We start from the raw sequence: 72,089 nt of genomic DNA, 5'->3' as shown, positions 1-72,089 counted from the left end.
CTTACTCTATTGACCCCAACCCACACCCGCAACTGGAACTGGTAAAAGTCAGATGTAATACCAGATCTGAATTTCAGCAAGGGAGCCTTCCTCATAGTAAGGTTTTGATAGGCGGTTCCAGACATACACATTTGAAAAGAAACTTTAATGTAATGAATTTAGGGATTAAGAATAGGAGGCCTAAAGTATTATAGATATTTTGGACTCCGGTTTTGTTGCAGGCCACACTAGATTAATATTTTAGCTCCGGAGCAAAATAGAGTATATTTTCAGCATAACCTTGTCCTAAAAATTACAAACATCGCTCAAAGGTGTTGAACAATCATGGACATGCAACTCCCTGTTTGGGAGCATAATGTAGCGGATGCTTTAATAAAGGGTGATGATTTAGCTCAAAACATAAAAGTCAGACAATCTCAATGCACAAATGGGTGCAATGTCTGATATTTACAAGTTTCTCTCATCTTCATTGCTTTATTTTTCTCTCCAGAAAGTGTCATTCATAGTCGTTGAAATGTCACTCATATTTACACTGAAATGACAGAAATTATGAAAATGGCACTCATAGGAATCTGAAACCTTGACAGCTATGCAGAGGGTGTCATTGTCACTGAGGGAATGGTGAACTGCGACGAGAGCATAAGGATTTCACTATCTGGCAAATTAAACTCTCCACTGAGAGACTAGGTCTCAGACTCGGTTCACTTCACACTTCATACCAAGTAAGTGACTACCCCTCCATCACCTACTGACTCCTCTCCACATTACAATGGTGCCTTTCCCCTGCCCTACAGTTTCCTATTACTAAAGACACTCATCCACTCCTTGATCTGATAAGCCACGCCTACCTACCCCACATCACATTGAGAACATCACGGTGGCAAGATCTTCCTGCACAGTGGCGACAACTGTTCCCGTCATTGTCTTGCTAGAGAGATCAGCTCCTTTCCATGTATGCCAGATGCTAGCTTTGCTCCTTGCTAAGAAGGCCACATTGGTGCCCTCGGAGACTACTCTGATGAGCACCAGAGGTCATGTAAATGGAACGCAGGCAACACCTATGATACACCCCGCTCCAGGTGCACCCTATGGAAGTTCCTGAGTGTTTCGATGCCCTATGGCTAGCACTTTGACTGATGTGCTGTACCTCTTCCTAAGATCAGGGGTGTGTCCTTGCGACCTGCTCCCCTGTCAGTCTACGCTCACTTTCCTCTAGATTCAGTTATATCTACTCTTTCTTGATGTTGGCTAACAAAAATTTAAATTTACATATCCAAAGGTAATGCAATGATGGGAAGGTGAGCAGTAGTGGGTAAGTACCACAATCATTAGCAAAGGCAGTAGATCTGGGTTTAATTTGCTTACACAAGGGGCATTACTACATTAAAGAGAGATACTTGGGAATATTCCAGTGGGAGCAGGCAGAGAGGGTAACAGTTGTAATGTAGTCCTTTATGCACCTCAATGCAAGAACTGGAGCAGAGGCAGGGGGGTGGGGGGGGGGGGGTACAATGAGGCAGCCAATAACATTGGTTGAGAGATGTTTACTCAGCAGGAATGAGGCAAGACGTGGTTTATAAAGTCTCAAGCCCATGGCTTAAAGAGGCTAGTCGAAGAAAGCCCGTGGTTGAAGGGGTGGACTCAAAGCCCACTCTATATGTAAATGTAAATGTATGTATGTATGTATAGGCATTTATATAGCGCACTACTTACCCGTAGGGTCCCAAGGCGCTTCGACCGCTGCGAAACCCTTCCTGGCTTCCCTGAGAGATGGTCCCTTAATGGGTATCTCCAGGGTGAGACCAGGCATCCCCGGCGGTCTGGTGGGGCCGTTAGTGAAGATGAGGCAAGCTAATGCCCAGAGTTGCCGAGTGTGATCGCTGATCAGAGTGGGCACCGAGGCGAGAGAATTATCGAGTCCGCTGACCCTGGTCCAGAAACCTGCTGCGCCGGGAATCGAACCCTGGTCCCGGGCCGTCCTCTGCTCTCGGGTCTGCCGCCTCTCGTGTTAGTTTTACAGCTGCGATATAAGAGCACCTGAACAAAAAGTACAATGTAGGTTAGCCTGACAAGTCTGCATTGGCCAGAAACCAGATGCCCCGAATCACTAGTGTTGAAGTGCTCACAGGTTTACCATGCTTTACACCGACTCTTAGAAGCAAGCACAGGGGCAGTCACAAAGAATCAGGCCCAGGGTAACCCTCAATCATTTCCGCCCTGCAGTGATGTTCTGCCTGCTAGCCCACAAGAGGAACAAGCAGACAACTCATTTCTGTTCCGCACTTTGAGGGAGAGCCGGGGCACTGCCTCTGCACTGTGGAGTTTGGTTTAACAACGTTTGGTGCATTGAGCATTGCAGGCTGGGCTGGGAGAAGGAGGTGAGGATGTGGTACTGCGCACAGGTTCTCAGGCCATACCACCTGTTGTTTCCTAACAACTTCCGCGGTGCCAACACTAAGAGTAAGGGTTTTGGCTGTGAAAACCTTAATGCATTTGCTGGTGTTTATATTAAAGTGTGTACCTTTTTTCCGTTATGGGCACTTTCAGCAGCTGCCACTTAACTCTTAATTTGTAAACGTTTTTTCGCAGTAAATGCTCTGCAGAATAAAGCAGAGCCATTGTGGGTCCGTTTTTATTGCAGCCCTGAGCCAAGTAGCTTTACACCAGCGGATGAATAGGAGAAACATTACTATGACATGGTGCACTGATGGGAAAACTAGCATTTGCATATTTTTTAAAATCCATTTGCGTTGCAGGCTTTTTTTTCCTAGAAAATGAAAGTCCTTTTGTTAAAAACGGACACCGAAGGTATGAGTGTCACCTGAAGTGTAGTCTACTCTAGAATCTGGAGGTGTAACTGGAGAACTGTTTTAATCTAGTCAGCCACCATGCCGCAACCACTGTCTGCTTCTAAGGGCCTGGGGCCTTATTTATGAAGGTCTTGCGCCGCCGGTGCGTCACTTTTAACATGGGAAAAAGTGACGCACCGGTGACGCAAGGGCTTCATAAATAAGGCCCCATGTATTTAGTTATCAGTAGCAAGCTGGAAATGGCGGTTAGTGCGAACGTGTGCGGAGGTGGCCCGGCGCTGCATGTGAAAGTGTGGTGTCAGCTGCGTGTGTAAATATGTTTATTAGCAAGCGAGCAGCATGGTGGTAGGCCTGCTACTGCTGCTGCCAGCCATCGACGTCGACCTGAACTGATGGAAACTGTCTGGTTTGTGTCTGACAGGGCATGGCAATTTGAAATTAATGTACGCACGCACGCACGCTGCGAGCACAGCCTCTACCAGAGGAACCAAATCCTGCCCAATTTCAGTGTCCCGCCCACCGGGCAACACTGAATGAAGGAGCCTAATATTCGCCCCATGGACAAAGCTGGATTCAGCCCTAATATTCGCATCATTAATGGAGCTGCAATCTTTCTATCATTGGCTCTCACAGCCTCAAAACTCTTTACCGGAGGCTCGGGGGAGGAACAACAGCGTCTGCTGTGAGTCAGGGAGGTCGTTTTACGTTTCCTTTAACTCGATGCCATATGACGTTCAGATGCATAGTATAGACCCGGCCCTGAAGAATAAGTGCCGGTGCTAAGCCCCGGAAAGCACCGGCACAAATCATAACCAGAGCAAACAGCTCCGAGCCCACACGTATGACGAAGTGGAAGTTTGGAAACGTAAGTACATTGTAAGTGCTATTCCACTTTGTGACACCCAGTTAAGCACTGAAGGCATTTCAATATTTTCTCCTAGTAGATGACCTTTGAAGAACAAAATTCTTATCGTGAGAGTTGTTAACTTGCACAGTAAGAATCAAGAGAATACCAGTCTGGCTGTTATGTCCTCATTACAAAGTGCCTGTATTGACACACCCCATGGAAAAACTAACCAATGCTGATGCAGATGCATGGCCCCAGAACCAAGCTGCTTGGTCAAGGATCTTGTCCAGCAGTCTCTCAATCCAGCTGCATGCTCTCCTGCTATAAACCATTCCATCTGAGGGGTGAATGATTTCGGCATCAGCATAACTTGCACAATTCAATTTAAAGGCAGCTCCTTGGTACCTTGTAATCTTGTTCACGCTCTACCATTTACTCAACTCCGGAGCAGAATTTTCCCAAGTCGTTCCTTCCAAGAAAGCAACACAAGTGAAGGTACAGAACACTCCCACCACCACTTGCGCAAAAAGGAGCGCTCCATTCAAGTTTTAACAACTCACGTCAATTGTTAGCACTTGTATTCAATTATACACAACTACAAAGTCTGCCCGTCACTTACATTCAGTGTCCCCAAAAAAATGTCTGACCCAGAGGTGTGTATCCAATACCCAAAGCAACCAGCCAAGCCAAACGAAGTTAACACGTAGATAACAATATAAATGTATGTGTTCCATGGTAATCAATGTATTGTGACAGAACCAAAAAGTATACAAAGATTACATGCAGCCCATTTCAGATGACACTGGACGAGGAAACTGCACAAGTATCCCACAAACGTAACGTAATAGTTTTTCCAATGTATACAGAGTACAATCTAAATCACGATAAAGCACAAATCAAATCATCATAAAAATTTATATTTCTTGCTGGGAGTGTCAAAATGGTATCTAACTAAGCAGGGGGCTGATAAATAATGGCTTATAATATATATATCTTTATCATACACAAACATTAAATGTTCAGCAGGCAGTTGACTGCTATTGTGCAGCAAATTCAGCTGTATAGGTTTGGTTAACACGTCAACAAATGTTTTGGCTAGATCTGGGCAAAATATCTATTATGCAGACGTAATCTTGCAAATTAATTGTTACGCAAAATTCCACCATTACACCACGAGGTGTAATTACACCCCCTTTGCGGCAACGTTTTAGCGCAGGATTAAATGTATGACCAAACCTCGAGAGGCAGTTGTTCATGGCACTTCTACTTTTCATGTTTTTTTAAGCACAAAATGTACACTTGCCTCCAAAATGTAAGCATTCTGCGCTAAAATATAACACGTAGGCCTAGATGTAGGTAATAGCAAATTACCGAATGGTAAATACCGAATTTTACCGATTTGGTATTCACTATTCGGTAATTGCTTTGTAGGTAAAATATTCTGTAAAAATACCGAATCTGTAAGATTCGGTAATTACCGATTCTGTAATTACAGAATCGGTATTTGCCATTGATTCCTATGGGCCTTGAAGCCCATAGGAATCAATGGCAAATACCGATTCTGTAATTACAGAATCGGTAAAATTACCGAATTTGCAAGGGTGACAGGGTGTCACTTTGACACCCTGGTGCACGCCTGTTTCTGGCTTGTGTGCCATGTGACACACAGACATGCCCTTAGGAATGTCTGTGTGCCACATGGCATAGGAGTACATGCACAGATGTGCATGTACACTGGAATTCGTTCTTTACCATGGAATAGTATTCCATGGTAAATAACGATTCGGTAAGGGCCTGTGGCACTGATTACAGTGCCACCTACATCTTGATTTACAGAATCTGTAAATTTACCGATTCGGTATTTTACCGATTCTGTAAATTTACCGAATCGGTAAATATACCGATTCTGTAAATAAAATGCCCCCTACATGCCAAGTCCCAAATACCGGTCGGTAACGGGCGACCTACATCTGGCCCTAAATGCTGTTTTGCTTTGCCACTATTGTGGAATTTCGTGTAATCACCTAGTTTGGGCAAGCTTAATTCAATGAAAGTCGCCTTTCTCAAGAAGCCCCCCCAAAAAATTACTTCATAGAATGCAAACCAGATATCAACTGGAAATCACAGACTAACCCAATTTCTAAATGTTGGAGGTCCATAAGTCAATTAGCTATTTCAATACCTTAGAGTATATCTAATACATGCTGCATATGTATAAACTTCTTAGATGAGAATATAATTGTAATAAGCTATACTGACTGACTGAATGTAAAACCATTACCACCATAAAAATACTAAAGAGCACTCTTAGGCTTACTTGCCTGCAACGTGGGAAAGTCAAATTTTCAAAAATTTCAACGGATAAAAAAAACCTCTGCCATTACACTTAACACTAAACCAAATGTAACTATGTGTTTGGGGAAGAGCAGTCTTCGATCTGGAACAATATTATACCTCAATTTCCAACAGAATAATCACTAGTCAGTGTAAACCAGAGCAGCACTGAATATGTGCAGCCTAGGTCTTGTTATAGACTGACTTTGCAGAATGCCTCTCACTCACATGTGAACCCAGTCTCATCTCGAGAGGGAAAACCACGAACTACAGCACTGGTGGAATGTCAAACCTACACAACTGCTGACGTTTAGCTGAAAGAAAACCCTCAAATTACTATTTAATTTGTCAATAAACATGGTTCAAAAACGAATACTTTATCGATCTAGATCTCCATCTATGTGTGTGTACTATATTCAGGCAAACACGCGCAAACATACATAAATACCTACATGCTCGAGTATAGATAGTGATAAGAATCAGATAGAAAACATAAAAAAATGATTGTACGATGGGCCTTCATTTATGTTTAAAATATCAACCTGACAGAAAATATGCGATTTTAGCATTTCCTGGTTAAAAACCACTGCGGAGCATATTTACTGTTCTATTTAATACAGAGGCGTAGCTAACAGTGGCAGGCAGTTGGTGGCAAAAGTATTAAATAATGGTCCCGAAAGCAGGGTCCATCCAGACTATTAGCATTGGCAAAGTACTACTGGAGAAAATGCTTGTCCAAAACAAAGACAACGGCGGCCTATGTATGTTCCTGATACTCTGCTGCAGCTCTGTTCAGAACTCAAGAAAATTAGTGTGCAAACAAAGCCTGAAACCTGTACAAGAGCTGGCATAATCAAACTCGAAGACAAGTACGCTAAACACACTTCATTGTCCATTGACGAGCTAGTCAAGGATTTAACCTAATAGCAGGACAATTCCTGACCTATGGTCCCCTAGCTTTTAACAAGCCCGGGTCGGGGGTTGTGTGAGCGCACGCGCTGAAGAAAAAAAAAAAAAAAAAGCAGGCAAGACCCTGGAACAGAATTCTATTACAGGACCGGAGGCTTCAGATTATGCTTCTCAATCTTTACTGCAATAAACACAGCAGCCAATGAAAATAAACATTTTCATAAATAACAGTGAAACAAACTACATTTCCCATGCGTACACATGAGTATAGGCACGCCCCCATAGTCCATTAGAACCCCTTGTGTGCTCCCATCATCCTCTTTCTTTGCTGCTCACAGCAAGAGTTAAGTGCACCTATTTACTGGTCCCCTCACTCTGCTTTAGCATGGGGATATATTTGTTTGTATTGAATGCGCTTGATATGGCTATGTGATTTATTCAGTTTATATGACTTTCTTGGCTTATTGAGAGTCTTTTGTACGATACACATATTCCGCTTACTTGTGCTGTGCAAATTTGTGGGCTGCTCGCGCTCCGAAGCGCTCAGGGACTCGGGGTCTGGCGTCGCTGGGTATTTCCCGGCTTCCGACGCCTATCTCCGATCTCGTGCTTCGAGTGCTTCTACCCACGGTCTCTGACCGGCAGGGAGCCGGTTGCATTGCTCAGAGGAGCCTGTTCCCGGTAGCGCTTCAGCGCGCGTCGGGCTTCCCTGATACGCCCTTCACGTTCAGGCCGGGTGGCTCACGGCTGACGCGCGCGCCCAAACGCTGACCAATTTGGGCTTGTTTTCAGTAGGATTTGGTCGCGTTTGGGCTGCGCGCCTCGGCGCGATCCCCAAGCAGACAAGGGACGCATTTTCTATGCGTCCCACACACCGGCAGGCTCCCTGTGAGATCGCATTTGGGAATTAGCAAAAGGTTGTAAAATAAGAGGCCTCTGGAGTGAGCACACGCTCCTGGAAATAATTGGCCAGGTCTCTGACCCTATTGAGTACAGCTGAGGGGGTTTAGGGGGTTTAGGTAACGCTCCGAGTGTGTCAGTGTGCAGTGGGCTGACCCCCCCCCCCCATTATCCCTCCTGAGTGGGGACAGTAAGGATCTGTCCCAGGGTATTAAGTACTCCAGGCATTACCAAAATGGAAGAGTGGGCCCAGGACCCTGAGGAGTATTATGGTGGAGAGGAGGAAGTTGGTGAGGGACAGCAGGAGGCTGTTTTTGAGTACAACATTGTTGAAGCCTTAGATGCTTCAGTCCAGGCTTCGGTGAACAAAGCCATGGAGACTAAGGTTCCTCAAACGGTGCAGCAGGCACTAGCTGTGGCCCTTCGACCTATTAGAAAGCAGCTAGAAGGGTTTGCCAAGCGTCATGGGTATGACAAACCGAAGAAACAGAAGAAGGAGCAAGCCCCTTCCACAGCCACTACTTCAAAGTCCCAAGATCAGTGGCCACATTCTCAAACTCTGGCATCTTTGCGGGCGTCAGGTACAGCGGAGCATGCTTATGCAGGAGGAAAGGCGAAAGCAAAGCGCCCGGCTCAGGTGGATACAGAAACTACAACCACCAACACGGACACAGACACTGACACTTCAGAGGAACCTCCTCCCCCGAAAAAGGCCAAAGTGGCCCCTAAGGCTACGGCGGACAAGGTCAACACCCCTTTCACATTTGACCTGTCAGACATTATGCATCCCCGGTCCTCAGACTGGATTCCGTCTCCTGTGGTGTCTGAATACCTGCATGATAATTTACGAAAGAGCTTCTCTAGAGAAGTCCACAATCGGTTAAAATCTGAATGTCCCTGTCCGGAACTGCCAGACAATGTGGCAGAAACTCCAGAAATTGATGCCAGCATGCTGACCTTCCTGAAAAAATTCTCGAGGGACCCCAAGCGTGGACTCGACCAGGCTTGGCGGGGGTGCCAAGATAAAATGCTTGACGTTGTGGGTCCCCTAGCAAAGATACTAGAGATGGCTCTGGCGGCCAAAGAAGGTACAACACCAGTCGAGGTTACCAGTTCCACGGGATGCAGGCCAGGTGGTGGATGACCGTTCATCGCGAGAGGGGGCACCATTTTTCGGTCAAATGATTGGGCCCGGACATGTTGCTGGTTTATACGGGCATTGGTCCCGGTGGTGGATGGTCGTTCACCGCGTTGGGGGGTGCCGTTTACGGCAGGTAGTGGCCCCATGGGATGTTGTTTGCTTACCCGGCACGTAGGTACAGGTGGGGTGATGGACTATCACCGCGTTGAGCGCATCTTTTCTTCTTGGGGTTTGTCCCAGGAACATTCCTGACTTGCAGGGGACGCATGTTTAGGTGGATGGTCGTTCACCAGGTGCTGCAGAGTGGGGCAGCCTTTAAGCGCACAGGACTGAAGGGCACGTGGGTCCGCTTTGGATGGGCACCTTTCGCGATTCACGTTTGTACCAAGAATGTTACTTTGCTGCAGGACACAGGGTGAGGTGGTGGATGGTCGTCCACTAGGAGGCCGCAGGGTCGGCTGGCAGGAGGCGAAAGGTGCACAGGACAGTGTGGGGGGTGGGGCAGGTAACCACCCCATGGGGGTTCCCTGGTTGGCTGTACTTTGGAGGGGTGGGGAGTCACATACGGGCGGATCCACCCCTCAGGTGGGGGGAGAACGGTACACAGGTGACTGATAGCAGGGCACGGGAGGCAATGAGCAATGAAGGCAAAGTCAACAGATGATGCTTGGAGGGCAAGTGAAGGTGAGAATGGGGAAAGGAAGGAGGTTATCGAGTGAATGGGGAAGAGTCAAACAGGTGAGATGGTTTTGAGAAGGCAGAATGGAGAATGCGTGGGAATGGGATGGGAACATATTTCTTGCATTGATGTACTGTTAATAAGTCTAAATGATTGCAACCTTGTCCTAATAAAATGGCCTTTTACACTTCAAGTAACAGCGTGGAGTGTAGGTATTGCGCGATGCGGCCCCCGGGGGAGGTGAAGGTCGCAGACCAGTCTTCCCCTGGGGTATTCACGCAATATCGGAAGGACAAGGTGGGGGGTGGGACTAGAGGGGTTAAAGTAAGGGGTGGGATTGGGAGGGCATATAAGGTGTCAGGAGAGGAAGATCCGGCCTCTTCCTGACACCTGAGCACCACCGGGAGGATTTAGAAAATTTGGCCACCCACCCACCCTACAGGTTTTCAGTGAAGGACTAGGGTGACTGATCGCGGGGCTCGGGAGGCAATGAGCAATGAAGGCAAAGTCAACAGAGGATGCTTAAAGGGCAAGTGAAGGTGAGAATGGGGAAAGGAAGGAGGTTATCGAGTGAATGGGGAAGAGTCAAACAGGTGAGATGGTTTTGAGAAGGCAGAATGGACAATATGTGGGAACGTATATTTCTTGCATTGATGTACTGTTAATAAGTCTAAATGACTGCAACCTTGTCCTAATAAAATGGCCTTTTACGCTTCAAGTAACAGCGTGGAGTGGAGTTATTGCGTGACGCACACTCTTTGGGCCAGCAAATGAAGGGGAAGAATGGATGCGTGCTGCTCCCCTCCTGCTTTGTGAAATAAAAAATGTTTAACTGCCTTTAAAATGCAACATACGTATATAAGAGCAAACCACACCTTATAACGAAATTATAAAATGCACAAAGAACCCCAGTTGTTTCCAGTAATAAAGTGGACGTATCCACATGACTCTAAGAGCCCTGCAGTTTATTGCACACACAGTTGTAAAAGTGAATGCTGCAGACATATCATGTCACTTTGATATTGGTCATATTCTCAAAATTAAAACACCGGGAAATGGTTTGCGCTATTTCATTTAATAAACGTTTCTTTAAGGCGCATAACGCTTCTTGTCACCTCCTGGCAGCGTTATGACACTAGTCATGAGAAACTAAAGCGGATAAATGATTTATCAGAGTGTGCATACTTCAGGTGAATTAAATGGTTGCTCTACAGTTGGTTTTGTTAATGTTTGTTGATTTGCATGTCTTGCCTCCCTCCCTGGTGCTTTCCTAGTACAGTGACAGTGTGTGCTCTTGCACTGTTGGCAGCAACTTATCTTGCTGGTAAATCAGCTGCTTTGGGACTGGCAATCGCTGGAGCGGAGGCCTTTGGATATGTTGCTTTTCATTTTATTTTTCATATACATTTTGTTAAAATCATTTTCTACAGAACATATGGATGCAAATGACCACATTATATGAGCTGCTGACAAATAGCACATCAGTGCTTTAAAGTCTACCCTTACTTAAAAGAAAATACTGTATAGTCTCGCCTTTAGAAAATATTAATTAATAAATAAACAAGCATTGGCATAGCCAATAGGTCTCGCCTTTGGAACCTTATAAGTATTTAGTTATGCAGTACAATATCCTTGGTGCAACAACATCAACTGTTGCATGGCTAAACACTTATAAGGTCCCAAAGGTGAGACCTATTGGCTATGCCAATGCTTCATCGCCAGTCCTTCTTCCAAGTAAATCCTATTAATGAGTAAAATTGTAGCTTACCTTTTGGAGAATTACCTTGCCGTACTTTGGCCAGACAGAAGCAACAGCTGGTCACACGGCATTGCCTTCTTACCTTCTAGGATAGCCTTGTAGATTCTTAGAAGTTCTCAGTCTAATTACTTGTGTTAAGTTTATTTTCAAGCACTTTGACAGACACCTTGTCCGTTACCTGATACAATTAAACCTCTATGCAGCGTACGTTTTCGCTGTATATGTAGAACCCACATCATACAAGTCAGCATCAGATGACAGATCAGCCCCGTTGTTAAATTCGTTTTTTTTCTTGCATTTAACACGGCTAGAAGCATGAAGAGCAGTCTAAATTACAAACAAGTAAAAAAGTTTTCAAAGCATTTGATACGGTTCCTATTTTTTTAAACATTTACAATTGCTGCTGCACCGCTCCAACTCATTTAAACAAATCAACAAATGCTCATCCCTAAACTTCGAGTACTTTCTGTACTCCCTCTCCAACAATACGAACATCTTCATTTTGAAGCATGTTCCTTAATACACACCTGAACCCTACAGGCTAGATTTTCTTAAGTACTCTCCCTTAACCAACTTTTAGTTTCAGTCAGTCTACACTTACATTTATTTCTGCACAGAGGGAGAAAACTGTGAGCCGTGGAGGGCATTGGAGTTTGTGTGCTGAATACTGCTCAAAGAAACATGATCATACAAGGGTTGCCACAGAAAACAAAAAGGTAGAAATTGGAAGTTTAAAATTCTACTTCGAAAAGCTTTTGGCCACACCTACTTGCTAACAGAAATTTTCATTTTCTCGCATACGCACTTCTTAAAATGTTATTAAATACTAGTCACAACCTTATATTGACTTCACTGATCATCACATTGCTGTGTCCTATGCCTCAAACAACAAGATGTATTTTAACAATGCTGCAATTTGTTTAGTTGGCTAGAGAGTAAAACACACTTTTAAAAGGGAAAGGGTAAGGGGGATAGAGTGTTTCTTTTGACATGCCTAGTTCACACAATGAAATAAGGACTGTGTTAGAATACACGTACGACCTGATCCCTTGCATAGCACCGATTTAACAAGGAGAAAAGTACTCAAAAATAGCTATCTTGATTGTGTAGATAAACGAAAAAAAAGTGACAGCGTACTACTTTTTTCTCTTGAAAAAATAGCAGAGACCAATTTGCCCTCCCTACATATTGATCTACAAAATCATAGTGCAGTCAACAAAATCTTGAAAATCTAAAGCGTTTCAAGAAATAAAAAGATAATTGAAAAGTCGCAAAGGGTCGAGAATGCTTCATGGGCCAGTTTCAAAACCGCGGTGAAAGCAAGGCTGCATAACCAGTGCTTAATTTGTAAAATATGAAGTGCAGGTGCTCAAATGTTTTTCGGAAGCCCCACCTACGTTTCCCAGCTCCACCCACTTCCTCCACTGGCTCCACCCACTTACTCTATTGACCCCAACCCACACCCGCAACTGGAACTGGTAAAAGTCAGATGTAATACCAGATCTGAATTTCAGCAAGGGAGCCTTCCTCATAGTAAGGTTTTGATAGGCGGTTCCAGACATACACATTTGAAAAGAAACTTTAATGTAATGAATTTAGGGATTAAGAATAGGAGGCCTAAAGTATTATAGATATTTTGGACTCCGGTTTTGTTGCAGGCCACACTAGATTAATATTTTAGCTCCGGAGCAAAATAGAGTATATTTTCAGCATAACCTTGTCCTAAAAATTACAAACATCGCTCAAAGGTGTTGAACAATCATGGACATGCAACTCCCTGTTTGGGAGCATAATGTAGCGGATGCTTTAATAAAGGGTGATGATTTAGCTCAAAACATAAAAGTCAGACAATCTCAATGCACAAATGGGTGCAATGTCTGATATTTACAAGTTTCTCTCATCTTCATTGCTTTATTTTTCTCTCCAGAAAGTGTCATTCATAGTCGTTGAAATGTCACTCATATTTACACTGAAATGACAGAAATTATGAAAATGGCACTCATAGGAATCTGAAACCTTGACAGCTATGCAGAGGGTGTCATTGTCACTGAGGGAATGGTGAACTGCGACGAGAGCATAAGGATTTCACTATCTGGCAAATTAAACTCTCCACTGAGAGACTAGGTCTCAGACTCGGTTCACTTCACACTTCATACCAAGTAAGTGACTACCCCTCCATCACCTACTGACTCCTCTCCACATTACAATGGTGCCTTTCCCCTGCCCTACAGTTTCCTATTACTAAAGACACTCATCCACTCCTTGATCTGATAAGCCACGCCTACCTACCCCACATCACATTGAGAACATCACGGTGGCAAGATCTTCCTGCACAGTGGCGACAACTGTTCCCGTCATTGTCTTGCTAGAGAGATCAGCTCCTTTCCATGTATGCCAGATGCTAGCTTTGCTCCTTGCTAAGAAGGCCACATTGGTGCCCTCGGAGACTACTCTGATGAGCACCAGAGGTCATGTAAATGGAACGCAGGCAACACCTATGATACACCCCGCTCCAGGTGCACCCTATGGAAGTTCCTGAGTGTTTCGATGCCCTATGGCTAGCACTTTGACTGATGTGCTGTACCTCTTCCTAAGATCAGGGGTGTGTCCTTGCGACCTGCTCCCCTGTCAGTCTACGCTCACTTTCCTCTAGATTCAGTTATATCTACTCTTTCTTGATGTTGGCTAACAAAAATTAAAATTTACATATCCAAAGGTAATGCAATGATGGGAAGGTGAGCAGTAGTGGGTAAGTACCACAATCATTAGCAAAGGCAGTAGATCTGGGTTTAATTTGCTTACACAAGGGGCATTACTACATTAAAGAGAGATACTTGGGAATATTCCAGTGGGAGCAGGCAGAGAGGCTAACAGTTGTAATGTAGTCCTTTATGCACCTCAATGCAAGAACTGGAGCAGAGGCAGGGGGGGTGGGGGGGGGGGTACAATGAGGCAGCCAATAACATTGGTTGAGAGATGTTTACTCAGCAGGAATGAGGCAAGACGTGGTTTATAAAGTCTCAAGCCCATGGCTGGTCGAAGAAAGCCCGTGGTTGAAGGGGTGGACTCAAAGCCCACTCTATAGTGTTAGCCGTGTTAGTTTTACAGCTGCGATATAAGAGCACCTGAACAAAAAGTACAATGTAGGTTAGCCTGACAAGTCTGCATTGGCCAGAAACCAGATGCCCCGAATCACTAGTGTTGAAGTGCTCACAGGTTTACCATGCTTTACACCGACTCTTAGAAGCAAGCACAGGGGCAGTCACAAAGAATCAGGCCCAGGGTAACCCTCAATCATTTCCGCCCTGCAGTGATGTTCTGCCTGCTAGCCCACAAGAGGAACAAGCAGACAACTCATTTCTGTTCCGCACTTTGAGGCCGATATTTAAGCACAGCTCGAGTTATGAAGGGAGGGTGAGGGGAGGGCGAGGGAGAGCCGGGGCACTGCCTCTGCACTGTGGAGTTTGGTTTAACAACGTTTGGTGCATTGAGCATTGCAGGCTGGGCTGGGAGAAGGAGGTGAGGATGTGGTACTGCGCACAGGTTCTCAGGCCATACCACCTGTTGTTTCCTAACAACTTCCGCGGTGCCAACACTAAGAGTAAGGGTTTTGGCTGTGAAAACCTTAATGCATTTGCTGGTGTTTATATTAAAGTGTGTACCTTTTTTCCGTTATGGGCACTTTCAGCAGCTGCCACCTAACTCTTAATTTGTAAACGTTTTTTCGCAGTAAATGCTCTGCAGAATAAAGCAGAGCCATTGTGGGTCCGTTTTTATTGCAGCCCTGAGCCAAGTAGCTTTACACCAGCGGATGAATAGGAGAAACATTACTATGACACGGTGCACTGATGGGAAAACTAGCATTTGCATATTTTTTTTAATCCATTTGCGTTGCAGGCTTTTTTTTCCTAGAAAATGAAAGTCCTTTTGTTAAAAACGGACACCGAAGGTATGAGTGTCACCTGAAGTGTAGTCTACTCTAGAATCTGGAGGTGTAACTGGAGAACTGTTTTAATCTAGTCAGCCACCATGCCGCAACCACTGTCTGCTTCTAAGGGCCATGTATTTAGTTATCAGTAGCAAGCTGGAAATGGCGGTTAGTGCGAACGTGTGCGGAGGTGGCCCGGCGCTGCATGTGAAAGTGTGGTGTCAGCTGCGTGTGTAAATATGTTTATTAGCAAGCGAGCAGCATGGTGGTAGGCCTGCTACTGCTGCTGCCAGCCATCGACGTCGACCTGAACTGATGGAAACTGTCTGGTTTGTGTCTGACAGGGCATGGCAATTTGAAATTAATGTACGCACGCACGCACGCTGCGAGCACAGCCTCTACCAGAGGAACCAAATCCTGCCCAATTTCAGTGTCCCGCCCACCGGGCAACACTGAATGAAGGAGCCTAATATTCGCCCCATGGACAAAGCTGGATTCAGCCCTAATATTCGCATCATTAATGGAGCTGCAATCTTTCTATCATTGGCTCTCACAGCCTCAAAACTCTTTACCGGAGGCTCGGGGGAGGAACAACAGCGTCTGCTGTGAGTCAGGGAGGTCGTTTTACGTTTCCTTTAACTCGATGCCATATGACGTTCAGATGCATAGTATAGACCCGGCCCTGAAGAATAAGTGCCGGTGCTAAGCCCCGGAAAGCACCGGCACAAATCATAACCAGAGCAAACAGCTCCGAGCCCACACGTATGACGAAGTGGAAGTTTGGAAACGTAAGTACATTGTAAGTGCTATTCCACTTTGTGACACCCAGTTAAGCACTGAAGGCATTTCAATATTTTCTCCTAGTAGATGACCTTTGAAGAACAAAATTCTTATCGTGAGAGTTGTTAACTTGCACAGTAAGAATCAAGAGAATACCAGTCTGGCTGTTATGTCCTCATTACAAAGTGCCTGTATTGACACACCCCATGGAAAAACTAACCAACGCTGATGCAGATGCATGGCCCCAGAACCAAGCTGCTTGCTCAAGGATCTTGTCCAGCAGTCTCTCAATCCAGCTGCATGCTCTCCTGCTATAAACCATTCCATCTGAGGGGTGAATGATTTCGGCATCAGCATAACTTGCACAATTCAATTTAAAGGCAGCTCCTTGGTACCTTGTAATCTTGTTCACGCTCTACCATTTACTCAACTCCGGAGCAGAATTTTCCCAAGTCGTTCCTTCCAAGAAAGCAACACAAGTGAAGGTACAGAACACTCCCACCACCACTTGCGCAAAAAGGAGCGCTCCATTCAAGTTTTAACAACTCACGTCAATTGTTAGCACTTGTATTCAATTATACACAACTACAAAGTCTGCCCGTCACTTACATTCAGTGTCCCCAAAAAAATGTCTGACCCAGAGGTGTGTATCCAATACCCAAAGCAACCAGCCAAGCCAAACGAAGTTAACACGTAGATAACAATATAAATGTATGTGTTCCATGGTAATCAATGTATTGTGACAGAACCAAAAAGTATACAAAGATTACATGCAGCCCATTTCAGATGACACTGGACGAGGAAACTGCACAAGTATCCCACAAACGTAACGTAATAGTTTTTCCAATGTATACAGAGAACAATCTAAATCACGATAAAGCACAAATCAAATCATCATAAAAATTTATATTTCTTGCTGGGAGTGTCAAAATGGTATCTAACTAAGCAGGGGGCTGATAAATAATGGCTTATAATATATATATCTTTATCATACACAAACATTAAATGTTCAGCAGGCAGTTAACTGCTATTGTGCAGCAAATTCAGCTGTATAGGTTTGGTTAACACGTCAACAAATGTTTTGGCTAGATCTGGGCAAAATATCTATTATGCAGACGTAATCTTGCAAATTAATTGTTACGCAAAATTCCACCATTACACCACGAGGTGTAATTACACCCCCTTTGCGGCAACGTTTTAGCGCAGGATTAAATGTATGACCAAACCTCGAGAGGCAGTTGTTCATGGCACTTCTACTTTTCATGTTTTTTTAAGCACAAAATGTACACTTGCCTCCAAAATGTAAGCATTCTGCGCTAAAATATAACACGTAGGCCTAGATGTAGGTAATAGCAAATTACCGAATGGTAAATACCGAATTTTACCGATTCGGTATTCACTATTCGGTAATTGCTTTGTAGGTAAAATATTCTGTAAAAATACCGAATCTGTAAGATTCGGTAATTACCGATTCTGTAATTACAGAATCGGTATTTGCCATTGATTCCTATGGGCCTTGAAGCCCATAGGAATCAATGGCAAATACCGATTCTGTAATTACAGAATCGGTAAAATTACCGAATTTGCAAGGGTGACAGGGTGTCACTTTGACACCCTGGTGCACGCCTGTTTCTGGCTTGTGTGCCATGTGACACACAGACATGCCCTTAGGCATGTCTGTGTGCCACATGGCATAGGAGTACATGCACAGATGTGCATGTACACTGGAATTCGTTCTTTACCATGGAATAGTATTCCATGGTAAATAACGATTCGGTAAGGGCCTGTGGCACTGATTACAGTGCCACCTACATCTTGATTTACAGAATCTGTAAATTTACCGATTCGGTATTTTACCGATTCTGTAAATTTACCGAATCGGTAAATATACCGATTCTGTAAATAAAATGCCCCCTACATGCCAAGTCCCAAATACCGGTCGGTAACGGGCGACCTAAATCTGGCCCTAAATGCTGTTTTGCTTTGCCACTATTGTGGAATTTCGTGTAATCACCTAGTTTGGGCAAGCTTAATTCAATGAAAGTCGCCTTTCTCAAGAAGCCCCCCCAAAAAATTACTTCATAGAATGCAAACCAGATATCAACTGGAAATCACAGACTAACCCAATTTCTAAATGTTGGAGGTCCATAAGTCAATTAGCTATTTCAATACCTTAGAGTATATCTAATACATGCTGCATATGTATAAACTTCTTAGATGAGAATATCATTGTAATAAGCTATACTGACTGACTGAATGTAAAACCATTACCACCATAAAAATACTAAAGAGCACTCTTAGGCTTACTTGCCTGCAACGTGGGAAAGTCAAATTTTCAAAAATTTCAACGGATAAAAAAAACCTCTGCCATTACACTTAACACTAAACCAAATGTAACTATGTGTTTGGGGAAGAGCAGTCTTCGATCTGGAACAATATTATACCTCAATTTCCAACAGAATAATCACTAGTCAGTGTAAACCAGAGCAGCACTGAATATGTGCAGCCTAGGTCTTGTTATAGACTGACTTTGCAGAATGCCTCTCACTCACATGTGAACCCAGTCTCATCTCGAGAGGGAAAACCACGAACTACAGCACTGGTGGAATGTCAAACCTACACAACTGCTGACGTTTAGCTGAAAGAAAACCCTCAAATTACTATTTAATTTGTCAATAAACATGGTTCAAAAACGAATACTTTATCGATCTAGATCTCCATCTATGTGTGTGTACTATATTCAGGCAAACACGCGCAAACATACATAAATACCTACATGCTCGAGTATAGATAGTGATAAGAATCAGATAGAAAACATAAAAAAATGATTGTACGATGGGCCTTCATTTATGTTTAAAATATCAACCTGACAGAAAATATGCGATTTTAGCATTTCCTGGTTAAAAACCACTGCGGAGCATATTTACTGTTCTATTTAATACAGAGGCGTAGCTAACAGTGGCAGGCAGTTGGTGGCAAAAGTATTAAATAATGGTCCCGAAAGCAGGGTCCATCCAGACTATTAGCATTGGCAAAGTACTACTGGAGAAAATGCTTGTCCAAAACAAAGACAACGGCGGCCTATGTATGTTCCTGATACTCTGCTGCAGCTCTGTTCAGAACTCAAGAAAATTAGTGTGCAAACAAAGCCTGAAACCTGTACAAGAGCTGGCATAATCAAACTCGAAGACAAGTACGCTAAACACACTTCATTGTCCATTGACGAGCTAGTCAAGGATTTAACCTAATAGCAGGACAATTCCTGACCTATGGTCCCCTAGCTTTTAACAAGCCCGGGTCGGGGGTTGTGTGAGCGCACGCGCTGAAGAAAAAAAAAAAAAAAAAGCAGGCAAGACCCTGGCACAGAATTCTATTACAGGACCGGAGGCTTCAGATTATGCTTCTCAATCTTTACTGCAATAAACACAGCAGCCAATGAAAATAAACATTTTCATAAATAACAGTGAAACAAACTACATTTCCCATGCGTACACATGAGTATAGGCACGCCCCCATAGTCCATTAGAACCCCTTGTGTGCTCCCATCATCCTCTTTCTTTGCTGCTCACAGCAAGAGTTAAGTGCACCTATTTACTGGTCCCCTCACTCTGCTTTAGCATGGGGATATATTTGTTTGTATTGAATGCGCTTGATATGGCTATGTGATTTATTCAGTTTATATGACTTTCTTGGCTTATTGAGAGTCTTTTGTACGATACACATATTCCGCTTACTTGTGCTGTGCAAATTTGTGGGCTGCTCGCGCTCCGAAGCGCTCAGGGACTCGGGGTCTGGCGTCGCTGGGTATTTCCCGGCTTCCGACGCCTATCTCCGATCTCGTGCTTCGAGTGCTTCTACCCACGGTCTCTGACCGGCAGGGAGCCGGTTGCATTGCTCAGAGGAGCCTGTTCCCGGTAGCGCTTCAGCGCGCGTCGGGCTTCCCTGATACGCCCTTCACGTTCAGGCCGGGTGGCTCACGGCTGACGCGCGCGCCCAAACGCTGACCAATTTGGGCTTGTTTTCAGTAGGATTTGGTCGCGTTTGGGCTGCGCGCCTCGGCGCGATCCCCAAGCAGACAAGGGACGCATTTTCTATGCGTCCCACACACCGGCAGGCTCCCTGTGAGATCGCCTTTGGGAATTAGCAAAAGGTTGTAAAATAAGAGGCCTCTGGAGTGAGCACACGCTCCTGGAAATAATTGGCCAGGTCTCTGACCCTATTGAGTACAGCTGAGGGGGTTTAGGGGGTTTAGGTAACGCTCCGAGTGTGTCAGTGTGCAGTGGGCTGACCCCCCCCCCCCCATTATCCCTCCTGAGTGGGGACAATAAGGATCTGTCCCAGGGTATTAAGTACTCCAGGCATTACCAAAATGGAAGAGTGGGCCCAGGACCCTGAGGAGTATTATGGTGGAGAGGAGGAAGTTGGTGAGGGACAGCAGGAGGCTGTTTTTGAGTACAACATTGTTGAAGCCTTAGATGCTTCAGTCCAGGCTTCGGTGAACAAAGCCATGGAGACTAAGGTTCCTCAAACGGTGCAGCAGGCACTAGCTGTGGCCCTTCGACCTATTAGAAAGCAGCTAGAAGGGTTTGCCAAGCGTCATGGGTATGACAAACCGAAGAAACAGAAGCAGGAGCAAGCCCCTTCCACAGCCACTACTTCAAAGTCCCAAGATCAGTGGCCACATTCTCAAACTCTGGCATCTTTGCGGGCGTCAGGTACAGCGGAGCATGCTTATGCAGGAGGAAAGGCGAAAGCAAAGCGCCCGGCTCAGGTGGATACAGAAACTACAACCACCAACACGGACACAGACACTGACACTTCAGAGGAACCTCCTCCCCCGAAAAAGGCCAAAGTGGCCCCTAAGGCTACGGCGGACAAGGTCAACACCCCTTTCACATTTGACCTGTCAGACATTATGCATCCCCGGTCCTCAGACTGGATTCCGTCTCCTGTGGTGTCTGAATACCTGCATGATAATTTACGAAAGAGCTTCTCTAGAGAAGTCCACAATCGGTTAAAATCTGAATGTCCCTGTCCGGAACTGCCAGACAATGTGGCAGAAACTCCAGAAATTGATGCCAGCATGCTGACCTTCCTGAAAAAATTCTCGAGGGACCCCAAGCGTGGACTCGACCAGGCTTGGCGGGGGTGCCAAGATAAAATGCTTGACGTTGTGGGTCCCCTAGCAAAGATACTAGAGATGGCTCTGGCTGCCAAAGAAGGTACAACACCAGTCGAGGTTACCAGTTCCACGGGATGCAGGCCAGGTGGTGGATGACCGTTCATCGCGAGAGGGGGCACCATTTTTCGGTCAAATGATTGGGCCCGGACATGTTGCTGGTTTATACGGGCATTGGTCCCGGTGGTGGATGGTCGTTCACCGCGTTGGGGGGTGCCGTTTACGGCAGGTAGTGACCCCATGGGATGTTGTTTGCTTACCCGGCACGTAGGTACAGGTGGGGTGATGGACTATCACCGCGTTGAGCGCATCTTTTCTTCTTGGGGTTTGTCCCAGGAACATTCCTGACTTGCAGGGGACGCATGTTTAGGTGGATGGTCGTTCACCAGGTGCTGCAGAGTGGGGCAGCCTTTAAGCGCACAGGACTGAAGGGCACGTGGGTCCGCTTTGGATGGGCACCTTTCGCGATTCACGTTTGTACCAAGAATGTTACTTTGCTGCAGGACACAGGGTGAGGTGGTGGATGGTCGTCCACTAGGAGGCCGCAGGGTCGGCTGGCAGGAGGGGAAAGGTGCACAGGACAATGTGGGGGGGTGGGGCAGGTAACCACCCCACGGGGGTTCCCTGGTTGGCTGTACTTTGGAGGGGTGGGGAGTCACATACGGGCGGATCCACCCCTCAGGTGGGGGGAGAACGGTACACAGGTGACTGATAGCAGGGCACGGGAGGCAATGAGCAATGAAGGCAAAGTCAACAGATGATGCTTGGAGGGCAAGTGAAGGTGAGAATGGGGAAAGGAAGGAGGTTATCGAGTGAATGGGGAAGAGTCAAACAGGTGAGATGGTTTTGAGAAGGCAGAATGGAGAATGCGTGGGAATGGGATGGGAACATATTTCTTGCATTGATGTACTGTTAATAAGTCTAAATGATTGCAACCTTGTCCTAATAAAATGGCCTTTTACACTTCAAGTAACAGCGTGGAGTGTAGGTATTGCGCGATGCGGCCCCCGGGGGAGGTGAAGGTCGCAGACCAGTCTTCCCCTGGGGTATTCACGCAATATCGGAAGGACAAGGTGGGGGGTGGGACTAGAGGGGTTAAAGTAAGGGGTGGGATTGGGAGGGCATATAAGGTGTCAGGAGAGGAAGATCCGGCCTCTTCCTGACACCTGAGCACCACCGGGAGGATTTAGAAAATTTGGCCACCCACCCACCCTACAGGTTTTCAGTGAAGGACTAGGGTGACTGAGCGCGGGGCTCGGGAGGCAATGAGCAATGAAGGCAAAGTCAACAGAGGATGCTTAAAGGGCAAGTGAAGGTGAGAATGGGGAAAGGAAGGAGGTTATCGAGTGAATGGGGAAGAGTCAAACAGGTGAGATGGTTTTGAGAAGGCAGAATGGACAATATGTGGGAACGTATATTTCTTGCATTGATGTACTGTTAATAAGTCTAAATGACTGCAACCTTGTCCTAATAAAATGGCCTTTTACGCTTCAAGTAACAGCGTGGAGTGGACTTATTGCGTGACGCACACTCTTTGGGCCAGCAAATGAAGGGGAAGAATGGATGCGTGCTGCTCCCCTCCTGCTTTGTGAAATAAAAAATGTTTAACTGCCTTTAAAATGCAACATACGTATATAAGAGCAAACCACACCTTATAGCGAAATTATAAAATGCACAAAGAACCCCAGTTGTTTCCAGTAATAAAGTGGACGTATCCACATGACTCTAAGAGCCCTGCAGTTTATTGCACACACAGTTGTAAAAGTGAATGCTGCAGACATATCATGTCACTTTGATATTGGTCATATTCTCAAAATTAAAACACCGGGAAATGGTTTGCGCTATTTCATTTAATAAACGTTTCTTTAAGGCGCATAACGCTTCTTGTCACCTCCTGGCAGCGTTATGACACTAGTCATGAGAAACTAAAGCGGATAAATGATTTATCAGAGTGTGCATACTTCAGGTGAATTAAATGGTTGCTCTACAGTTGGTTTTGTTAATGTTTGTTGATTTGCATGTCTTGCCTCCCTCCCTGGTGCTTTCCTAGTACAGTGACAGTGTGTGCTCTTGTACTGTTGGCAGCAACTTATCTTGCTGGTAAATCAGCTGCTTTGGGACTGGCAATCGCTGGAGCGGAGGCCTTTGGATATGTTGCTTTTCATTTTATTTTTCATATACATTTTGTTAAAATCATTTTCTACAGAACATATGGATGCAAATGACCACATTATATGAGCTGCTGACAAATAGCACATCAGTGCTTTAAAGTCTACCCTTACTTAAAAGAAAATACTGTATAGTCTCGCCTTTAGAAAAAATTAATTAATAAATAAACAAGCATTGGCATAGCCAATAGGTCTCGCCTTTGGAACCTTATAAGTATTTAGTTATGCAGTACAATATCCTTGGTGCAACAACATCAACTGTTGCATGGCTAAACACTTATAAGGTCCCAAAGGTGAGACCTATTGGCTATGCCAATGCTTCATCGCCAGTCCTTCTTCCAAGTAAATCCTATTAATGAGTAAAATTGTAGCTTACCTTTTGGAGAATTACCTTGCCGTACTTTGGCCAGACAGAAGCAACAGCTGGTCACACGGCATTGCCTTCTTACCTTCTAGGATAGCCTTGTAGATTCTTAGAAGTTCTCAGTCTAATTACTTGTGTTAAGTTTATTTTCAAGCACTTTGACAGACACCTTGTCCGTTACCTGATACAATTAAACCTCTATGCAGCGTACGTTTTCGCTGCATATGTAGAACCCACATCATACCAGTCAGCATCAGATGACAGATCAGCCCCGTTGTTAAATTCGGTTTTTTTCTTGCATTTAACACAGAAGCATGAAGAGCAGTCTAAATTACAAACAAGTAAAAAAGTTTTCAAAGCATTTGATACGGTTCCTATTTTTTTAAACATTTACAATTGCTGCTGCACCGCTCCAACTCATTTAAACAAATCAACAAATGCTCATCCCTAAACTTCGAGTACTTTCTGTACTCCCTCTCCAACAATACGAACATCTTCATTTTGAAGCATGTTCCTTAATACACACCTGAACCCTACAGGCTAGATTTTCTTAAGTACTCTCCCTTAACCAACTTTTAGTTTCAGTCAGTCTACACTTACATTTATTTCTGCACAGAGGGAGAAAACTGTGAGCCGTGGAGGGCATTGGAGTTTGTGTGCTGATTACTGCTCAAAGAAACATGATCATACAAGGGTTGCCACAGAAAACAAAAAGGTAGAAATTGGAAGTTTAAAATTCTACTTCGAAAAGCTTTTGGCCACACCTACTTGCTAACAGAAATTTTCATTTTCTCGCATACGCACTTCTTAAAATGTTATTAAATACTAGTCACAACCTTATATTGACTTCACTGATCATCACATTGCTGTGTCCTATGCCTCAAACAACAAGATGTATTTTAACAATGCTGCAATTTGTTTAGTTGGCTAGAGAGTAAAACACACTTTTAAAAGGGAAAGGGTAAGGGGGATAGAGTGTTTCTTTTGACATGCCTAGTTCACACAATGAAATAAGGACTGTGTTAGAATACACGTACGACCTGATCCCTTGCATAGCACCGATTTAACAAGGAGAAAAGTACTCAAAAATAGCTATCTTGATTGTGTAGATAAACGAAAAAAAAGTGACAGCGTACTACTTTTTTCTCTTGAAAAAATAGCAGAGACCAATTTGCCCTCCCTACATATTGATCTACAAAATCATAGTGCAGTCAACAAAATCTTGAAAATCTAAAGCGTTTCAAGAAATAAAAAGATAATTGAAAAGTCGCAAAGGGTCGAGAATGCTTCATGGGCCAGTTTCAAAACCGCGGTGAAAGCAAGGCTGCATAACCAGTGCTTAATTTGTAAAATATGAAGTGCAGGTGCTCAAATGTTTTTCGGAAGCCCCACCTACGTTTCCCAGCTCCACCCACTTCCTCCACTGGCTCCACCCACTTACTCTATTGACCCCAACCCACACCCGCAACTGGAACTGGTAAAAGTCAGATGTAATACCAGATCTGAATTTCAGCAAGGGAGCCTTCCTCATAGTAAGGTTTTGATAGGCGGTTCCAGACATACACATTTGAAAAGAAACTTTAATGTAATGAATTTAGGGATTAAGAATAGGAGGCCTAAAGTATTATAGATATTTTGGACTCCGGTTTTGTTGCAGGCCACACTAGATTAATATTTTAGCTCCGGAGCAAAATAGAGTATATTTTCAGCATAACCTTGTCCTAAAAATTACAAACATCGCTCAAAGGTGTTGAACAATCATGGACATGCAACTCCCTGTTTGGGAGCATAATGTAGCGGATGCTTTAATAAAGGGTGATGATTTAGCTCAAAACATAAAAGTCAGACAATCTCAATGCACAAATGGGTGCAATGTCTGATATTTACAAGTTTCTCTCATCTTCATTGCTTTATTTTTCTCTCCAGAAAGTGTCATTCATAGTCGTTGAAATGTCACTCATATTTACACTGAAATGACAGAAATTATGAAAATGGCACTCATAGGAATCTGAAACCTTGACAGCTATGCAGAGGGTGTCATTGTCACTGAGGGAATGGTGAACTGCGACGAGAGCATAAGGATTTCACTATCTGGCAAATTAAACTCTCCACTGAGAGACTAGGTCTCAGACTCGGTTCACTTCACACTTCATACCAAGTAAGTGACTACCCCTCCATCACCTACTGACTCCTCTCCACATTACAATGGTGCCTTTCCCCTGCCCTACAGTTTCCTATTACTAAAGACACTCATCCACTCCTTGATCTGATAAGCCACGCCTACCTACCCCACATCACATTGAGAACATCACGGTGGCAAGATCTTCCTGCACAGTGGCGACAACTGTTCCCGTCATTGTCTTGCTAGAGAGATCAGCTCCTTTCCATGTATGCCAGATGCTAGCTTTGCTCCTTGCTAAGAAGGCCACATTGGTGCCCTCGGAGACTACTCTGATGAGCACCAGAGGTCATGTAAATGGAACGCAGGCAACACCTATGATACACCCCGCTCCAGGTGCACCCTATGGAAGTTCCTGAGTGTTTCGATGCCCTATGGCTAGCACTTTGACTGATGTGCTGTACCTCTTCCTAAGATCAGGGGTGTGTCCTTGCGACCTGCTCCCCTGTCAGTCTACGCTCACTTTCCTCTAGATTCAGTTATATCTACTCTTTCTTGATGTTGGCTAACAAAAATTAAAATTTACATATCCAAAGGTAATGCAATGATGGGAAGGTGAGCAGTAGTGGGTAAGTACCACAATCATTAGCAAAGGCAGTAGATCTGGGTTTAATTTGCTTACACAAGGGGCATTACTACATTAAAGAGAGATACTTGGGAATATTCCAGTGGGAGCAGGCAGAGAGGGTAACAGTTGTAATGTAGTCCTTTATGCACCTCAATGCAAGAACTGGAGCAGAGGCAGGGAGGGTGGGGGGGGGGTACAATGAGGCAGCCAATAACATTGGTTGAGAGATGTTTACTCAGCAGGAATGAGGCAAGACGTGGTTTATAAAGTCTCAAGCCCATGGCTAGTCGAAGAAAGCCCGTGGTTGAAGGGGTGGACTCAAAGCCCACTCTATAGTGTTAGCCGTGTTAGTTTTACAGCTGCGATATAAGAGCACCTGAACAAAAAGTACAATGTAGGTTAGCCTGACAAGTCTGCATTGGCCAGAAACCAGATGCCCCGAATCACTAGTGTTGAAGTGCTCACAGGTTTACCATGCTTTACACCGACTCTTAGAAGCAAGCACAGGGGCAGTCACAAAGAATCAGGCCCAGGGTAACCCTCAATCATTTCCGCCCTGCAGTGATGTTCTGCCTGCTAGCCCACAAGAGGAACAAGCAGACAACTCATTTCTGTTCCGCACTTTGAGGCCGATATTTAAGCACAGCTCGAGTTATGAAGGGAGGGTGAGGGGAGGGCGAGGGAGAGCCGGGGCACTGCCTCTGCACTGTGGAGTTTGGTTTAACAACGTTTGGTGCATTGAGCATTGCAGGCTGGGCTGGGAGAAGGAGGTGAGGATGTGGTACTGCGCACAGGTTCTCAGGCCATACCACCTGTTGTTTCCTAACAACTTACGCGGTGCCAACACTAAGAGTAAGGGTTTTGGCTGTGAAAACCTTAATGCATTTGCTGGTGTTTATATTAAAGTGTGTACCTTTTTTCCGTTATGGGCACTTTCAGCAGCTGCCACTTAACTCTTAATTTGTAAACGTTTTTTCGCAGTAAATGCTCTGCAGAATAAAGCAGAGCCATTGTGGGTCCGTTTTTATTGCAGCCCTGAGCCAAGTAGCTTTACACCAGCGGATGAATAGGAGAAACATTACTATGACATGGTGCACTGATGGGAAAACTAGCATTTGCATATTTTTTAAAATCCATTTGCGTTGCAGGCTTTTTTTTCCTAGAAAATGAAAGTCCTTTTGTTAAAAACGGACACCGAAGGTATGAGTGTCACCTGAAGTGTAGTCTACTCTAGAATCTGGAGGTGTAACTGGAGAACTGTTTTAATCTAGTCAGCCACCATGCCGCAACCACTGTCTGCTTCTAAGGGCCATGTATTTAGTTATCAGTAGCAAGCTGGAAATGGCGGTTAGTGCGAACGTGTGCGGAGGTGGCCCGGCGCTGCATGTGAAAGTGTGGTGTCAGCTGCGTGTGTAAATATGTTTATTAGCAAGAGAGCAGCATGGTGGTAGGCCTGCTACTGCTGCTGCCAGCCATCGACGTCGACCTGAACTGATGGAAACTGTCTGGTTTGTGTCTGACAGGGCATGGCAATTTGAAATTAATGTACGCACGCACGCATGCTGCGAGCACAGCCTCTACCAGAGGAACCAAATCCTGCCCAATTTCAGTGTCCCGCCCACCGGGCAACACTGAATGAAGGAGCCTAATATTCGCCCCATGGACAAAGCTGGATTCAGCCCTAATATTCGCATCATTAATGGAGCTGCAATCTTTCTATCATTGGCTCTCACAGCCTCAAAACTCTTTACCGGAGGCTCGGGGGAGGAACAACAGCGTCTGCTGTGAGTCAGGGAGGTCGTTTTACGTTTCCTTTAACTCGATGCCATATGACGTTCAGATGCATAGTATAGACCCGGCCCTGAAGAATAAGTGCCGGTGCTAAGCCCCGGAAAGCACCGGCACAAATCATAACCAGAGCAAACTGCTCAGAGCCCACACGTATGACGAAGTGGAAGTTTGGAAACGTAAGTACATTGTAAGTGCTATTCCACTTTGTGACACCCAGTTAAGCACTGAAGGCATTTCAATATTTTCTCCTAGTAGATGACCTTTGAAGAACAAAATTCCTACCGTGAGAGTTGTTAACTTGCACAGTAAGAATCAAGAGAATACCAGTCTGGCTGTTATGTCCTCATTACAAAGTGCCTGTATTGACACACCCCATGGAAAAACTAACCAACGCTGATGCAGATGCATGGCCCCAGAACCAAGCTGCTTGCTCAAGGATCTTGTCCAGCAGTCTCTCAATCCAGCTGCATGCTCTCCTGCTATAAACCATTCCATCTGAGGGGTGAATGATTTCGGCATCAGCATAACTTGCACAATTCAATTTAAAGGCAGCTCCTTGGTACCTTGTAATCTTGTTCACGCTCTACCATTTACTCAACTCCGGAGCAGAATTTTCCCAAGTCGTTCCTTCCAAGAAAGCAACACAAGTGAAGGTACAGAACACTCCCACCACCACTTGCGCAAAAAGGAGCGCTCCATTCAAGTTTTAACAACTCACGTCAATTGTTAGCACTTGTATTCAATTAAACACAACTACAAAGTCTGCCCGTCACTTACATTCAGTGTCCCCAAAAAAATGTCTGACCCAGAGGTGTGTATCCAATACCCAAAGCAACCAGCCAAGCCAAACGAAGTTAACACGTAGATAACAATATAAATGTATGTGTTCCATGGTAATCAATGTATTGTGACAGAACCAAAAAGTATACAAAGATTACATGCAGCCCATTTCAGATGACACTGGACGAGGAAACTGCACAAGTATCCCACAAACGTAACGTAATAGTTTTTCCAATGTATACAGAGTACAATCTAAATCACGATAAAGCACAAATCAAATCATCATAAAAATTTATATTTCTTGCTGGGAGTGTCAAAATGGTATCTAACTAAGCAGGGAGCTGATAAATAATGGCTTATAATATATATATCTTTATCATACACAAACATTAAATGTTCAGCAGGCAGTTAACTGCTACTGTGCAGCAAATTCAGCTGTATAGGTTTGGTTAACACGTCAACAAATGTTTTGGCTAGATCTGGGCAAAATATCTATTATGCAGACGTAATCTTGCAAATTAATTGTTACGCAAAATTCCACCATTACACCACGAGGTGTAATTACACCCCCTTTGCGGCAACGTTTTAGCGCAGGATTAAATGTATGACCAAACCTCGAGAGGCAGTTGTTCATGGCACTTCTACTTTTCATGTTTTTTTAAGCACAAAATGTACACTTGCCTCCAAAATGTAAGCATTCTGCGCTAAAATATAACACGTAGGCCTAGATGTAGGTAATAGCAAATTACCGAATGGTAAATACCGAATTTTACCGATTCGGTATTCACTATTCGGTAATTGCTTTGTAGGTAAAATATTCTGTAAAAATACCGAATCTGTAAGATTCGGTAATTACCGATTCTGTAATTACAGAATCGGTATTTGCCATTGATTCCTATGGGCCTTGAAGCCCATTACCGAATTTGCAAGGGTGACAGGGTGTCACTTTGACACCCTGTTGCACGCCTGTTTCTGGCTTGTGTGCCATGTGACACACAGACATGCCCTTAGGCATGTCTGTGTGCCACATGGCATAGGAGTACATGCACAGATGTGCATGTACACTGGAATTCGTTCTTTACCATGGAATAGTATTCCATGGTAAATAACGATTCGGTAAGGGCCTGTGGCACTGATTACAGTGCCACCTACATCTTGATTTACAGAATCTGTAAATTTACCGATTCGGTATTTTACCGATTCTGTAAATTTACCGAATCGGTAAATATACCGATTCTGTAAATAAAATGCCCCCTACATGCCAAATCCCAAATACCGGTCGGTAACGGGCGACCTACATCTGGCCCTAAATGCTGTTTTGCTTTGCCACTATTGTGGAATTTCGTGTAATCACCTAGTTTGGGCAAGCTTAATTCAATGAAAGTCGCCTTTCTCAAGAAGCCCCCCCAAAAAATTACTTCATAGAATGCAAACCAGATATCAACTGGAAATCACAGACTAACCCAATTTCTAAATGTTGGAGGTCCATAAGTCAATTAGCTATTTCAATACCTTAGAGTATATCTAATACATGCTGCATATGTATAAACTTCTTAGATGAGAATATCATTGTAATAAGCTATACTGACTGACTGAATGTAAAACCATTACCACCATAAAAATACTAAAGAGCACTCTTAGGCTTACTTGCCTGCAACGTGGGAAAGTCAAATTTTCAAAAATTTCAACGGATAAAAAAAACCTCTGCCATTACACTTAACACTAAACCAAATGTAACTATGTGTTTGGGGAAGAGCAGTCTTCGATCTGGAACAATAGTATACCTCAATTTCCAACAGAATAATCACTAGTCAGTGTAAACCAGAGCAGCACTGAATATGTGCAGCCTAGGTCTTGTTATAGACTGACTTTGCAGAATGCCTCTCACTCACATGTGAACCCAGTCTCATCTCGAGAGGGAAAACCACGAACTACAGCACTGGTGGAATGTCAAACCTACACAACTGCTGACGTTTAGCTGAAAGAAAACCCTCAAATTACTATTTAATTTGTCAATAAACATGGTTCAAAAACGAATACTTTATCGATCTAGATCTCCATCTATGTGTGTGTACTATATTCAGGCAAACACGCGCAAACATACATAAATACCTACATGCTCGAGTATAGATAGTGATAAGAATCAGATAGAAAACATAAAAAAATGATTGTACGATGGGCCTTCATTTATGTTTAAAATATCAACCTGACAGAAAATATGCGATTTTAGCATTTCCTGGTTAAAAACCACTGCGGAGCACATTTACTGTTCTATTTAATACAGAGGCGTAGCTAACAGTGGCAGGCAGTTGGTGGCAAAAGTATTAAATAATGGTCCCGAAAGCAGGGTCCATCCAGACTATTAGCATTGGCAAAGTACTACTGGAGAAAATGCTTGTCCAAAACAAAGACAACGGCGGCCTATGTATGTTCCTGATACTCTGCTGCAGCTCTGTTCAGAACTCAAGAAAATTAGTGTGCAAACAAAGCCTGAAACCTGTACAAGAGCTGGCATAATCAAACTCGAAGACAAGTACGCTAAACACACTTCATTGTCCATTGACGAGCTAGTCAAGGATTTAACCTAATAGCAGGACAATTCCTGACCTATGGTCCCCTAGCTTTTAACAAGCCCGGGTCGGGGGTTGTGTGAGCGCACGCGCTGAAGAAAAATAAAAAAAAAAAGCAGGCAAGACCCTGGCACAGAATTCTATTACAGGACCGGAGGCTTCAGATTATGCTTCTCAATCTTTACTGCAATAAACACAGCAGCCAATGAAAATAAACATTTTCATAAATAACAGTGAAACAAACTACATTTCCCATGCGTACACATGAGTATAGGCACGCCCCCATAGTCCATTAGAACCCCTTGTGTGCTCCCATCATCCTCTTTCTTTGCTGCTCACAGCAAGAGTTAAGTGCACCTATTTACTGGTCCCCTCACTCTGCTTTAGCATGGGGATATATTTGTTTGTATTGAATGCGCTTGATATGGCTATGTGATTTATTCAGTTTATATGACTTTCTTGGCTTATTGAGAGTCTTTTGTACGATACACATATTCCGCTTACTTGTGCTGTGCAAATTTGTGGGCTGCTCGCGCTCCGAAGCGCTCAGGGACTCGGGGTCTGGCGTCGCTGGGTATTTCCCGGCTTCCGACGCCTATCTCCGATCTCGTGCTTCGAGTGCTTCTACCCACGGTCTCTGACCGGCAGGGAGCCGGTTGCATTGCTCAGAGGAGCCTGTTCCCGGTAGCGCTTCAGCGCGCGTCGGGCTTCCCTGATACGCCCTTCACGTTCAGGCCGGGTGGCTCACGGCTGACGCGCGCGCCCAAACGCTGACCAATTTGGGCTTGTTTTCAGTAGGATTTGGTCGCGTTTGGGCTGCGCGCCTCGGCGCGATCCCCAAGCAGACAAGGGACGCATTTTCTATGCGTCCCACACACCGGCAGGCTCCCTGTGAGATCGCCTTTGGGAATTAGCAAAAGGTTGTAAAATAAGAGGCCTCTGGAGTGAGCACACGCTCCTGGAAATAATTGGCCAGGTCTCTGACCCTATTGAGTACAGCTGAGGGGGTTTAGGGGGTTTAGGTAACGCTCCGAGTGTGTCAGTGTGCAGTGGGCTGACCCCCCCCCCCCATTATCCCTCCTGAGTGGGGACAGTAAGGATCTGTCCCAGGGTATTAAGTACTCCAGGCATTACCAAAATGGAAGAGTGGGCCCAGGACCCTGAGGAGTATTATGGTGGAGAGGAGGAAGTTGGTGAGGGACAGCAGGAGGCTGTTTTTGAGTACAACATTGTTGAAGCCTTAGATGCTTCAGTCCAGGCTTCGGTGAACAAAGCCATGGAGACTAAGGTTCCTCAAACGGTGCAGCAGGCACTAGCTGTGGCCCTTCGACCTATTAGAAAGCAGCTAGAAGGGTTTGCCAAGCGTCATGGGTATGACAAACCGAAGAAACAGAAGAAGGAGCAAGCCCCTTCCACAGCCACTACTTCAAAGTCCCAAGATCAGTGGCCACATTCTCAAACTCTGGCATCTTTGCGGGCGTCAGGTACAGCGGAGCATGCTTATGCAGGAGGAAAGGCGAAAGCAAAGCGCCCGGCTCAGGTGGATACAGAAACTACAACCACCAACACGGACACAGACACTGACACTTCAGAGGAACCTCCTCCCCCGAAAAAGGCCAAAGTGGCCCCTAAGGCTACGGCGGACAAGGTCAACACCCCTTTCACATTTGACCTGTCAGACATTATGCATCCCCGGTCCTCAGACTGGATTCCGTCTCCTGTGGTGTCTGAATACCTGCATGATAATTTACGAAAGAGCTTCTCTAGAGAAGTCCACAATCGGTTAAAATCTGAATGTCCCTGTCCGGAACTGCCAGACAATGTGGCAGAAACTCCAGAAATTGATGCCAGCATGCTGACCTTCCTGAAAAAATTCTCGAGGGACCCCAAGCGTGGACTCGACCAGGCTTGGCGGGGGTGCCAAGATAAAATGCTTGACGTTGTGGGTCCCCTAGCAAAGATACTAGAGATGGCTCTGGCGGCCAAAGAAGGTACAACACCAGTCGACCCGGACATTTTAGCAGGCTGGACTCAACGTGCGATCTACCTCATAGGTAACGCAAACTGTGTGATTTCCGCAGAGAGATGCAAGTCATTGCTCCTTAGAATGGACAGCAACCTGGCGGAACTGGCCGAGGCAGAACCAGGCCCCCTGGCGGATGGTCACTTGTTCGGATACCGATTTGTCAAGGATGTGTCCTAATATGTTGGAACATTCACTGCTTTGGACAAAGCTCAGTGTGGGATTACACAAGCTCTTACCCAGGGTGTTTTCAACAGGGCCGGGCGAGGCGGGCCGCTCGTCAGGCCGGGGCTATCAACAAGGCTCCCAGAGAGGCGATTATGGTCGCGGAAGAGGAGAATGGGACTCCACCCGCGGTGGTACCTTTTACCCGTCCCGCAGAGGCTTCAACAGGGGCCGTTTCCAATCGGGAAACAACAGGGCGAATTTCAAGTCCCAGCAAAAGACAGGTGAGTGCAACAGATTTATCTCTGCTTCCTCTGGGGGGTCGCACACAACACTGTCTTCCACAATGGCAGGCATTGACGCAAGATGCTTGGGTTCTACAGACTGTACAAGGTTTTCAGTTGGAACTTTACTCTCATCCGACTCAGGTGTCACCCCCCCCTGTTCTCCATTTTTCCCAACAAGATCGGAGTTTCATAGAAGAGGAAATTGCAGACCTGCTGCAGAAGCACGCGATTGTACAATGCCAAGGTGGACCTCGCGATTTCTGCAGCAACGTCTTTATTGTACAGAAGAAAGGGGGTGGCAACAGGTTAGTGCTCAACCTCAGAGACTTCAACCAGTACCTTACTTACAACCACTTCAAAATGAAGGGTATTCACCTGTTGGCAGATTTGCTACAGGAAGGGGATTGGTTGGTCCGACTGGACCTCAAGGACGCATATCTGTCCATACCAATTTTTCCTCCACACCGCAGGTTCCTGCAGTATCGCTGGAACGGCCAGTGTTACGAATATTCGGTTCTTCCTTTCGGGCTCTCCTCAGCTCCCTGGTGCTTAACCAAGGTGATGAAGCCAGTAGTAGCTCACCTCAGGGAGAGAGGAGTCAGGCTCATAATTTATCTAGACGACATTCTGATTCTGGCACAAACCCAATCCACGCTCGAACAGCAATTAGCCTTAACGACGTCACTGCTTCAGAGCCTGGGGTTTGTTATCAATCAGAAGAAGTCGGTAATGGTACCGACTCAGGTAATAGAATTCCTAGGGTTCACAATAGATTCCAAGGCAGCACAATTGTGCCTCCCTCAGGCAAAATTGAGGGACTCGAAGAAGGAAATTCTGAAATTCCTGGACAGGCAGACGGTTACACTCAGGGCAATACCAGAGTAGTGGGGATATTGGCTTCATCCATTCAAGCAATATTCCCGGGTCCCCTCCATTACAGGGCACTTCAGCGCCTGAAGATCAAACATCTTCAGAGAGGTCTATCGTACACGTCCACTGTCAGAGGAGGTCCGAACCGAGTTACAGTGGTGGCTAGGTCATGTAGAGGCCTGGAACGGCAGGGCGATCTTTGGATCACAGCCAGCGGTGATAATCGAATCAGACGCCAGCAGATGGGGCTGGGGCGCGCGCTGCGGAGATATCTCCACAGGAGGCAGGTGGTCAACGCAAGAACTCTCGCTACACATAAATTGCCTAGAGCTGCTCGTGGGATCGTTTGTGATTCGCACGTTATCCCCGAAGCAGACATCTTGTTGTATCCTTCTACGGCTGGACAATGTGTCCGCAGTGAGGTATATCAACAAGTTGGGCGGCACAAGGTCGTCACTTCTTGTTCAAATGGCCAAGGACTTTTGGCACTATTGCCTCGAGAATCAGATCTCAGTGATAGCGGAGTACATTCCGGGGCAATCTAATCAGGTGGCGGACTGGAACTCCAGGCACCTCAGGGACTACAGCGATTGGAAGCTGCTTCCCCAGGTATTTCAGTGGCTACAGACAATTAGTGGCCCGTTTCAGATGGACCTATTTGCCTCCAGGCTGACACATCAGATTCCCAGGTTCTTCAGCTGGAGGCCGGATCCGATGGCGGAGGCAACCGATGCCTTCCTACAGGTTTGATCGCAGGGGATTCAGTATGCCTTTCCCCCGTTCTTGCTGATCCCCAGGGTAATGACTCAGGTGATCAGACAACAGGCAGAAGTGGTAATGGTGACACCGTGGTGGACGTCACAAGCTTGGTTTCCAAAGTTGTTGCAGTGGAGCTGCGATTGCCCATGGCTACTGCCGAACTCGGAGTGGCTGTTGCAGGGCCCTCGTCAGGAGCAGCATCCGTTACTATTAGAGAATAGGCTAACGCTGATGGCATGGAGGCTTTCAGGGAGCAGTGGCAGCTGCCAGGGGTTTCGAGCCAGACTTCCGAATTTATCAAACAGGCATGGGTACCATCCACCAGGAAGCGCTATTCCGCGACCTGAAAAAACTGGATGGATTGGTGCGTGGGAAGACAAGTGGATCCCGTGGGGGCAGAATTACCCCATGTGTTAAACATCTTGGCGAATAAGGCGGCTGGTGGCCTGGCTTATCGCTCGGTAAACAATTTCCGTTCAGCCATTTCTGCGGGGCATGCCCAGATAGACGGGAAACCGGTAGGCATGCACCCGATGGTTTGTAAACTTCTAAAGGGGATTAGGGTAGCTAATCCCCCTAAACCCAAATATACGGGTTTGTGGGACGTTTCGCTAGTCATTTCTTTGTTCAATAGATGGCCGGATAATGCACTCTTGTCTAGGAAGCAATTATCAGCAAAATTGGCCATGTTACTTTGCCTATCAGCATGCAGAATATCTTCGGACGTGAGAGCACTCGACATTACAGGTAGAGTGTTCACCCCGGAAGGGGTTTCTTTTACTATTACAGGTCGTACCAAAACGATGTCAAGACACATTGATTATAATGCATTCCCTGACAATGAAAAAGTATGTGTAGTCAAATGTTTGAAAGCATATGAGGAATGTACAAAGGCCTTGAGGCCTCAAGGTTGTTCACAATTATTGATTGCTGTGCAAAAGCCGTTTAAACCTGTGGCAGCTGCCACAATTGCCAGATGGCTTCGCTTCATAATGAAGGAAGCAGGTGTTGATACGCAGATTTTTGGTGCTCATTCAGTGAGAGGCTCCATGGCGTCAAAGTCTTATGGTTTGGGATCTAGTATCCAGGACATTATGCGATGTGCAGATTGGTCTTCTGAATCAACGTTTAAGACGTTTTATTACAAGCCGGTGGGAGATATTACTTCTGTGGGTTTTAATGAGCGTTAAACTAGCATAATCTGAAGCCTCCGGTCCTGTAAAAGAATCAAAAATTTGCTAGCATTCGCGCCAAGAATTTTCAATTCTATTAAGGACACGGAGGCGAGGATTATCCCACCCAGCTTAATTTACAGTAAATAAGCTTACCCACCCAGTTATGCAGTGATTACGGTGGTATGTTTCCTTTCTTTCAGGATCAGATAAGAAGTCTGAATGATCAACGACGGACGACAGGACGTTTGGCCTGAAACCTTGTTTCTTCCATGTTGGAGGAGTTATTCATTGTTCAAGTTATTGTTGGACTTGGTTCGCCTCAAAGAAAGAGGATGATGGGAGCACGCAAGGGCTTCTTATGGACTATGGGGGCGTGCCTATACTCATGTGTACTCACGGGAAATGCAGTTTGTTTCACGGTTATTTATGAAAATGTTTATTTTCATTGGCTGCTGTGTTTATTGCAGTAAAGATTGAGAAGCATAATCCTCGCCTCCGTGTCCTTAATAGAATTGAAAATTCTTGCGCGAATGCTAGCAAATTTTTGACTCTTGAATGAGAAGACAAAAGTAGACCAGCTGGAGGGAATGATGCAATAAGACCCAGTCACTTCCAAATTATGTACAGCACACTCGGATTGGCTGTGGGGTCCCAATTGGTCTAATCCTAGGTCGCCTCACACAGTATCCTTCCCACTGCCCCTAAACGACTCTCGCAGTATGTTCAGCAGTGGGATTGGTTGTTATGCGACCCGGAAGTGCCAAAAAGTACAGACAAATGACATCCGTTCAAAGATCAACAAGAGACGACTGACAGACAGAATTCACGGACGGCCCATGTAAGTAGCAGACAGGTGGTCACAGTTCTTCCTTGTCGTGGGATCACTTAAAAGAGGGCTTTTGCCGGGTGGGTGTGGGGAGGCAACACAGAACACATGACTCGTGTGCTATGAGGGCACAGATGAGAAGGCTCCTGTCTCTGGGAGGCACTGGTGAAAATGTTTCTGCAGAGTATGTGATCACAGTAGGATATGTGCTAGGCTCGGAGAGAAGACACAAGTGCGATGTGGTTGAAATAGGATGCCTCCGAGCATGGAGGCAACAAAGGTACTTGGGGCATACAACCCACGCAGGATATGGAGGACACAGGGTGGTATCCTGCATGGCACTGGAATACAGACTAAGCCCCTTCCACATGATAGGATCCTGTAAATAATTGTGCAGTACAGATAAGCAGCCCCATGGGTCCATCGCAGTTAATTGCATTGGGGAGCGAACACCTGCAGCATAGGGCACTAGAAATTAATGGAATGAACAGTAGGTGCTGTGTTGGCATGCGGACTTCAGAGCAAGACAGGGCACATGTATAGCTTGAACTGTACACCAGATGTGGCACGTACAGGACATGGGAGCACACGGAAAAGCATACACTGGGCATGGAAGCACAAGAGAGGATAGAGTATTGGGGTACAGGAAAAATAACTATGTTTGGCATGTGACACTGAACACATGGCACCTTCAGGGTATTGGGGAGAAGTGAAAGGACAGCTGAGGTGCTGGAGGGCGGATGCACGCAAGTTTCCAGGGGTACGTTTGTTGTCGAAGGGTTGTAGATGAAAGATAACCAACCCAAAGGCTATGTTGACAGTTAATCTAAAGGCAGAGGCATGGGGCACAGGATATCTACAACAAGCATTGACCGCGCGACCCGCCCGGGAGTTGTTCCCACGCGCACAAAAATTAACGTGAGTGGTGCGCGTGTGCGTCGTTAAAAAGTGCTGTGTACGTCGCGCGTGCTTATGCGCGTAATAGCAAGCTGATGGCCGGCCTGGGTAGCACTTTTTAAAGCAGCTACTAAATTTATCGCAAGAACAGCGAATGCGCTGACTCTAGCGAGACCTAAAATGGAACAAGAGAATCGCCAGGTAGAACTGTTCACACGCAAGGTCGAATAAAGGAAATTCAGTATTTTAATTAGCACCATTTAGGGATGAAGAAGTCCTTTCTCATGAAACAGCCATTGAAAGTAAGTCTTAAATACTCATGCAAGTATTGGGTCAGAGTTGCACTTCTTAACCCTCGAAAGCAATTTCGAGGGTATTCACCAATTTTCAAAATACGGTTTGAGTGTTTCTCTAATCTTAGCCAGAGCTAAATTCCTTTGGTCTTAGGTTATTTCTGACTTTTGGACCAGTGAAGATGTATTCTCATTTTTTACATAATTTGACATTGCTGCAGAGGGTTTTCACCTTTGTAGTAAGCTACGGCATTTTAGTGTTTTGTAATTTTTCCTTCCAGAAACTCCCTACCCTTTGATAGCCTAAGACATATTTTTAAAGCCCCTTGTTGTTGAAGCTTATACAGTCGCCACATAATTAGTTTAACACCAACCTAACATGACCATCCTATTTTCCTACTTTGAGTATATTTTAAACCCTTTCTGGATGAAATCCAATTTCAAACCTCAGTTGCTCCGTCCATTTAATTAACATATTTTCGTCACTGCAAAAATTTTTATCGGATTTTGTGATGCATTCCTGTCTAACTGAAGATGGTAGGATATATGTATGGGGTAGTGATCCATTGGATCATGTTGGGAGCATGCCGCTGGATATTGTTTTTTTATTCACTATCCAAACTATGTTTTACTTTCTGATACCACCCTTCCTCTCCATTTTAGCGATGTTTAAATTTGAGCAAAACATAGTTAAGAAGTGAATTCCCAGAGGAGCTACACCAGCAAACAAGATGGCCGCGTAAGCTTCCGGCTCCGCCGACCTCCGACTCCTGCCAGAAGATCATGTTATTTATCCTGTTTTTGCGCCCTGCCTCCGTGTGTATGGACCGGACTGGAGCTTAATGGTGCAATCCCTAGATTTCTACCAGCTTGGTAGACAAAGATACGTTGTGTGGCAGTTTGTGGCCTAGACCAGCCTGGAAGCCGGGGTCTCGAGTACTGGCCCAGCTGGGTTTCAGTTGAACAACATCGGCTGTAGTTGTGTGACAGGGTCCGGTCTACCGAGGTGATGGTTGGCTGAATTGGTGAATATCGAAGGAGGGGTGATGACGCACAATTGGAGCGGTGGACGGGGGTCCCTGGCCCGGTGGCCCGGTTAGGGCCCCGCCGGTGTTCGCTGGGTTGGGATCTCCGACTGCGGTGGCTGGGTTCGGATTGTTATTGTCCCCAACACTTATGGCGGCCAAAAGCGGTACAAAAGGGGGTGGTGATGGACAGAGCATCTGTATCAATCAAACACTCACACCCAGTCAAAAGATCTGGGTTTAATCCATCACCGTTCTTTAGTCCATCACCACCCCCTTTTGTACCGCTTTTGGCCGCCATAAGTGTGGCAGGGTATGCTCAGACGTGAGTCCCTTGCTCACTTTGCCACTGGATTCAAGCAAGTCGGGCTGAAGACGGCTGGAATGCCAGAAACCGGTCCTCGGAAGCTTGTTTCCGGTCCAGGGAAGACATGGCTTGGCAGTTCGGGCTGGACTGTTCCCATGAGGCACAGGGTCAGACTGATTTGCATATAGCCATGTCTGAACTGGGGTGGCAGAGTGGGCTAAAGAACGGTGATGGATTAAACCCAGATCTTTTGACTGGGTGTGAGTGTTTGATTGATTCAGATGCTCTGTCCATCACCGCCCTCTTTAGTACGACTATGGAAGGACTACTTGATGCTCCCTTTCCGGAGACTTTTGATGGGAACTGTTGTTGGTTTGAAACTGCGTCACTCCCCTATGCATTGGCACTGCTAAGATGGCGGACGAAACAACCTTGGGAATCCATGACGGTGTGGGGAGTCTTTGGACTTAGCGGAGTTCTCAACACTTTCATCTCTCTGCTTCATCTCGGTTTGAACTTTGCTACAGCTTTTTCATGCATTGACTATCCTGCGGAAGTGACAGTTTGTCCGGAAGGGGCGCACATGTTTGATCTGAAGGGTCAAGGGTGAGACTGTGTGATTGAGTTTGCCATCGGGTATTACTGGACACGGGGTTTGCAATCATGATGCGGTCGGAAGGTTGGGTGGTGTTTGATGTTTCCCATGTTGCGCTACGTAACTGCAGCTTAATAGATTTCGAGACCTTAGTCTTGGGATTCTTGGCTTTGGCGGGGGGAGCGGAGACCGGGGGCATGTATGAAGATGCCCTCCTCCATCTTCTACTTTTAGTATTTAGTTAGTTGGGGCAACAGGCACACTGCTAGTTGGGGTTAGGCGATAGCCATATGCAGGGGTGCAGGGTGGGGGGATGGGTTTATTGTTTTGTCTTCACTTTTGTTTTTATGGTTTCCTTTTCTTCACACTCTCTTTCACTTTCCTTTTATAAGTATAGTTGGTGGAACATCCTGACTTTATTGGTATTCCAGTATCTGGTGCCCATGCTTCTTCTATTATCCTGATTCTATGGGTGGGCTGACCCTCAGAGCTTGAGCTTAATGTGAATTGTATATTGTACTGTGGCACATCCTGCTTCTCATACATTGGTGTAGGCGTCTCAGCCATTTCTTCACTGCTTAGTATCTATCCTGTATCTACATCTGTTCGCCTTATTATTATGTCTCAATGTATGGCACCTGATATGTCTATTACTTTCTTTGTTTTGAAACTAATAAAAAGATTTAAAAAAAAAAAAAGAAATGAATTCCCTTTCTAAGATTGACTAGGCCTGGGCGGTAAATCCCATTCCGTTCGCGGAATTTGGGTAATTTTGCGTTCCGCAGAGAACGCGAAATTGGCCAAAATTCTGCGTTCTGCAACTTCGTGAAATTTGCTTGTTCGCGTTCTCAAATGAGTGTTCGCGAGAAATTTCGCGATTGCGAACAGTAAAAAAGCATAGCGAACAAGCAATTTCGCTTGTTCGTGGAATTTCTGCATGTTCGCGGATATTTTTTACCGTTTCGCAGAGATTTGCGTAACATGATTACGCAAATTCCGCCCACCCCTAATATTTACCAACCATAAAAATTGTTGTAGTGATCGACTTTAAAACCAAACAACTTTCTTATTAATTGTATGTATTTTCCCTTGTTTTGGGTCTATGCAGTAGTAAGCATTCCAACACCCATCAGGGGTAACAGGTGCTATATGAATGCAAACCTTTCTTCCCCTTTTTTCCCTCCGCTATCCTTCTCACTCGAAATAACTGACTAATATCCACCACTCAAGTTACTTTCATATTTCACCATACTAATTCACCACTAATCCAAAAGGTCTCACGTTTACATGAGTTTAAGCTATTGGCATTGTAAATGACAATGCCTTTTATTTGTTTTAAAAACGAAAACAAAAAGGCATTGTTATTTGCAATGTCAATAGCTCAGACTCGCGTAAATGCGAGACCTATTGCATTGCAAATGCTTGTTTTTAATGCACTTCGTCGCTGCTTAAAGCACACAACCTTCATTCAAACAACAGCAGGGGTGTTGCTTGGTCAGTAAGATTGGAAGGGCAGGGGGCTTCAGGTTTTCCAGCAACCACACAGGCATATAATGTTAAAATACATTAGAGGACAAGCTGGACACGTGGGTAAGTTGCTGCCTCTTTTTAGATTTTCAGAGTGAAGGTGTGTATATTGCAGTCAAATATGGAGCATGATTTTCTGAGATTACACAGGAGATTTTTTAGCAGATTTATATGCAAACTGTGTAGGCATAGTTTTTTTTTGTTTTTTTTAAGTATTGGCATGATCACATCTACATTGAAGACCAGAATACCATGGAGCAGCAACAGACTAAAAACACTATAGCGGATATTTTTAAACCACTCAGCCAATGGTGTATGATGTCACCTGAAACTCAGTGTAAATTGTTCCTATGTTGCCATTCTATCTCCCCTGACATATGTATAAGTTCATATTCACACATACAAAAAGACTTGCTATCAGTTTCATAAGATTAATATGTGCATGGTGGTGTTGCATATCTCTATCTTTACCTCTCTAAGGGCCAGATGTATGACCATGGCATTTAGTGACTCGCAAATTGCGCTCAAATGCAAGTCGCAATTTGCGAGTCACTAAATACCATGTACAACAGTGTCAGAGACACTGTTTGTGATTCCCAATGGGGTTGCAAATTGCATGCCTCATCAATATTCATGAGGCACTCGCAATTTGCGACACCATTGAGAATGGCTGGCCCTCCCAGGCATGGTGGCCTGCTGAGCTCAGCTTTTAAATAAAGCAGTTTAAAAAAAAATCCAGCTAGTTTTCCTTAAAGGAAAACGGGATTCATTTAAAAAAAGAAAAATGAAACGTTTTCGTGTAATTATTTTAAGGGCAGGTAGTGTCGAGATTCCTATGGGTGTGGCCCCAGCGCTCAGATGGGGCTCAAACTGTTATCAGCGCATATTGCGGTCGCAAAACATTCTCACATAGGCCTCCGACTAGCTATTAGGAAGGGACGCCCCTTTCTAATAGCAACTCACAATTCCTATTTAGAGAATCACAAAAAAAATCTCCCTCACTTAATAGGGATTGTTACACGGCCTATTAGATTTTGCATGCGCAAACTGGTCACAAACCAGTTTGCGCACGCAAAACAGGGTCGAACATCTGGCCCTCATTCTCTATCCCTCTATCTCGCTAACTCTCGCACTAAATTTCTCTAACTGTCTCTTTCTCTCTCTCTCTCTCTCATATTAGTTTTTTTAAATGTTACTTGGGGCATTAAATAAGAGCTGTTGCACGCTACTGAGAAGACTCTTGTTATTAATGTTAATTTCATATCCAGGGCAATTTCATGTTTGTATCTCTAATATCCATCTCCATTCTTTCAATGCAGGAAGAGATGGGCAGTGCATTTTGAGAATGTAGACAAGGGCACTTATACAATTTATTAAGGACCCAAAAAATACTCTTCGTTACAATATCTTGGTAGATACTGGCCAACTATATAGTTTAATTGCAAGAGCACATACTTCAAGTGATGCTAGAGCATACTAAATCAAGTCATATCAATGGTGTTCAATGATCTGGAATTGGCAAACAGTAAAGGAACTGGTCAAAGAAAGCATTCAAAGGATAGAGGCTTGAATGAAGAGTTTCTGCTTGCAGAGGTATGTTTGGATATATTTTATATATTGAACTAGTTAACCTTGGTGTATTTCTTCATTTTTATCCATTGAAAGTGTTATAAGGTATTGCAGCGTGAATATTTCTGGATTGCAGTGCATTATTCCACTATCTAGTGGTTGGGTCTGGAATCGTATTCTTTTTTTCCCCTGTTTTTTTTTTCATGGTCCAGGTGGGGGTCGACTTCCCACCATTTTGTGTCCTCCTGTGACGTCAGCTCGCCTCCTCCGGAAGCTCCCACCTCTGGGCGCCATCTTCAGATTCTTCTTTCCGCCGTTGGGTCTGGATCATCAACGAGGAGTTCCAGAGTTTTTGGAAAAGAGAATGTATGAGAGTAGGCTCTGTTTACTATGGTTACCCCCACTTTTTGCTGTGTTTCACAACTTTAGTCTTTAGTCAACTTTAGTCTTGCTGGGGCTCTGCAAACCAGGACCCCAGCCTAGCTGCTTCCTCTGTTAACTGATTGCATGTACATTAGGTACATTCCTGATTGGTTACTGGGTTACCCTTGTGAGTCCATAATATATGGTACCTTAGGTACCAGAGGCCTACCAGGGGCTGAAGCATGTATTATGCCAGCCCTAGAAAGCCTTCCAAAATGGCTCCACAGGTCTGCTCTTGCAGCCTGGGTAAGGTGGTGTAAGTACCCCTTACTAAGATATAGTATACCTATATCTACCTATATATACAGACACATATAAACCTATAAGTCAATCCTATGGCAGGCCTTGACAATCCTGAAGGCAGAGTGCTTGGTTTTGTGTGAGAGGGTGTCCAAGCATGAGCTGAGTCCCTCTGCAGCTTTCAGAATCCCTTCCTTATAGCTGTTACGTGACACAGCCATACCATATACTCTTAAGTGCATTATAACCTCGAGGTAAATGCTAACTTTGGAATGGCTGCATCAAAGCATGTTGTGTTTGGTGTCAAACACTTTGGAATTCTACCCCCCTCCACACCAGTTCTGGCGGCGGAGTCGAATTCCACCCTTCCAGAGGGAGAAGACATGTACACACTTACCTGACCGGTAATAGTTTAAAAGAGCCCCAGCAAAACAAAATGGATGCTGCTGCCACAGACACGAGTCTAACCTCCTTCTTCTGGACGAAACTCCGGCAGGGAAGGCCTGGACAATAGGTTTCATGTCCAGGGAGGTGTAACGCCCACCTCCTCAGCCAGGCTTTAGTGTATTGGGGCAGGGTGGTTGCATTCAGTGAATGCTTTTCAGACAGTGCCTGGGGCACACAATGTATTCCTGTGCATACCCCAGTTCAAACCGGTTGCTGGGGCACTCAGCCCCAGCTCTGGCGCGAAACTGGACAAAGGGGAAAGTGTTTAACCACCCCATCCCCACATCCTCCCATAGGTCGGACCTTAGAGTTAGTCCAGGCCCTAAACTTAGTATAGGTATAGGACTTCAGTCCCTAGGACTTTTGATTACCCTGGACAAAACTCTGCAACATATATCCTGAAACTTTGACATTCTATTTCGACTAGAAGCTAGAAGAAATCTCCCTTGGGGTCAAGGAGTGACTCCCCTGTTGAAACCGGCACCAAAGAAGCATCTTGCCGTCTGCATTTCCAAGGCTCCCGCCATATCCTGAAGGATTTGCGACACAGGAAATGGACTTCCAGACATCTCTGAGGCCGACAAGAGATCACAGAAAAGCTGAGACCTGCAGCCGTCACAAGAGACGTGGGACCGGAACTCCTGGACACCGTGCATATTTGCAAGTGCACCTACTTCCCGAGCTTTCCTGAAGTTGTGCATTGAGCTACTCGTAGTCCAAGCCCTGAGCACCATCTGCACTGAAGATTGTGGGCCTACACTCCACGGGTGTTCCGTGTGCCCGCTTCTAGCATTACTGCTTGAGCGCCCCTTCGCGATCCCCGGTCGGTTGACTGGTGGGTCCTCACTAAGGTAACTCTTTTGTTTCTTGGGCTTCCCTGGTTGCTCCATAAATGTGCCCTGACTCGCCTCCAAAGGGCGAGTCCCTCAGACCTTGCTGGTCTGCTCCAAAGCCAATCTTTTCATTCTGCGTGGTTTGCTGTTGCGAAGGATTGTTGGGTCCAATCTGGATACCGACGCTGTAGCACTCGTCATCCGACGTGGGACAGCTCGAATCCAGCTCCTGGTTGTCGTCGACACCTCCTGGTCCTTGTCGCTGAAGAGTCAAGCTTCACCTGAAATCACCCAACATCGGCTGGTACCTTCCTGTTGCTTCCCTGATCACTGTCAAGTGACGCGGACTCTGTCTCCTCTGCTTTCAGGTTCTTCAGATCTCCGATCCACCCTTGGATCCATCTGGACACTTTTCATCTGGTCGCCTGCAGCACTTCTTTGCAGCTCTCCATAGGAAACGACGATGAAACCCGAAACGAAAAGAAACCTATGCACCTGGTTTCCCTGGGTGAGGTAACACGAGTACTTCAGTGCTCCTGTGGGTCTTGACTCTGAAACTGTGCAGTACTGCAGGTTTTTTTTCCTAGTCCACTCCTAAGTGTCCTTAATGTTTAAAAATCTAACTGCAACTTTCTACATAGAAGTCACTGGTTATTCATGGCTGTGTTCAGACACTGCATGACCTCGTGGGTCTCCTGCGTCCCTACCTTGGGTGGTTCCTGTTTTCCGCAGCGGTTCTACAGGCCCTAGGCCTTGTCTCTATGATTGTAGTGGTACTTATACCACTTTTTTAGTATATGGTTTGTGAAGCCCCTAGGGCAAAAGTATACTGTGCTAATTTACTGTGTGCGTATTAAGTTTTCTGTAAGTACTTTTGCCTCTAGCCTCAAAAAGAGACTAGAGGGGTGTGGTTAGAATACATACATATATATTTTATATATATATATATATACCTGGTGTGGTTCTCCTTTCATTTGATCATTCATGTGATTATAGACTGGTAAAACAAGCTGCTTAACATTCCTTCAAGACTTAGCCTGAAGGCTGCTCTCCACAGCCCCCACTAGGATAGCTTTCTATATAGCTTGTTGTTAAACCTACCATCAATAAGGGTGGTTTGGATTGGTGCAAGGTGCCCACTAGAATAGTCAACATCATATGCCAGGCCAACTCCTCACAGAGAAGAAGAAAATCAAGCAAAAAACACCAACGGTTGGAGTTTTCAGCACACCGAAAAAAAACACAGAGCCGGGACGACAAAGATGGTGAGGAAGAATGCGCATACAGGGGGCCCCCTGAGCACAGTAATGGACTAAACCCCTTTCAAATTTTTCCGTAACTGCCACCACAAGTACACGCAGAAGGACCAGCACCCGGTCTGCATCCTTTGCTTGCCTCTCTACCATCAAAGCAAGGATTGCAACGCCTGCTCGGCATTCGCACCCAAGACACTCAGAGTGAGGGAAAGACAGAGGATAGCAAGCCACAACATTCAGAGGCAAGTGTAACCTCCATCGCTCCGGGACTTGGGCCTCTCCAGCGGAGAAGAGGACAACATAGGCAAGGGACCAGAGGACTACACGGTTGCAGAGACAGATAAGAAGTTGACAAAGGAGGTAAGAGACGTCCACCCCAAAAGCCCCAACGGACTCTCGAAAAACTGAGTCAAAGTCCTCGAAAGGAGCACTGGTGTCAAAACCTTTGACGATCACAGCTGCATCCACGGACAAACAGTCCAGCGGATCCTTCGAAAAGGACTCCCAGATGGCAAAAGATCTAGAAAAACCAAGGTCGTCGAAGCCCAGCCCCGAAAAGGCACGCTCAACGCCGAAGGAAAAAGAGCTAAAGGAGACTTTGACATCAAAGAGAAGAGAAGCGCTGAAACTCTCGATGCTTAACAAGCGGCCAAAATGGAGAGAAAGAGAAGGCTCAAGGCCAAAATGAACAGCATCCTCCAGAGGAAAAAAGATTTTGATGAACGGATGAGCAGATACACCATCCCTTCGATGCCCGCCACTGTAGCCGAAACAGAAGTCGAAGAGGAGTTTGACGCTGGAGAGATGCCGAAAACTCCTGAACCGCCAGAGCAACAGGACGAAGAAGGCCTGTACTATGACAAAGGGGAAGGTGAGGATGATCAGCGGACATACTTGGGCTCGATATCCTCGGAGGCGCAGGACCTGGTATCGCTGGACTTCGACGCCGAAATCCCGGAGGAGGGCGTAGAGTCATATCAGTCGAGGTCTTTGCCGCCGGACGACATTGGCATCTACAATATGATCATTAAAAATGCTGCAGTAACATATGGGGTAAAGTTAGAGGAAGAGAAACCAAAAGCCTGCTTTCTCTTGGAGACTCTGCTTCCCGCTCAAACTAGGAGACAGTTCCTACCCTTGTCTCAAGTGTACTGGAGCAGGGCAGGGAAGCCTTCAAGAAACCAGCAGCCTGCAGATCTGTCGCCCCTAGAACACTGGAAAAAATAAGCATTCCTTGAAGGACCCAGCATATATCCAGGGATCAGTACCAGCTGACTCAATTATAACGTCAACACCCAGGAAGAGGGCCAACAACCTCACAAACTCAGGGCCACCTCCAGACAAGGAAAGTAAGAGGATAGACCTCATGAGAAGAAAAGTAGAGAGGAATGCGGTGATTCACTGGCGCATTGCAAACTCCAGTGCCCTAATAAACAGGCATGCCTATCAGCACTGGGAGGAGATCGGGCAGCTGCTCAAGCATCTCCCTGAACAATATCAACAAAGGGCTACACACCTGGTGGAGGAAGGAAAAAACATGGCAAACACCTGCCTAAAGTCGGCCCTGGATGCAGCAGACACATCCAGCAGGTTTATGATGATTAGAGTGACGGAGAGACCGCACGCCTGGCTCAGGATCTCTGGTTTCAAACCAGAGGTACAGAACAATATTATCAACATGCCCTTCAACGGGAAACAATTGTTTGGGACCCCAGTTGACGAGAAATTGTCACAACTCAAAAAGTATAATGAAACTGCAAGATCCATGGGAGCACTGCAGTTCAGAGGGATGAGGAGGGGCACACCCTCAAAGAGACCGGGTCGCAGAGGAGGAAGCCAACCCGGGAACATCGCACCAAGCCTTCTAGCACTCATATCAAGGAGGCAACCAGGCGCAACAGCAGGGTCTGCAGCAGCAAACTTGGCAGTAGCAGCCATGAGGCGAGTCCTGTCAGGGGCATCCCAACAGACAGGGACAGACAAGCAGGGGGGCCCAGCAACCCACCGCAAAGTGACTCCACTGTACCAAATATAGCCCCCCCAAACAACATCTGTAAAGGGGCGGCACAGCAAAAGACTAAAAAAACAATTAAACAAAGAAAGTATCCTCAACCATGTAACACCGGTAGAAGGCAGACTAAAGAATTTCTTCCAGGAATGGAAGAAGATAACAACTGACAAATGGATACTCAACATCATACAGTTCGGGTACTGTATAGAGCTGGAAAAAACACCACCAAACAGGAGGCCAACCAACAAAACACGCACACAGAGAGCTCGCGCTATAGAAAGTGCCATACAAAGAAATAAACAAGGGAGTGTACTCAGACTACTTCCTAGTCCCAAAAGTGGACGAAACGTTAAGACCCATCTTAGATCTAAGGGTCTCAAACCAATACATAAAAATTCAAAATGACGTCCCTACAGAGGTTATCCCACAAATAAGAGACAGGGATTTCATGTCCACAATAGACCTCAAAGATGCCTACCTACACATTCCCATGAACCGAAAGCACAAACATCTACTGAGATTTGCCATCAACAAAGTGCACTACCAGTTCACAGCCCTAGCCTTTGGACTAAAATCGGCACCAAGGGTCTTCACAAAAAGCCTAGCAGCAGTAGCAGTGCACGTACGAAGGCAAGGAATACATGTATATCCCTACCTAGACGACTGGCTGGTACAGGCGAATTTCTACACCCGAACTACATGCTCAGCGGGTCATGCACACGCTATCAGAGCTAGGGTTTTCAGTAAATTGGGGAAAGTCCTCCATAGAACCAGAACAGGTGAAGATCTTTCTGGGCGCACAGATCAATTCCATCCAAGGCAAAATGTTCCCCATTGAGAAGAGAACCTCCGCCATACTGAAGGAGAAACGTCCATTCTGGAATGGTAAGCTCTGACAGTGAGGACAGTGAGTAAGTTCATGGGTATGATGGCATCCTGCATACACCTGGTCCCCCAATATTCGACTCCACATAAGAACATTCCAGGAATGGCTCCAACAGCAATGGTCACAGGCAACTGGGAGTTGGGAGGATCTAGTGGTTGTTACACATGCAGTGCAAGAGTTGAAGACATGGTGGACAAAGGAGAACATAACAAAGGGGAAGCCATTTACACCACCAACTCCAACAGTGACCATCACAACAGACGCATCCCAGATGGGGGGGAATCGCACATGAACTAGCTCAAGGTGATGGGTTTGTGTACGCAAACAGATGCGGTCCAACACATCAACTACCTGGAACTGAAGACCGTGTTCCTAGCCTTAAAAGCTTTCCAGAAGCAGCTGCACAGGCACAGGGTATTGATACAAACAGATAACACCACAACGAAGTTCTACATCAACAAGCAGGGAGGAACACAATCAGTGGCGCTATCAGAACTAGCGCAGGAGATATGGAGATGGGCCATTCCACTACAAGTAGACATCCTGGCGATACATCTCCTAGGAAAGGACAACGTGAAAGCGGACGGACTCAGCATACAGACATCAGCATCCCACGAGTGGGAAGTCAATCCACAGGAAATGCAAAAGCTGTTCAAGAAGTGGGGGACCCCACAAATAGACCTGTTTGCAACACACCAGAATGCAAAATGCCAATACGTCGCATCCAGACAACCAAGTCAACAATCCCAAGGGAATGCCCTATGGATCAGCTGGTCGAAGACATTTGCCTACGCTTTTCCCCCAATACCACTGATGCACAGGGTGCTCAGCAAGTGCAAAAGCAGGAACATGACACTAATACTGGTAGCTTTATTAAACAAAGAGAATCCAACTCAAAGGAAGGGAAAGTGTTCAACAAGTGGTATTGGAGCACTTAGTGTTTTGTAAAATACCCCTCACACACCAAAGGCCCCTTGGTGTCATGCTTTATCATCGGGGTCTTCGCACCCCTCTAACGGGATGCGGGTGCTGCGACCTACGACTACGTGGGAGCACTTGTAGTTAGTTACTATATGTGGTGCATGAGTATTGGGTGTATTTACAAGTGAGTGGTGGGAAGTGGTGAAGGTTTAAAAAGTACCTGGCACGTGAGTGTACTTGAAAAAATGTATTCCTAACTCTGGCTGGTACTGTTAAAAAAAGTGCAGTGTGAGGTGAAACCTGTCGTGTTAATGGACAGAACCTCTGGTGTGCGTCGACATGTTTCGGAGGCAAAGCTCCTTCTTCAGGACGGGGGCACAACTTCCCCACCTTACTCACGTTTTTTTTAAATTATGTATCAAAATGTAATAAAATAGTTAAATATCAAAAGTGAAAATACTAAGAGGCTATAATGTGCCTACAGCGGTATGCTATAAGTACAATGACCTGTAGGAAAAAGAAACAAAGAGATGGTCACCCATGTACCGGGTAATTCAAGCAGGTGCAGTATCCTGGAACCGTACCATGCGCTTAAATAAGCCCTGTAAAAGAAGATACTTACAAAACATACAACAAAGATACACAAATTACTAGAATAAACTGGAAGTGTGGGTCTTACTTATGAAGCTTGCTTGCTTGCTTCATGAGCAAATAGGAACGTCTGGGGTGTTGCTTTTTATGCAATCTGAAGTGAGAGATAGTGTAGGAATTAAAGTACAATCTCACTTACTTAGTTGGTTTGGAGAAATGAAAGTTTTCTGTTTCATACTCACAGGTCCGGGACATACTATTCACCGTCCTACCCCATACGCTGCTCCGCTGGTGTGAGGAGAACTAGCGGTAATCACATTTTTTACCCGGCTCCTGATTGTTAGTCTGAGCGGCCGCATATGCATACATGACCAAGTATGGGTATTCCGATATTGACAGGTTAATTACATACCCTAACGACTTGACCAAATAAGGGTGTTCCGTTGTGGTCAGGTTAATTGTATGCCCTTGTATGGCATATCCGATCATGATCATACATCTCCGTGTGTCCTGATGGGGCGCTGGTAGCTGAACAGCTAACACTCACATGTCTTTATCTACGCGCATGCGCGAAGATCCTACGCGCATGCGTGCCGGCCTTGGTCTATCATATGTGCAGTCTGTTCGAGCGGATTTTTACAACTTACACCGTTATTATAACATAGATTGGTATGGATCCCGAAGTGTGGTTTTATCATCTTGGGACATCATTAGATAATGATTACGGAAATTCTTGTTGTTCCTGAAACAATAAGTCAGTTTTCTAGTGGGAGAGTTGTCCCCATGGAACATCATCATTCAGGCCTGGGATGTGGGTGCCAAGACGGAATACCCATTGTTGTTCCTTTTGAAAGAGGCCCGCCTCTGAAGGTAACTGTTCGATGACTGTCCACTTTAGGTCATTCACACAGTGTTGTGCGGTGAGGTAATGCGTGGCCATTTTTGTTGTACTTTTTTTGCAGCGCACATTGCTTTTGTGCTCGTTCATTCGTATTTTTACAGCCCTGGTGGTCATGCCCACATACTCCAGGCCACAATTAGTCATCCTCCTTTGTTCCCAGGTTGTTCCGTTCCGGCAATTAAGTCTTGTGCTTTTTTGTGTGAGGTGGCAGCTGCTGCAGTTCCCGCAGGGAAAATGTCCTTGCACTCCTATGAATGGTTGTGTCACCAAAGGTGGTTTGGGTCTAGTATGTACTAACATATCCCTGAGGTTCCGTCCTCTTCGGTGAGCGAACATGGGTTTTTCAAAATCAAGTTTGCCGCATGTCAGTATGCTCCAGTGCTTGTTAACAATCTTAGAGACTTCATTTGACATGGTGTTGAAAGTCGTCACGCAGATTGGTCTTTTGACTTCAGTGGATTCTTTTTGTCGGTCTTTTAAAAGAGCCTCTCCATTATTGCTCTTTGCTCTTTTCGTTGCTTTGTCAATGATTTTGATGGGGTACTGTCGTAGTTTCAACTTCTCTTTTAGATCTCCGGCTTGTGTTCTGAAATCTGATACATCAGTACAGTTTCGTCTGAGGCGCAAAAATTGGCCGTAGGGTAAATTTTCTCTAAGGTGACGAGGGTGAAAACTGTCAAACCGTAACAAGCAGTTCCTGGATGTCGGTTTAAAATGGGTGGTTGTTTTCAACCTTCCTCCCTCTGCGTGTATGTTTAGATCCAGAAAAACCAAAGTATGGTTAGAGACTGAGCTTGTGAATTTTAAAAAGGCATTTTGGTTGTTGAGCCATACCAGAAAGTCATTTACAGATTGTTGGTCACCTTCCCATATAACCAGAATTAAAAGGAGAAGCACAAGCTCACTCTACAAGACAGAAGGGAGCAACGATAGCGTTCCTCGTAAACACGCCCATCCGAGACATCTGCATGGCAGCAACATGGGCTTCAGTGCACCGGTTCACTAAACCCTACTGCACAGATATACAGATGAACAGGGAGGCACAAGTAGGACAAAAAGTGCTTCAACATATATTCAACAACCAATGCTCATCTTCCACCCAGTGGCCGCAAAAATAGGAAACTGCTACAAAGTCTATGCACAGCATAGTAAATCCAGAAAGATTCACGCTGCAAAATTAATAGTTTCTTACCTGTCAGTGTAGTTTTGCAGCTTGAAGACTTTCTGGATTCACTAGGGAAAAGAACCACCTCTGCCAGAAAGATGAGGCAGGAGGGATGGATAAATGGAAAAAGGATAAATAATAATACAATCCAAACAAAAAGAAAGAAAAAAAAGATGGCGCCCAGAGGTGGGAACTTCCGGAAGAAGCGAGCCGACGTCACAGGAGGACACCAAATGGTGGAACGTCGACGCCCACCTGGGCCACGAAAAAAGAGAAAAAAAGACTACGATTCTGGGCCCAACCACTGGACCTTAGAGTATTGCACAGCATAGTAAATCCAGAAAGTCTTCAAGCTGCAAAACTACACCGACAGCTAAGAAACTATTCAATACTTTCCAATAGCTTAGTCCTGTGTGTACTTCACAAGAACCACCACCACTGAGGGGGATTGAGGGGAAATCAAAGGTGTTGCTGTAGTATTTTGAGTCAGTGGGGTGCAGGTGGTAAATGGAACTGTGATGACACTGACTGAAGGATATGCTCATGACAGAAATCAGTTGACCTGACTGTGCTCACCTGTTAATATATTTTTAATATAAACACTTTTATATTTATTCTACAGAATTTGTTTGGGTTCTTTGCAAAGAGCACCACTGGAAAGTTCCAAATAGTGACCAATGGATCTTTAACAAGTGCACTAATACAAGACGGAAATTTTCACCACATCAAACTTTAGAAGCTTTGTTGATTTTGATAGCAATTGCAGGTTCATATGCATGAGATGGACTGGTAATATTTGTCACGTTTATCTAAATCAATTCTAATAATTTGATAGACAATTCCTCCACTCAAATGTGTGATGCAGACACTTTTACTACTAATGTGCTTATAAACTTTCATTTAGATAGCAATATATCTAAAAGTGCAGATGCCAAGAGATGGACTGGTTATATTTGACATGTTTTTTAAAATCTGTTCTGATAATTTGATAGACTATAACAGCATTCAAACATCTGATGTAGACATGTTTACTAATAATGTAGTCTACAATTGTTACATAAGTTCAACCATTCTGCAAGCTTCTTCTATCAATAAAATGTCATCTCACAGTCCACCTGCATCTCGTTAAGAACATTTCACAAGTTAATTCCACAAAAGTCTTGTACAATGTGTTTAGCAAATTGTTTTTCTAAATTCTAACATTCATAGTCTGGTGGAAAATCAACACAGGAGGACAGCTTTTATCTGGCGACTAATTCAATTTTGCACAATTGTTCCTTCTGGGTAATCTGAAAACAAACACATATCCAGGTACACATCATAAAATTTTTGCTGAATGCATCACTAATGAGTTTGTAACAGGTAGATTATAATCATTGACTCAGAAGCATGTACAAAATAAAATGTAGTCTGAAAGGCCCATAAGGCAACATTAAGAGAAGCCCTGTGCAAGCAATCAAATCAATCACTATAAAGTAATCTGAGTGAATGTGACTAGTGTTCAATTAACATTCACTTTAAATTCTGCTAGTCTTACTTGAGTCTTCACAATCATTGCCTTAGTATTCAGATATTGCTCACTAAGAAGTTGTCACAATAAATGAGAAATTTTTCTTGAAATGGCGCAGGAGCTGCAAATAAACCCTAACAGAATACCACTAAGCTTCAAATACTTTTCTTCTAGAATACGACTAGTCTTCTTTTAGCAATCAATTGAAGTGTTCATTATGTATTTGAAGGGTAGTTGAATAGAACTAGTATTCCCTCATTTGCATATTTCGGCTTGTGGGCATACTACAGTCTTCATGCATACTAAATAAATACTATATTTTAATAGTAAATGAATACCGCTATAAACACTGGAATCGCATTAACTGAAGATCTTCTAAACTTGCCAAATATTCCACCCTATGATACACACTTTGCATTTTTCCACAAATAAATGTTTTGCTAGTTCAGAAGGATCAAAAATCACACATGGTGCTGCGCCGTGGCAAATGTTAACTACTCACCTGATTGTTTCACCCAAGTGTTATATTGGTACTAGAGAGGCAGAGCGTCTTGTGAGAACAGCATTAATGTGTGATGAAACAGCAAAATAGTATTGTCACAGAATGCACTACATTTGCTGCATCACTTTCACCGTGTTCCCTAATTTGGCCTTCCAAATGTCTCTCAATCAAGCAATCAATAAATCAGGTCCTGGATATGTCTTTGCGTCGAGGTGGGAGAAGGATTTCCCACCGGTGGTTGTTCTTCGGATGCGCAGGATGGTGGCGAGTGAGAGGTCGGTGGAGCATAGCTGGCGGTTGGGGATGTAATGTAGAAGGAGAGCCGTCTGTTGAGGTAGGCTGAGCCAGTCTTGTGGAGTGCTTTGTGTACGTGGGTGAGGAGCTTGAAGGATATCCTCTTGTTGACTGGGAGACAGTGCAGGTTTCTCAGGTGTGGGGGGGGTGATGTGGTTGTGGCGTGGTACTTCGAGGATCAGTCGTGCCGAGGAGTTTTGGATGCGTTGTAGTCGTTTGATGAGCTTGGTCAGGGCTCCCACGTAGAGGGCGTTTCTATAGTCGAGTCTGCTGCTGACGAGGGCCTGGGTGATGTCTTTCTTGTATCTGTCGGGATCCATCTGTATATCTTGCGGAGCATGCAGAGGGTGTTGAAGCAGGATGATGAGATGGCGTTTACTTGCTTGGTCATTGAGAGCGTTGAGTCGCGGATGATTCCCAGGTTGCGTGTGTGGTCGGTGGGTGTCGGGGCTGCCCCCAGTGCTGTCGGCCACCAGGAGTCGACCCAGGCTGAAGGGTTGGAGCTGAGGATGAGGACGTCCGTCTTGTCAGAGTTCAGCTTCAGACGGCTGGTCTTCATCCAGTCGGTGACTGCCTTCATTCTTTCGTGGAGGTTGGCTTTGGGGGTGATGGGGTCCTTGGTGAGGGAGAGGATCAGCTGAGTGTCGTCGGAGTAGAAGATTATGTTGAGGTCATGCTGTCGGGCTACGTGTGCGAGCGGGGCCATGTAAATGTTGAACAGCGTCGAGCTGAGGGAGGATCCCTGGGGTACGCCGCAGATGATCTCGTAGGCTATGGAACGGACTGGGGGGAGGAGGACGCTCTGGGTTCTGCCAGAGAGGAAGGAGGTGGTCCAATCCAGAGCCTTGTCTCGGATCCCTGCGGCGTGGAGGCATGCACGTAGTATACGGTGGTAGACAGTGTCGAAGGCGGCAGAGAGTTCTAGGAGGATGAGTGCTGCGGTCCCGCCATTGTCCAGCAGGGTCCTGATGTCGGCGATGGCGGCGATGAGGGCAGGCTCAGTGCTGTGGTTGCTGAATATCAATATTGTGACGCACTAATATCATTGACAAAAAATCGAGAGACAAAATAGCAAAAGGTATGTGTATAGATTTTCTGTACCGAATTCCACATCTGTGTACCAAAAAAACATACACATATATCTTCATTTATGTGGAGTTAAGAATGGCAACTATATACTAAGCATGGGCGAATTTTGCGAATCTCGCGTTCGCGAATTTGCGGATTTGCGAACTCGCAATCCGCAAAATCCGCGAATTCTTGCGAATTTGCGGATTTTTTTTTTTTTGTGTTCGCAAGGATTTCTGCCAGTTCGCGAGGGTTTCGTACCAGTTCGCAATTGCGAACTTACATTTCGTCGCGCAACGGTCGCGAATTATGTTGTTTCTACGTCTGGTTCATCATCACAGGTTCCCAGCACCCTCTGTTTCACCACTGCAACCCTCTGTTACATCAATGCCACCCTCTGGTTCATCATTACTGTAGATTATGGGGGGGAAAAGCAAGCACACCAGCCCTGCTTCAACTGAGATGAATTAATTTGGGGTTAGTTTATTAATGTGTCACTGTCTGGCACCTGCTTCCTTATCTGTAATTTTGCTTTCTGTTGCAGTGCATTTTTTTTCCCCAGGACCTTCTTTGTGGCCTACTTGTAGCTATTGTATGAGCCTGCTGTGAGGGTCAGAGCAGGGTCATACAATTGTTGCAACTAGCAACTGAATTCTGGAGGGGCCCCAGTCAGGAAGCACTACCGGGAATTGTTACTAATGATGAGTTTGAACTCTTGCCCCTGCCGAGTGCTTTCACTTTTGAAAAACTCGTTTTTCTGCAATTTCGCGGGGTTCGCGGGGTGCGAACACTCGCAAGATCGGATTCGGAAGCCGCAAATTCGTGCGAATATGCTATTTGTTTTTTTTGCGGCGTGTTAGTTGGCAAGGTTTTGTGCGTTTTTGCGAGCCGCTCGTAGCGCAAGACGCGAAGTTACCCTCGCGGTCGTTCAAGGGCGCAGCCATCTTGTTTGCCTGACGTATTTCCGTTTCCGGGCGCGAAGTGTAATCTCGCAAAGTTTGCGGCTTGCCAGTACAGTCTCGCGCGTGTTCGCAAGGAAAATCTCGCGCGAACTTACCCGCGCGGTCGTGAACGGGCGCGGCCATCTTGTTTCTCATTCATTGCTATGGTTCTGGGCATGGTCTTTGTATCCTCTGTCAATCTCTGCCATCCTTTGCTTGTTTGAAGTTTTTTTTTATCTATTTTACTTATTATCTATCCCTCTATTTTTCTAGCCCTATATTTTTGTGTTTACTGCTACTTTTGGTTAATTTTAAACTACTTTTGTAAACTCTTTTCTTTTCTTCTCTTCCCTATTCTATTTTCTTTATTCCTTTCCGCCCAGACCATGGTGAAGGGAGCCGGGAAGCATCCCGAGAAGGGGAAGGGTCCCGCACCCCGTGTCCGGCTCCCGTGCGGGCGTTTGAGGGGGGAGCTAGTGATGCCACGGGAGATCTTTACCCCGGAGGAGGTGGCCCAACTCATTTTTTATGTTCAGCGCCGCCTCCCCAGGACCATCATGGGAGGCGGCAAGATCAGTGCCGGGTACGGGGCCCGGGAGCGCCGGAAGCGGTGGGAGAAGGTGTGCCAGGCCATTTACCACCACTCTCGGGTCTGGCGCACCTACAACCAGGCCACCCACCGCTGGACGGATGTCCTGACCCGTGAGCGAGATCTGCTCGACCTCCTTGGCCTTGAGATCCCCGGGCTTGGTGAGTAGTAGTAGCTATGTCTTTACTACTATGTTTTCTCCTGCTGTGTTATTATATTGCAAATTTTTGTTTTTTACCAAGAGCAATAATGCTGCTCATTACATTGTAGGTACATTTTATTTCAAAATCTTCTGTGCATTTCAGGTACACTGCTCTCCTTCTCAGTAGTGTTGCTACTATGCTTATTTGTTTTAGATTTTGTGTTCATTTCATTGGCCTGTGAAATTATGTATGAGTGTAGTTGAAAGAACTGCGCAATGCTACACACTAAGGTTCAGATTTTTAATTACCGGCGCATCCCTGCAAAGTTGCAGGGATGCGCCAGTAATTGTGCGTCACGCCACCATCACCCATGGTGCGCCGTATTTACAATGCGGCGCGCCATGGGCCCAAAACGTCACCAAAGCGTTACGCATCTGTGCCGTAAAGGTGGCGCATTGCTGGAGTTGCGTCACAACGATGGTGCAGCTCCATCAATTCTCTGGGGTGCCCTATCTCCCCAATGCTGCGTCAAGCCGTACGTCTGCTTCAAGCAGGCGCAGGGTTTGAGTCACGCATCATTGTCCTCAAAGTGACTGATTGAAATCTTGTAGATTTCCCTCAGCCACTTTTAGGATGCGTTCCTGCGCAGGAACGCCCTCCCTTGCGCCGGAACACCCCTATTGGCGCAGGGCTTTACAACGTGATGCATCTCCCAGATGCGTCACGTTGTTAATATACGCCGCACCATTGCGCCTCTTTTGTGCTGTCGCTGCGTCACAAAAGTCACGCAACAATGGAGCAAAAGAGCCGCAAGGGCCTTATAAATCAGCCCCTACAGACTCAAGTCCAGTCCTTCCTTTGTACACATGGCGATAAGAAGAAATAGTGGTGGTGGATTAATAGTTTGAGTATTTTAATGACTGGTGAATGTAGTAGGAAACTTTAGTGTTGTCGCTGATCTTCAATCACGATGGACTTTGGCTGTCACTTTGCGTGCTGCGGACTGCTGCCTGCCAATCCTAGGCAAACCTTTTTAGTACTTTGTTTAGTGAGTTACATAGGGTAGTTTCCAATTCGACGGTCCGCAAATCAAGCAATACTAAAGTAATGACGTAGTCGACCACATGAGATTGGTCAATAATATATCCCGTGGAGTCGTTCCCTATTTGCTATTTCGCAAAAATATTTTGTTACTTTGTTAGTTCTTTTTTAAATGTTTGATTTGGTTGAGAAATATCATCCATGTTTTCTGTTTTTCTTTCTTTCATGTTGTACATCAGCTTCCCCCAGGGGCAAGAGGAGGACACAGGAGGAGGAGGAGGAGGGTGCTGTTGTCGATGCAGGCCAGGACCGGGCAGTCGAGGGCTCCTTTGCTGGCCCCAGTAAGTTTTAATTTTAATATAGAGTACTTATTTTTTCCTAGCGTTCCTCATTCGATTTTTTCTAAATCGTCTTTGATCTTCTTGTAGACAGGATCTAAATTCTTATCCTGCCTCGACTATGACTCCGTGTGGTATTACTAGATTATTCTTATTAGTCTGTCTGTGTAGCTAACTAAGATTGCACATTTGGCATTTCCATTGGACTCCCATTCTAGTCAGCAATAGCTCTATGCACTGAGTGTAGTCCTCTGGGATTGTCCATAATGTCTTTTCAAGTATTCTAAATGTTTATGCTTTGACCATTGCCAACAATAAAAAGGTGAATGACCACCACCAAGAAATAATAAGATACTACTTTACTTTTGGTTTGGATAGGAGGACAATCCATTCGACTACTGTTGCAGGGACAAATCTGCACAAACAGAACTATGGACACTAAATAATGCATCGCTTAGCTTATCAATTATAATAGGTGCTGTAACTGTTAGACTTTCCACATACCTCAGTGATAACAGACTTTGTAGTTGAACCCCCAATCTCCTTACTGACTAGATAGTGTGGCAGAGTCATTTAGCTCCCAAAGTCACCAATGGCAGAGGCACGGACTCATGCTTGCAAAAATTCGAAAACCTTTAGCTCATCCACTCTAGTCTGGAGGACCAAAAACCACAGAGTCTATTTAAGTTTAAAAGCTTTATTAAAAGTAAACACATTTATTAAATTCAAGTTTGTCATAAAAGTGAACGTGTAACTGAAAATGGAAAAGTGCTTAGTGCTGACGATTAATTGGACACATTTCTTGTGGTCGAACCGAGCTCTCACCTGGTTTGAACTTGATCCTGCTCGTGTTCTTAGAAGTCAAGGTTCTGTCTGTTAGGAGAAAAAGTGGTGCGTGTTAAAAAGTAAAAAGCAAACATTCATCAGTTGTGCCAAAAAGTGCAGCAAGACAACAGCCTTCCCTGGAAAAAGGGACATTTTTACTCTAGAGTACACAGTCAAAAATTATTAAATTGTACACTTTTTTTCACATTTCTTTCTTCCTCCTAGACCAAATATTATATAGTAGTGAGTGGTGTATTCTAACATTATTAAATGTACTTTGTAGGTGGAACATCTGGAGACGGGGCCAGCGCGGAGGTGGTGGCATTGGACGAGGAGGACAACTCTGGGGAGGAGGCGGTGCAAGTGCCGGAAAAGGACATGCCTGTGAGGGTTCAAACGGTGGTGGCGGGCAGAGGTAAGCTATACATTCCTTAGTCATTGAGATTGAAGACTGCAGAGTGTGCTTTCTGCACGGGTGTATTATAAAAAAAGCAGGTAGTAGCCTCCTCTAAATGTACTTCGACTTAGCTGTGAAGTTTTTGGCGAGAAGAATCCCAATCAGATCTGAGGTGAACTTGATGGATGGGATGAACGAAAAGCGAAAGAAGGGTGTAAGTAAGTGTGGAAGCACGAGAAATGTAATGATGACTGGCAAAGAAGAATGATATGTGTTTGCTTGGTCCCCGAGGTGGCTGGGAAGGTAAGAAAATGGTATGGTGCATGGCTGGGTGAATGATGAAGCAAGGATGGGTGGAAGGAGAACAGCCTGGGTGGGTGAGACAGAAACTGTATGTGTGCAATATACTTTGAATGGATGGATGCCTGGATCATTCATGGTACTATCTGACTCTTAGATAGCATATGTGAATCTAGAGAGAGTAGACGGTCACTGGATGAACTAAGTGTTACTTTGAAGAGCATGTAACACCGCACCCGCACGTCCGTTCCAGTGTAGGAAAGGCAAGGAAAAGAAGTTGTAACGTTGTCCAAAGACTACCATGAATAGTAGCAGTAGTTTGTATTGCAACTGCAAGCACAGCATATATCCAGTTATTACGGTGGACACTCCCTACCTCCCTTAATAACTTTAGTTTAGTAGTAGTACGTCATTCATGTGTGGGGGTATCACTGTTCACTCAATAATAAGCAAAGCACCTAAAGTCATCCCATATGTCATCAAATACATCCCATGTGAAGTGATAGATAATCAGATAATTTAGCTTCTTCATTTTCCTTTTCTAATACTCATTTGCACTGTAGGGTGAAAGCTAAATTAATTAAGCAGTAGCCCTTTTAACAGAGTATTCTCAGTGCCACCCGTAATAGAAAAGTAAGAGCTTCACCACCTGCATGTACTGGACCGGTACAGTAACGCAAGTCTGTCTCACTCACCATGGTGTGCGTCTGTTTTTCTCGGGTGCAAGTTCACTGCGCTGGCATTATGCCGGCTTGCATAAGATAACGTACCAATTTTCCTAAACAAGAGAGAAGAAGAAGAATAAGAGTGGTGTACTGTCATAGTCGACTGTAATAGAAGTCCATAGTGCTCGTAGAATTTGTTCCTTAAACTCCCACTAATGTTAGAGCAAGGATGAAGAAGTCGGAGGTTACATAGATACTGTCCTCAATAGTTATGCACTGTGCTTTCAATTTGCTACTTGTACTGTGACAACTTTCTGCTCAATCATTTTGTGTTAATCTTAAGGAGCATTGGTTACAGACTATGTCTTTCTTTTTTCATGTAGTTGCTCCTTCCAAATCCAAGACACCATCAAGGAGGAAGGAGCTGGCTCGAATGGCCCGGCAACGGAGGCTGGATGCCACTGTTGCTGAATATCGGCGGCTGGTGGCCCTGGAGGAGGAGGAGACACAGTCTGGAACAACAACAACGTCCACTGGGACAGCTGCATCCTCCTCCGTGCGGGCTGCCAGCCAGCGCAGTGCTCCAGCGGTACGGAGCCGGGCTACCAAAGCCAAACACCACCGCCCAGCAGCAAAGAAAGCAGCTGCCCCTCACAGGATTTGCAAGGCACACCGGCGCCGCTTATCCCTCAGACTGTCCTACCTGGAGCAGGAGGTCCATAATTATAAGAACGTGGTGGAGGGCCTCCGCTTCGAACTTGCCACCCTCCGCAAGGAGCATGATGCCCTGGCTGCTAATTCCAACAGCACCCTGCCATAGTGTCCCTTGCCCCTTTTTTAGAGACTTTTGGGGGGTGGGAATTGGGAGTTGTGATTTTTGGGGACTTTTGAAGGACAATCGTTGGGGTTAGGGAGGGTCTTGCGGGAGATTCTTTTGTTAGGGCTATAAAGATATACTTTTTGAAACTTTATCTGACCATACCTGTTTTTTACTGCTTTTGAGTCTGGTGGGTGGGGGTTTAACATAACAGTAAGTTTGTTTTCCTGAATAGTCCTAGGACTTTAGTAGTACTACCGTCAATCAAATCTCTCGTCTCTCCTAATACTCCATTATACTACCTCCAACCAAACGCCTATCTTACCTGTAATTTCTGTTTGCAAGTAGGGCTAGGCCCAGGGCTGGCTCCACGGGAAACAGCAAATAAGGTTGGCAATCCTGGGCGGATAAAATTTCCTCATAGCGGTGGTACTAGTGGTGTGACACAGTGGCAGTTGCTTGCCTATGAAAAAAAAGAAAATGAAATCTGGTTTGTCCTCCTGAGCAATACAAAGGTACAATACAGAATATAGCAGGTGACAGAAGTACACTAGAACAGTGCCACGTTGTAGCCTAACAAATGTTAAAGTATAACTAATTCGGTTGAAGTTCTTTGACATTAGCCATGGGTCTTTGTCAAGCAGAGTAAGAATATATCCTCGGATTTCTTCACCAGCCTGTTGCTATCACCTTATCCTCCCCAGCAAGTGTGTGGATTTATTGCTGTAATTTAGTCACACATCAATCAAAACCACACAGCCCGGGGGAAGAGGGTTAGGGTTTGAAAAATGGATGGGTACGGGGGTTTTTGGGAAAGGTTTTGGGAGACAAGAAAAAGTAGCACAGCATGGACGAACAATTGTGAACATAAACAAATCTTTGGGTACAAACCTATCCATCAATCTTTGAAAGTGCATACACTACTGCATGCATGTCAGTTAAAAGTAAGTAGTACTTTCGACAACTGTGGAAGAAAGAATGCGACAGTACAGGGCGTGGGTGGAAATATTGATAACTATATTCAACATAAGGTCTCTGTAGCCAGATACCCGAGAGCCTTGCTGGTCACTATAAATCCATTCACAACAACACTCAATGGGGTTGGTCTGGAAGGTGTCAGGTTTACTCCCCGTGATCCAGTCGATGCAAATATGGTTCCACCTCCAAATGTCACCAACACCCAGAAGTGTAAACACAGGGTGTTCGAGGCATTAGGCGGGGGAGAAAAATAACAAACTAAAATAAAAAATGTGGGATGGGTAAAGGTAGGGTCAGCAGGGAAAGGATACCTGTAACAGAAGACAAGACAGGCATCAGTGAAGTGCTGTCCTAACATACAAGGGTACTCTCATATAGTCTCACTAAATAGTCTGCAAGTCTCCCGCCTACTCATGGGAAATGTAGTTTCATAGTACGGTAGGCGCTTAGGGGCTGCGTAACCTGACAGAAGGTATAGTAGATAGAAAAGGAGAAATTGCTTTTTTTCTAGGTGTCCCCTCACTCACCAGGGTTGCCCCTTGGTGACATGCTTCATCATTGGGGCCATCCCAGTCCTCTACGGGCTGGGGCGTGCTGCGACTTGCGAATTACGTAGGAGCACTTACAAATGACTATGTGTGGTGCAGATGTGATAGTGGAGTGGACTAAGTGATGTGTTAAGGGATCAATGTAGAAGCCGAGAGAGAGGCAAGAAATGCAGTCACAGTCAGAGAAAAAGGCAAGGGATACTGTATCTATGTGGTTGTAGTGGTCCTGTTGGAAGTGGTAAGTAAGTTGCCCGCAGAAAAAAAATCCTCCTATTAGCGGCACTCCTCCATTGCAGCCGACGCTTCGTCCATCGATGTTGGTCACCAGAAGACACCCTGTCCACTGCCTGCCTGATGCTGAATTGTGGCTCGCTACTGTGAAGCCTGACTCCATCCTTTTTTCCCCATTGCAGAGACTGAAACCCGGCCTGTAATTATTCAACGAAAAACAGGAAGTGATATAATATTACAACACCACTGATAAATAAATATAAGGTATGTAGGCTGTGGAGTGCAAAAAGTCACAATTTGTTTTTCCTAGTAGACAGTACAATGTTTTTGAAAGTGCGTACTCTGAGTCACCTTTTGAAGGATAAATAAGTATGGGCAAATTAATGTAGCGGATCTTGCCCCTCAAGCTAGGTGTACTGTAAACTGTGTTTTAGAACAAAATTAGATCTTCCTAGCAGTGCTCCCACCCAGACCCTTACTAAAGCCAGTCGCAAAAATGTAGAAGACCCCCAATCAAATCTCAAAAAACGAGGCCTAGCAGAAAACTGGTGACAAAACTTACTTTGAAAGTAAAAGTAGGCCGAAGTACCCTAATTACCCATTACCCACCGTGGATTGCATTCAAACCACTTGCAAGCAACCAAGCAAAAGTAGCCATAGCCAGCATCGCTCCAAGACTCGAAATCCCCCCCACTCAAACACATGCAATAGAAATACTGCTAACCCTAACGAACCCTAAGTTAAGAATAGTGGCAAAGGCTTTCTTTAACTATGCCAAATCCCCCCTTTCCCACCATGGATTTTCTTCAAATGACTTGCAACCAAAATTACACATTCTCACGAGTGCTCTAAGACCCCAGAACTCAGTTTGAAAAATCTAGAACACCCCGAAACACATGCAATCCTGCTGCTAGGGCTAACCCTAACGAACCCTAAGTTACAAAAAGTGCCAAAACTAAAGGCTTTTCCGCGCGGATTTTGTCCCAACCACTTCTACCCGGTATTAGACCTTCCCAGGAATGCCCCAAGACCCGGCAACCCACCCGCCAAGAAGCGTAACACCCCCAAACAGGCCAAAAGCAAAATCTCATACTTGCAATATTTCTGGGCCTTCGGTCCAAACGCGCTGCGTAGCTAGGCCATAAGTCGGGGTTGGCACGACGGATTTCCTGAAAAGCAAATGCAATCATGATTAGAGTGTCCCAGCAGTGCTCCCAGACCACGAAACTCACCCGCAAACACCAGGAAGCCCCCCAAACAGGCCCCCGAAAACGCTACATAGAGCAAAATGTCAGAAATAGCCAAAAAAAAAATCGGCCTGGATTTTGTCCCAACCACTTCTACCCGGTATTAGACCTTCCCAGGAATGCCCCAAGACCCGTCAACCCACCCGCCAAGAAGCATAACACCCCCAAACAGGCCAAAAGCAAAATCTCATACTTGCAATATTTCTGGGCCTTCGGTCCAAACGCGCTGCGTAGCTAGGCCATAAGTCGGGGTTGGCACGACGGATTTCCTGAAAAGCAAATGCAATCAAGATTAGAGTGTCCCAGCAGTGCTCCCAGACCACGAAACTCACCCGCAAACACCAGGAAGCCCCCCTAAGAGCACCTCAAAGGCAAGCAAGTCATCAAAAACACAAAAAAAATTCCGCCTGGGATTTGGTCCAAAACACTTTTATCCGGTATTAGAGCTTCCCAGCAATGGCCCCAGAGCCGTCAACCCAGGAGAAGACGAGTAGAAGACCCCCAAACAGCCAAAGAGCAAAAGTACAAAAATGGGGACTTAGTCAATTTTTCACAAATTTCCCAAATCACTCCACGCGCGCTCTGCAGCTAGGCCCTAAGTCCCCTCTGCCACCATGGATTTGCTTCAAACCTCTTGCAAAGTAAAGTATATATAGCCAGCAGTGCTCCCAGACCACGAAACTCACCCACAAACACCAGGAAGCCCCCCAAACAGGCCCCCGAAAACGCTACATAGAGCAAAATGTCAGAAATAGCCACAAAAAAAATCGGCCTGGATTTTGTCCCAACCACTTCTACCCGGTATTAGACCTTCCCAGGAATGCCCCAAGACCCGTCAACCCACCCGCCAAGAAGCATAACACCCCCAAACAGGCCAAAAGCAAAATCTCATACTTGCAACATTTCTGGGCCTTCGGTCCAAACGCGCTGCGTAGCTAGGCCATAAGTCGGGGTTGGCACGACGGATTTCCTGAAAAGCAAATGCAATCAAGATTAGAGTGTCCCAGCAGTGCTCCCAGACCACGAAACTCACCCGCAAACACCAGGAAGCCCCCCAAACAGGCCCCCGAAAACGCTACATAGAGCAAAATGTCAGAAATAGCCCAAAAAAAAATCGGCCTGGATTTTGTCCCAACCACTTCTACCCGGTATTAGACCTTCCCAGGAATGCCCCAAGACCCGTCAACCCACCCGCCAAGAAGCATAACACCCCCAAACAGGCCAAAAGCAAAATCTCATACTTGCAACATTTCTGGGCCTTCGGTCCAAACGCGCTGCGTAGCTAGGCCATAAGTCGGGGTTGGCACGACGGATTTCCTGAAAAGCAAATGCAATCAAGATTAGAGTGTCCCAGCAGTGCTCCCAGACCACGAAACTCACCCGCAAACACCAGGAAGCCCCCCAAACAGGCCCCCGAAAACGCTACATAGAGCAAAATGTCAGAAATAGCCAAAAAAAAAATCGGCCTGGATTTTGTCCCAACCACTTCTACCCGGTATTAGACCTTCCCAGGAATGCCCCAAGACCCGGCAACCCACCCGCCAAGAAGCGTAACACCCCCAAACAGGCCAAAAGCAAAATCTCATACTTGCAACATTTCTGGGCCTTCGGTCCAAACGCGCTGCGTAGCTAGGCCATAAGTCGGGGTTGGCACGACGGATTTCCTGAAAAGCAAATGCAATCAAGATTAGAGTGTCCCAGCAATGCTCTCAGACCACGAAACGCACCCACAAACAGACGGAACCCCCCCTAAGAGCACCTCAAAGGCAAGCAAGTCATCAAAAACACAAAAAATTTTCCGCCTCGGATTTGGCACAAACCACTTTTAGTGCTTCCCAGCAATGGCCCCAGACCCGTCAACTCACCTGCAAAGAGGTAGAACAACACCCCCACAAGTGCTGAGTCTTTCTTCATTGGGCGTAAACCAGCCCTCTGCTTTGATGGAAATAGGAGTCTGGAGGAGGAGGATAGAGGAGCATGTTCTTCTGAACTTGTGAACCTGAGGAATGCAGACTGCGGCACCTTCAAATAAATTAGCAAACAAGTGAAGACAGTTCTGCTGATGGGCTTGTTTTTGTGATTATCTGATTAAAGTTTGAATTATATTAACTGTGCACAACAAAGAAAGACAGACACACAGGAATAAAAGTGAATAAGGATGAAAAAGAAAGTTATTGATTCGTTGTCTCATTTTCAGGGCTCGAAGTCGGTATCACGGTCCAGGAATAAGAATAAGGCTTCGTCATCATACTCTGCGAATTCAGCCAGGGTGAGGTCAGTGCCACCTGACAGAGTAGAAATTCCCTCATCTATGGTGCTGGCCACCTCCTCTTCATCCGGCACGCTCTCTCGTACTCTTATATCTGGTGGTATGAGGTGCTGATTCATCTTGATCATTGTTAACCTCTCCACATTTTTGGGCGAGAGGCGGCTCCGTTTGGGAGTTACAATCCCACCAGCCGCACTGAAAACCCGTTCAGAAGACACACCTGCGAGTGGGCAAGACAAGTAGTTTAAAGCCAGGTTGGTGAGCTGTGGCCACAATTCTTTTTTCCCATGCCAATACGCCAATGGGTCAGAATTAACATAGACCTCTGTGGAGTCATTCAGATAGTCCTTCACCATCGACTCAAGGTCCTCCTCCAAGGTTCCTCCACTTTGCGTAGCTCTTGCTGTGCCTCTGACCTTTTGAGAACCAAACCCACGCAGAGCTAGCCAATCCTCTTCAGCCTCCAATGTTTCTGTTGTCTTTCGTGCAGATGATCCGGTTGCCGGTGTCTTTAACGGCTGAGAGGTCACTTGTGCCACAGCCACAGGTGCAGAAGTGGATTGTTTTGACTGGGGATGGCCTGCTGATGTACTGCCATTTCCTTCAATTTCCAGCCGTTCTGTTTCAAACTTCTTGGCTGACAAGGCTAGCCAACGTTTGTACTTTGTAACATCTTCATCACCAAAAGGAAAGAATGCTCTGCCTGCCAGCGCCTTTTTGTAGCGTGGATCCAGAATAGTAGCACAAATGTAATGCTGTTCTGAGTGGATCTTTTTAAGACGTTCATCACCTTGTAGGAGCTCTAATAATTGCTCAGCCAGAAGCAAAGAGTCTTTCTTTTTGTCATCTTTTCCAAACACAGAACACACCTCCTTCAGTTGGTCCTCCAGCATGTACAACAATGGGATAGCTTTTCCCAAATTAGAGTCCTCCTTGCTGACTGCACGCGTGAAGACCTCAAAAGGACGAAGCATGCGTGTTAGGCTTTCAACTATGTTCCATTGCGGCCCACCCATCCTCAGCTCCTCTATACCCTCTTTCAAGAAATATTGATCGAGTTGCGTATACTGCTCATACAGACGCTCAAGCATGTAGAAGGTTGAGTTCCAACGTGTTACCACCTCCTGGATGAGTGCTTTCACTGGCATTTGACATTGATATAGCATGCTCCTCAGCTGCTTGCGGGCCTTAAAAGAATGCCTGAAATGCTTGCAAATTTTTCGGCAGTTCTCCAATACACTGTACGCTGCACTGCGTTTATTACCCAAGAATTTTTGGACAACCAGGTTTATACAGTGCGCCAAACACGGCACTCTGAAATAGTAACCGTCCCTCATGGCCTTAACTATATTGGAGCCATTGTCCGTGGAAACATAACCAACCTTGCGTTTTAGTGGGGACAGACAGTTAAGGACCTTTGCGTTAAAGACATCCAAAATGTTTTCTGCTGTGTGACGTTTCTCCAAACCAAACATGGCTAGTGTTGCATGTTTCCGAGCACCTTTAAAAACAATGTTAGTGTCAACACCTGAGTTTAGCTTTGCTTTAGCCCCTGAAAAAGAGACCCAGTGTGCAGTGATGCACATGTAATCAGCGCCTGCGCCACTGGTCCACATGTCTGTTGTCAGATGTATAGTGTGAACAGCACTCTTCTGCAAAGCTGCCCCAATCACCTTCAGAACATCTTCATGTAGTGCTGGAACCGCAACTCGGGCAAAATAGAACCGGCTAGGAACCTTCCATTTAGGGCAGAGCGCTGTCACTAATTCTAGAAAACCAACCCCTTCTACAAAAGAAAAAGGGAGAAGGTCCAGAGCTAGCATTTTAGCCAGCTTAGTGTTATACAGACGGGTCATTGGGTGGTTGCGTTCATATTGCGCTTCTGTAAACAACATCTTTTTAATGTTGCCCTGGACCAATGATTTACGGGATGATGATGATCTCTTCGACCCAGTTACGCTCGCTGATGAACTTTTCCGCATTGATGTCTCACTCTCTCCCACACTCTTAGTGTGGCTCCCATGGGGTGTGCTGCTGACATGGGAACTGGGTGTAAGTGAAGTGTTTGAATCGTCTTCTTCTACCTCCTCGTCATCAGCAGATGACAAATCAACGTTTTCATTACGTGCAATTCCGGCTTTCTTGACCGCCTCTAGGTGCGGAAACCATTCGACAGCGTGCCTTCTCTCAAGATGACCTCTCTGGCCTCCGGTACCATAGTTAGAACCAAGCTTACCACGACTAAATCGAAGCTTACAAAGGCTACAAATGGCTACGTTTTCCTTTTTTGGGCAAACACTAAAGAAGTCCCAAACTGGAGACTTGAAATGTCTTCGGGGGCCGGAGGAGGCGGCGATACTGGTGGTGGTGGTCCTGCTGCTAATGACAGATGAAGTGGAGGATGTGGATTGCCGAACTTCAGTACGTTTTGCACTTTCACCACCACGAATTGAGGTCGAGGACGAGGTGGGTACCTTCTTGCGAAGAAATATGGAAGCGGTAGGTTTTGGTGTACTACTTAACTCCAAATCTAATAATTCCATTTCCATTGCCTCCTCGCCGACATCATCATCACGCTCAGCAGCTTCTCGGGATAGGGTCAAAATGTCTCTTTGCTGCATGCCCGGTGGGGCTGCAGTGACCTTTGTGATGACTGGCTCGTCGTCATCGTGAGAGGCTTCATCACCAGCAGTATCTGTCACTTCTTGTTGAGCCTCATCACACTCCATAGGTTTGAGTTTTTGGACGACCTTCCTTTTACGCTTAGGTTCCGGTGTCAGATCATGGTGTGCCTCACTGTCAGACCGCAGTTGTGGTTCCCAAGCTGGATCGTTATCATCAGAAGGAGGTGGGCTTGAAGAAGATGTAGACACCCCCCTTGATCTTTTCCTTGCTAGGGATGTGGAAGACAATGAATGATCATCAGGAGGAGTGGCTTCCAATGATACCTCGGCTTCATTGTCGATTTCCTGATGTGCCCCTACTTCGGGAGGAACAACTATTGTGGGCACTTGTGAACCTCCATGCACCTTTGCTTGCGCATCTCCTTTTGCTGCCTCTCCTTCCACATGTACTTGGGCGTGTACTTGCACATGGTGTTGTTGTTGCGGCTGTGTTGATTCAGGGACATTGCTGCTACTTTCTTGCGATGAGCCAACATCACTGGTCGATGGTGATTGGAGAAGTACACTGACTGCCTCTGAAGCACTCAAGGGCTTTGACTTAAGTTGGCGTGGTGGTGGAGGCACTGAACCCAATGGAGCAGGGGTGCTGCTCCCAGCTTGGTCCCCAGCAGAACCTGCTGCAGCAGGCGTACTTTTTTTTTTGCTCCCAAAAAACGTGGCGGGTGGCACACCAGCCTCCTTGGTACCTTGCTTCTTCTGCTCCTTACTAGCAACTTTCTTGCTAGAGGAGCTACGGAGAACTTTCTTTGGGGGCGGGGCCATCTTCTTCAGAGCAGGTCAGAGAGCAGGCCGCAGTTGCACGAATTGTAGAGTTGTCTGAGGCCAGACGTGCTGCACACACACACCGCTGCAGGACTTCTTCCTGGCACTGGTGGTTCTCTTGAGTCTTGTGCACCTAAAAAAAATGGAAGACAGAGGAACATCAGTTCAGTTATAGAGCACAAAAAAAATCGAAAAACACTGCAAAATCAGCACAATCCCAATCCATCCATGCCCTCCATAATGTTTAAATTCAAGACAACCC

General features: G+C 45.6%; 1 protein-coding gene across 1 annotated transcript; it reads left to right on the top strand.

Moving 5' to 3' along the window:
• The first annotated feature begins 49,927 nt into the window (after positions 1-49,927).
• On the top strand, positions 49,928-63,111 carry LOC147749171 (uncharacterized). The gene is made up of 4 exons (XM_086929543.1): positions 49,928-50,099; positions 60,006-60,107; positions 61,213-61,344; positions 62,675-63,111. Exons 1-4 carry the CDS (start codon positions 49,928-49,930, stop codon positions 63,109-63,111), a joined length of 843 nt encoding a protein of 280 aa, XP_086785669.1.
• Positions 63,112-72,089: the final 8,978 nt, after the last annotated feature.

The sequence above is a fragment of the Lissotriton vulgaris genome, chromosome 1_1 (assembly GCF_964263255.1).
Source record: "Lissotriton vulgaris chromosome 1_1, aLisVul1.2, whole genome shotgun sequence".
NCBI classification, from domain to species: domain Eukaryota; kingdom Metazoa; phylum Chordata; class Amphibia; order Caudata; family Salamandridae; genus Lissotriton; species Lissotriton vulgaris.
Note: the sequence above shows the minus strand (reverse complement) of the source record. Positions and strands in the feature narration are given on the sequence as shown.

Bases quoted from the DNA above. Each gene is read 5' to 3' on its own strand.
- LOC147749171 (XM_086929543.1), top strand. From the start codon at position 49,928: ATGCACACGCTATCAGAGCTAGGGTTTTCAGTAAATTGGGGAAAGTCC. The intron at 50,100-60,005 runs GTAAGCTCTGAC...GTTGTACATCAG, and splicing joins GAAACGTCCATTCTGGAATG to CTTCCCCCAGGGGCAAGAGG. The intron at 61,345-62,674 runs GTAAGCTATACA...TTTTTCATGTAG, and splicing joins AACGGTGGTGGCGGGCAGAG to TTGCTCCTTCCAAATCCAAG.